Genomic DNA, 72089 nt, shown 5'->3' on the forward strand with positions numbered 1-72089 from the left:
ATGTCTTCATTGTGCGTCCTCCAATCTATCAAATGACTGCATTTGGCAATTCCCATCACCTTGATTGCTCTAATCTATCAAATGATGGAACTGAGTGATTCTCATTTCCTCTAAAAGGGTGCTGTTTTTCTCTTGCTTTTCTGGTAGACTGATTTACAACCTTTTCTTCTATTGCTCCCTTTGGTACTCTCTTTCCATATTTCTAGCAGCTTTTGTGTTAAACAGTTTAACTAAATTGCATGGAGGCTCACCCCTCATTAATGTTAATCCCTGCTTTCCTACTTCTAAATTAACAGTGCCCAACTATCAAGAGGGTTTTATGACCATCTACTCATTTCTTTCTTTTCATAATGATATAAATACAGCTATTGTATTCCCAATGATAACACCATTAGAGCACAGTTTCTCTGAGATTAAAACAAAACAATTCTACCTACATTTCTTTCATTATACATATGTTTTAAATTTTTTAAATTGATTTCTACATTAGGGCATGGATGAACAGATTGCACAACATTCTTGATGTGCGAGTTCTGCTCTCTTTATATGCCTACATTACATCAATTATTCTTTATAACAAATTCTTCTTCAGCTTGCTAAATGCATTATTTTGATTCTGGCTTTATAATTATCTTCCCCACCTGGATATAGTATTGCTTTTAAGATATTCATTCATTTATTTAGTGGCTACATTTTAAAGAAACTAAAATTTCAGAGGTATAGTCATGTGAGGGATTATTTTCTTTCTTTTTAAAAGCTTTTATTTGTTTGCATTTTGCATGTATATGTGCCTTGCCTGTGTGTGTGCATGTGTATGTGTGAGTGTGTGTGTGTGTGTGTGTGTGTGTGTGTATGGTATGTTTCTCTATGTGTGTGTGTGTGTCTGTGTGTGTGTCTGTGTGTGTGTCTGTGTGTGTGTATGGTATGTGTATGTGGTATGTGTGTGTGTGTGTGTGTGTGCACGTGCGCGTGTGCCCGTGTATGTGTGTGTGTGTGTATCCATGCCTGGTGCCCACAGAACTGTAAGCCAACATGTGGGTACTGGGAACCAAAACTGAGCCTTCTGCAAGATCACTAAATGTTCCTAAATTCTGAGCACATTTCCAGATGGTTCATTGATTTTTTTTAATACTACCCCTAACTTTAATTAAATAACTGTTTTGTCTATTGTTTTAATATATTCAAAAATATTCTCTATGAAATTAAATAGTTTTTCTGATGTATAATTATATTCATTCAATATTTGTTGCTGTCAGTGATTCAGAGAAAGTGTAGCACAAGTGGTATGACTCGGCACATCTGGTGGCCAATCACCCATGGCCAAACCGTTGCTTGATAAGCTCCAGGATGTGAAATTAGAAGACTTTCCCATCATTCATTCTGTTTATCACTGTAACATTCTGTGAAATACTAAAATGCCACAAAATCCTGTGCATAGAGACCATTAGAAGTCACGGATAAAGCAAAGCAGGAAATACTAACTAAAATTCAGACAGTAAACTGTGGTGATTTAAATGAGAATAACTCTCATAAGCTCATGCATTGGAATATCAGTTTCTCAGTTGGTGGACCTGTTTGAGAAAGATTAAGAGGTGTGACCTTGTTGGAGGAGTTAAACTACTGAAAGTAGCTTTTGCAGTTTCAAAAGCTTATAGAATTTCTCAGTTATTTCCAACTGCCTCATTCCTAGAGATCAGATGTAGGCTCTCAGCTACTGCCCCAGAAAATACTTCACTGTTGCTGTGCTCCATAGTCATAGAGTCATGGACTCTAACTCACTGGCACCATGAACTTCTAAATGCTTTCTTTTATAAGTTCTCTTGTTCATGGTGTCTCTACACAACAATTGAAAAGCAACTAAGACAGAACTGGTACGAGGGAGTGGGCTATTACTCTGACCAAACCAACAATGTTGATTTGTTAGAGGAATGTAAAAGACTTTAGGACTGGAAACAAAATTGAATACTATAAGGAGAAGTTTAATATCCATTCAAGTACGAGTTTGAAAACGGCAATCCTGAGATCAGTATGGACTATGGAGGCACGATTAAAGTAGCTTCAAACAGGAACAATATGAAAAACTGGGATAGAGGCCATTCCTGTGATATTTGTAAAAGAATGTGGCTGCTAGTTGCCACGGGTCTAAGAATCTGCCTGAACTTAAAGAGTTCTGGTTTAATGTCATTGGCAGAGGAGATTATCAAAAGAGTCTACTGTTGACAGTGTATGTGGTTATTAGTGATTATTCTTATATAAATCTTCAGTGTGAAGAAGCAAGCAGGGTAAAAGGAATTACAAAATGTGCAGTTTGAAAAGAAAAAGTACACCAGAAAAGTCATCATTACAGCCTTGGTTTGTGCTAAAGGAAATAAGGATAAATGGAGTAAAGGGAGTGGTGCCCAGCCCATCCCTCCTAATTCTGTAATTTGTAAAAAGGCCTTAGAAAATTGTATTTGTCTATGTGATTCTAGCTTTAGACATGAAGGGTACAGAAATAAAGGGGTTGTAGAATCTTCCTCTATAGTTAAAAGGAGCCAGGCTGTTGGCAAAGGCATCCCAGCAGTGAGTCCCTTAGAGGACTCTGAATAAAGCTGTTAAAATAAAACCTAGATTGCATTGGAGACACCAGGATGGTGGGAATGCCAAAGCCATGGTATATCTGCCAAGGAAAAGTGCATATAGGGAGTGGATTCTGTCCAGGAAGGTGTAACAATCAGCAAACCTAGAAGGATGGAGTCATTTAAGGCCTCCAGCAGTGGACACAGAGCTACAGGATTCGAAGATTGTCCTGCTTGGTTTCAGCCTTTGATCCAGTATTTCTTCACTCTGGGATTATTTCAGGTCTTCTTCCTCTTTTGGAATGGTATACTTTGTGGGTTCTTCTTTCTTCCATCACTCTCCAGCTTTCTGTTCCACCCTTTCAACCCTCGAACCCTAGATAGAGAAGAAAGAAGCGATCACTGAATATTATCAGTGGTCAGAAAGGGGAGGGCATTATCATTAGATTACTTCCTGATGATTAAGGGTGCTGCATTCCTTGGGGCAAGTTTTATCTTCGTCAGCAGAATGTCTTATTTCTTCCTTTTGGTTCTTCTTTGTGCATAACTACTTAACCAACCATGACCAGCTGCAACCAACGACAACCCGCAACTAACCAACCTCCAACCGAGAACAGCACTTTCCTGGGCTCTAGCATCTGTACATCCTCTGAAATGTTCCCAGAATTCCAAATAAAGCGTGATCACAGAAACTATCTGCAACCAGCAAGATCATGCCCCTGCTAGGCAAACCATAGTCAACTTCTAGGGAGAATCCAAAGCAGCCCCACATCCCACACCTACGATGAAAATGAAAACATATTCCTCATAATATTTCAGTGATTTTAAGGAAACCACAATGGAAATTTTTTTCCCTACAGGTATACATACACACTCCATACCGCTGAATGTTGAAAGCATATAATTTGAATTTTAAGTTTGATGTTCTATTGGGTTATAATTAAGAGATTATCTTGAGTATCAGAAGGAGCTTTGAAGTTTGTGACTATTAAAAAACTTTTGGATTTTTGAAATCAGACTAAATGTTGCTTTCTTTATGACGTGGCCACAAGCCTACGCGGGGAGAGTAATGCCCCACTTTGAGAGAAAATAGTCCTCATAGGCTCATATATTTGAGTAATTGTTCTTCAGTTGGTACAACAGCTTGGAGTAGCATGTATGTCCTTATTGGAAGAGGTATGTCACTGAGGTTTCAAAAGCCCAGGCCATTTCTCAATTAGCTGTCTCTACTCATTAACTGGATTAAATGTAAATCCTCAGCTACTGCTTCAGTACCATGCCAGGCTGTCTGCTGGTGTGTTCCCACCATGATGGACTCTAAACCTCTGGAACGCTGAACATCAAAACATGACTTAAACATTGCTTTTGTTCTGGTGTCTCATCACAGCAATAGGAAACTAACTAAGAAAGCTAACTCATATTTTAAAAGAAGCATGAAGTGCTTCACAACGATGAGTAAACTAGTGCCCTAGGGAAGAATGGAAACTTCACAGATGTTTTCTCATCTATTAGAAATCAAGTATTCACAGATATTACAAGCTACATACACTGTTAAGTGTCATGAACACAAAAATCTCTCAGACAATGATTTTCCATCTCTCACAGACATGATAGTCTTCAAATAATATTCAAGTCACAAACTTAGAAAGAGATGCACAGTGTGGTAATTTAAATAAGAATGGCCACCATTATTTCAGTGCTTTAAGAGTTGCATTATTTGAAAGGATTAGGACACTTGTTTTGATAGTGGGTGTGGTCTTGTTAGCATAGGTGTGGTCTTGTTGGAGGAAGTCTGTCTCTGGAGGTGGGCTTTGAGGTTTCAAAAGCCATGCTCAGTGCCTTTCTCTTCCTGCTGCCCTCGGATCCAGATGTAGAATTGCCAGCTACTTCTCCAGCACTGTCTGCCTGCACGCTACCACATTTCTCACCAGGAACATAATAAACCAACCTCAGAAGCAATAAGCAAGAACCAATTAAGTGTTTTCCTCTATAGGAGACGGTGTGGCCATGGTGTCTCTTCACAACAATTATACCACTGACTAAGACATACAGAAAACAGGGCATATATTTCATGTGGAAAAAATAATGAGAAGAAAAAAGAAACTCAGATTTGCATACTAGGAATCAGCTTTCTACAGGACTTAATGGTAGCAGGACTTGTTATGAATACAATTTGACTGGATGGTAGTAGGCCTTATTAAAAATACAATTTAATTTACAAGAATAAATAAGGGAAACATGATGGTTGATTACATTTTAGAGAAGATAAAATGAAAGCAGAAGGAACTAAGTAGTCAACCGAAAGATACAGAGTTAGATGACGAAGGTAACATTTTAACACAGGCCCTCCATTCAGAACCTCCCTCTTCATAGCTGCAGTTAATGCCTAGTGGTCACATCCCTTTGCCTTGCTGTCTGTGCCTCATACTTCCAAAGGTAGAGTTTCTCCTGTCACCATCATAATTTCCTGCTGTACTTGCTCTTTACAATAGAGTAAAACAGATATTTGTATTGAATTATGAATACTAGGATTAAAAAGTATTTACAGCTACCTCATTCTTTTAAAATCATGCCCTGAAATACCATGGAAAGACACAAAGCTTCTCTCTTATAGATGGACAGACCATGTGGATTAGAACTGGAAAGTTCAGCCAAAAACACTCACTTATTTCCAGACTTGTGGCTGGGACATTTTATTTTCTGCACAGCCATAGGTCAGAGGAAATGCTAAGGAATTTCAGAGTCTCAAGAATTGATATGTAATTGTCACTTTACATTAATAAGTTGTAGGGTAACTTTTACATAATGCTAAATATTGATAAGAAAATGAGTTCTTACTCCAACAAATTTCCAAGCCATCTGATATTAGTGGTAGATTGCACATCTTTTAAAATATTCTGTACTATATTTATCTGTGTACTATATTTACCTTGTTGGTGTGTATGCACATGTGTGTGTGCATACGTATATGCACATGCACAGATGTGTACCATGATGCACATATGAGAGACAAAGGTCATTTGGTAGGGGACAATTGTTTCTATTATATAGATCATACAGAAAGAGGAGAGGGGAGGAGAGGAGAGGGAAGGGGAATGAAAGGGAGGGGAGAGAAAAGAATTCTTAAATCTTTGAAAGCTTTTGTTTTCATGTTCTGCTAGCTTAGAACACCCAAGAATAGGTGATTTATGAAGAAGAGAAATTAACTTGTCCAGGTTCAGGGCCTGGAAAGTCCATGATGGAAGCTGTGTTTCTCTTGAGCATGCCTATGGCCACTTCCCAGAAGAGTAAATCAAGTTAACCCATTTTGGAGCTCCTTTTTATCAGGTTCTTCATCACATTCAGACGAGACAAGCTATCATGGCCTAGGCGCCTCATAAGCACTCCAACTCTAACTGGTTTCACATTAGCAACACTTGAGTTGTCCCAGGGATACATTCATGTCATAGATGCATATTTTACAGCTCTTTTACATGTAGGAGGGCATGGTTCAAAACGCCCTGTGTCTGTGCTTTTGGAAGGAGGTATTGAAAAGCCACTAGATTATTATATGAATTTACACACATATTTAAAATGCTGAAGTATTAAATAGTAGAAACTTAAAAAATTAATTGTGGATATATATAGACACTTACATGTAGATATCCAATACTGTATGTTGAGCAAGGAAACTTGAATTCTCACCTCAAAGAATTAGAACTGAATATTGCCATGGTACTCATACTAGTTTTCATCAACTTAGTAGTAGAAAATTATTCAATGATATTAGAAAAATATGTTAACCTATATATAACATAAAATTTCAGTAGTTATATTAGAGAAACTGTAATATTTAAGTTTAGCTTAAAAGAGAATGCTGGGTTTATACTTAATACTCCATATATTTAAAATAATGTGTTGTATAAAATTAAAGGGGACATAAGACTAAGTTACACAAAATGACATAAATATATCATACCCTGCCCAAGATTACTGAGCATCCAGTGTGAGGCAGTAGATGAAACAGATAGACACAACTTTGTTCATTTTATCTTTCTGCCCGAGATCCATTTATTTTTGACTAATGAAGAAATGCATCACATACCCTGCAACCTCTAGGCTGTATGCCCATTTTCCTAAAATATTACCTGCTAGCTGCCGCCAGAACTGAGTTTTTAATACACCATTTTACTGTTCTCTTTGGTTAGTAACTTCCAGGTGATGGAGTTATAATAGAGAAAGCTCATTAAATATAATGACACCAACTCACTCCTTTTCTCTCAAATTACTATTGGCTCATCTCCTTAGTGAAGGGTAATACTGTATGAAGGTTTAAATAAAGCTTCCGAGTTCCTCATGAGATGTTTTTGGCAGCTGGTCAGGATCAAATCTATACTGAGGATAAGCATCTATTCCACTAAAGAAAAATGTTCCTCTGTCTCCATGACAGAAGATCCAACACACCTGTGTCAGGAGCAAGTGGCTGAGTGGTCTGCCCCTGGTAGATGGGGCACTGGGCACTGCCTACGTGTATTGAATACAGGGCAGGCAGTGGGAAATTAAGGTGGAAATAGTGGTGGGAACATGTTCTTTGACTTCTTCCTATTTCCAATAATGGTGTAAGAAAAAAATATATTGACAAAATTAACACCTTTCATTCTATGATTATGTCTCCTTGTCCATGTCAAGTATTCATTTTAAAACAAATAATTTTATTCCTAATTTTTAAAATTTCTATTTGTGTGTGTGCATACATAGTATGTGATGCATATATGTGGGCACATATGCTACATTTCACATGTAGAGTTTAAAGCAGAACATGCAAGAGTCTCCTTTCACCATATACGTCCTAGATCGAAACTCAGGACATCAGGTGGCTTAACCCATTGAACCAACTTTCTAGTTTTTCCTAACAGATCTGCTTCATCTGCATAACTCTGGAAATGAGAGGCTGGATCACTGGGTGAATGACCTTTTAGATTGAACTCTGAGCTGGCATGTATTTTATTCCCCAACACTGAACCACAGTGCAGATGCCCCATAAGTTCCTGCCAGAATCAGCAGAGAGCATATCGATGTAAGCAGAAGTGCAGAGACACCTTCCTCTCATAGGTAAGAAGTCATATGTCCTTCTTGTACTACAGCCCAGGATAAATGAGCACCTACATTGCTCTAAGTTCCACTTGCAACATTCCTTCTTATGTGTCACTGTGCAAATTACTTGCAACTATGTTTCTAAAACAGGATCAGTCTCTAAGAACACATGGGTATACTACACTTCATCTACACATATGAACTATTCCATATTAAGGGTTGAAGATTTGTCTTTTATCAGTGGTAGTGATTCCAAAAGCCTCCAGATTTGCACATAGAGATTTCATTTAAATGTGAAATGCACACACTTCAGAATATGATCCATTATCCACTGGGCATGGATCTTCTCTCTATGGATCATATCTGATACCAACCTCTCAATGAGTTCTGCCAACCTAGACTATCTAGGTAATTCTTATAAACAACGTGATAATTAAGGTCCTACTGAATTACATCCTGGAATGAATGTCCTCGTAGAAATAATACAATTACATACGGCACCTTGAAAGTATTTGAATTCTGATACTCTTCATTTACTAGTGTAGGGGGTAAATGAAGTGTTCAAACTAATAAGCTATTTTGTGAGAAACTCCACTTATTTTCTCCATTAAAAATCAAATACCATGAGATGCATGGGTGTTGTGTGCAGTAAAGGAGACTTGCTCTCATTTGTGGAGAGGAATGTACTGTCTCGGCAACAGCCTGGGTTGATTGCGGAATTCCATGGGACCTCTTTGGCCAACAAGTCAATTGGATGTAACCCAGTCTTGATACTGAAAGCTTTATTTGCTGACAAGATACACTCAGCACAGACTCAGTTTCCCAAGTAATTGGCAGACTTCATTAGAATTGCCTTTATATATTTTAGGATGTTTCCACTACACTAGATTTTATACTACCAGTGAAATGCTCCTCCATTTTAGCTCTCTGACCTGATAGAACCTTCTTGAACTCAATCTCCCATTCCCTTCCCTATGTGATCTTCCTGTTCATGTTCTCTAGCCGCATCCCCAGTCTTACCACAAATTCTCTTCTATTTGCCCCTGCCAGAGTGGTCCAGGGAGCTTCCCGCCCCTTCCCTTACACCCAGCCTCTCTGCATCTATGGACTGTAGCTTGTTTATGCATGTGTAATGGTTAATATTTATAAATAAGTGGATAATTAGATGTTTGTCTTCATGGGTCTGTGTTACGCCACTCAGGATAACATACTGTTTTAGTGCTGTCAATATGCCTACAAATTTCCTGATGTCAAAGTGAACTGGGCAATGTTCCTTCTGATTCTGTTTTCTGAAATAAACTGAAGAGTATTGGTTTTGCCTCATTTTTTTAGACATCAGGTTGCATTCTAGGCTAACACTATCTGGACTAAGGCTTTGAATGACTGGGTGACTTTTGACGTCTGCTTCTGTTTAATAAGGGGTGGTTGGTCTGCTTTAAATTACTTGTCTGAGCAGGGCAGTGGTGGTACACAATTTTACTCCCAGCACTAGTGAGGTAGGCATATCTCTGAGTATGAGGCCAGTCTGGCCTTCAGAGCAAGTTCCAGAATAGCCAGAGCCATACAGAGAAACCCCATTTCAAACAAACAAAAAACACCACTAGTATCCCACAGTGAAAGAAAAACTTGCTTATCTAATTGTGATTATACTTTGGTAAAAGTTACTTATCAAGAAAATTATTCATTTTTTGTTTCCCAATTTAGCTTAGTATAGTTTTTTAAAGCATATTCTTTTTATTCTCTAGATTACCTCACTGTGTGTTGTTATGTCTCTGTTTTCGTTTCTTATTTTGTTCATTTGGAAATTCTTTCTCTGCTTTTTAATTAGCGTAGACGAGGCTTTGTCTATCTTATTGATTTTCTCAAGGAAGAGTGATTATTGATTATTTGTATAGTTCTCATTTTTTCTATCTTATTGATTTTAGCCCTGGGTTTGATTATTTCTTTCTGTTTACTCTTTGGGAATTTGATTTCTTCATATTATTCCAGAGCTCTAAGGTGTGCTATTAAATTGTTAGTATGAGATCACTCCAAGATATTTTCTTAATATGAAACTGATTGTGAACTTGCCCCTTAGAAGTACTTTGATTATGTCTCATAAGTTTGGGTATACTATACATACATTTTCCTTATCAGAGCTTTGATATTTCCAATGTTTGAGACGAGAGGCACACCAATGCTCAGAGGTAGGTTGAAGAGAAACAGTCCTATGTATTATTGATTTGCAGTAGAGTAGGCAAGCATGGTGTCTATTCCTAAAGCCAGGCTAAGATGCATTTATACAGAAACGATGGGTGAGTAACTAAGGAAGATTAAAATATAAAAATAACGAAGAAATAAATTAATGGAGTGAGAGAGTGAAGGGAAGGAGAGCAAAGGTGAAAGAGAAGGAAAGGAAGAAGAATGGGCTTAAAATTGCTTCTTGAAATCCCCTGGCGTGGTCCTGGGGGTGTTGCTGATGGCGAGAGCCAATGACTTCTCAGCAGAACTACTGTAAATCGTGAGAATAGTTACAAGACTCTAAACAGTTACAAGTTAAAGGGAAGACTGACTGCCGGTTCTTTTACATTAGCTACAATTATGTTCTCCTATTGTCCCATTGTCCTGGGGAGGATCCTATCTTCACCTGCTTTCTGGATCACCAGGTGCTTTGAACAGCACATGAGAGAATATGTCATTTGTCTTTGTTCTCCATGAGTAAAATGTATTAATATGATCCAGTTTCCCAAAATTCAATCAAAACATTCTTGGCATGCAGGCTTGCTAGGAACCCAGCATGGCCCAGTCCCACTGATTTCTATGGGGAACTTCAGCAGCTGGCAGCCTGAGCTAACACTGTATCAGGAGCAATGCTTCAGTTACTGAATTATGGCCAGTTGGATAGAGCTCTTGAGCTCATTATCCTTTCACGGATGCTCGATGGTAGTGAAGCAGGCATTGCCCTGGTAGTCCTTCCAAAATTTGGGGAATTTCTACCTAAGATAATTTCACTATTATATAATTTATATTCTGCAGTAAACAAACAGCACACACTGTAGTCTCTTCAAGAACTACATGCTTATAGATTCTCTGAATGTAGAAGCTGATTAATTCTTTTTAGTTTTCTACAGAACCACCAAGGTTATCATCAGTCACTGGCTTTCTACTTAAATGCCTGCTGGTTCTTTCCTCCATTGTTTGTTCCCTTTACTGATTTCTCATTTCCAAAGTCATAGTTGGTACCAAGCACAACAAAAAATTCTGGCTCTTAGTTTGTCTCTCGAGTCAAACAGTTTAAATGTATCGGGTGGTATTATCTCTTCAGCCCATAAACTTCATAGTAGGCCTCAACAACAAAACTTTATGTCCTGAAAGTCTAATTTCCTTCTAATTTCCTTTTTCTGTAGCCATGCAAGACCCTCTTTTGGTTACCCAGTATGTTTGTCCTTTTCTTTTTGTATTTGCTGAACAAGAGAATAAAAATCTATTAGCTTTCATTATACATGCCACATATACTTGTGCATTTTACAATAAGATGCATGAAATATCAGTTTTGTTTGCTCTTCTGTCATATGCCAGTGGTAAATGTTGTCTGAGGCATTGTTGATTCACATTCCGTTGTGTCCTCAGGTTATCATTTGTTATCCTGCAGAGCTCAGTAATGTTCTAATTCTCCAGCTGCTTTCTAACTAGGTAGGGAAATTCTGGGTTCTTGTTACATTTGTGATGGGAATAAAATAATCTATTCTAAAAAGAAAATGAATGGCAACTTCATCAAATGTCATATTTTCAGTGTCCATCACTTCAAATTTCACTGACAGACCTAAATCGTGAAAATAAAATATGTTTTCTAGATTTTAAATTCAATCTTATATAATATCATTTATTTTTACTAACAATGCCATAAAGTCTTTAAATTTTTGTGATTAAAGTGAGAATACTCTTAAAACCTGTCATTCCTTTTGCATACTTCACTATAGATCAAATATCATGCAGTTGATAAAATGGGAGATCAGCAGGTTCTGGTCTCATGGACAAATAGTCAAGGATATAATCAGCTCCTACAGTCCTTGTCCTAATTTCCCAATTGGGGTTCCCGTGCTCAGTCCAATGTTTGGCTGTGTACATTGGCATCTGTATTGCTCCAGCTCTGGTAGATCCTCTCAGAGGACAACCACACTAGGCTCCTGTCAGTAAGCACTGAGTTGCATCAGCAATAGTGTCTGGGTTTGGTGACAGCAGATGGAATGGATCCCAGGTGGGGCAGTCTCTGGGTGGCCTTTGCTTCAGTTTCTGCTCTACTCTTTGTTCCTACATTTCCTATTGACAGAAGGAATTCTGGATTAATATTTTTATGTGAATGGGTAGCCCCAATCCTCAACTGGGGGCTGTGCCTATCCACTGGATATGGTCTATATAGGTTCTCTCTCCCCTTTGTTGGGTATTTTGGCTAAAGTCCTCCCTGTTGGGTTCTGGGAAACCCTGGCATCTGGAACTTTCTAGTGACTACCCCCATTTCCCCCTCCTATACTACTACACACCTACTTTCTAATTCTATACTTCTATACTTCTATACTTCTCCCTGATCTCCTCCCATATCTGAACTGCCCCCCTCCACTTTTCCCTCCCCCTCCTCTCTCCCTCCCAGATCCTTCTCTCCATCTACTTCCCGGAGATTATTCTCTTCCCCCTACTGAGTAGCACTGTAGCATCTGCACTTCGGTGTGAACCTAGACCTGTGAATCAGGAGCGGGTGGGTGGGTTGGGGAGCACCCTCTCAGAAGCAGGAGAGTAGGAGGAGGGGATAGGGGCTTGTGGAGGGGAAACCGGGAAGGAGAATAACATTTTAAATGTAAATAAATAAAATAACTGATAAAAATAAATAAAAAGGGGAAGAGTTCTAATCTCAAAATAAAAATAAATACTTTTATTTTATTTAAAAATAATCCTTTTCCTTTTAGTTGTATTTGCAGAGTCTCCATGTTACAGCTAAGTAGTTCTTTATATAGATTTTTATCATATGCCAACACTGTCAAGAGAAATGTTCATTTCTTCCAGAGTGAAAGGAGCCGCCTTTGTGATGAGCAGTTAGTACTTATTGAATTTGAGTTGCAAGTAGGAGCTCGACAGCAGCTGACCAGTGCCAGAACCATGGACTCAAACACCTCATTCAACAACATACCTTACATGTGGTTACAAAGTGGCTATGAGGCAAGTAGAAAACTTGAAATGGTTGAAAATTATAAACTCAGAATTTTTTTTCCTATGGAACAAGTCCTTAAATATTTTCCAGGGCCTGAATGACTTACAATTCAGAAATAAAGCATAAAAATAACCATGTGCAGTACAAATAAATTTACCCCCACCTTCTTCACATAGGGAGAGCCTCTGCTAATATTTTAGGACAGTGTAAACTTCCATAGTATGAGAAACAATAACTGTGTGTTTTAAAAATGATAGTAAAGGCATGCCTAATGAAATATGGCACACTACAATGGGTGCTATGAACTCAAAGACTCTTTCTCCTGTGTACTCCTTTTATTTATTTTTTTATTTTTATTTTTTGTATTTTATTAACTTGAGTATATCTTATATACATTTCGAGTGTTATTCCCTTTCCCGGTTTCAGGGCAAACATCCCCCTAATCCCTCCTCCTCCCCTTCTTTATGGGTGTTCCCCTCCCCATCCTCCCCCCATTGCCGCCCTCCCCCCAAACAATCTAGTTCACTGGGGGTTCAGTCTTAGCAGGACCCAGGCCTTCCCCTTCCACTGGTGCTCTTACTAGGATATTCATTGCTACCTATGAGGTCAGAGTCCAGGGTCAGTCCATGTATAGTCTTTAGGTAGTGGCTTAGTCCCTGGAAGCTCTGGTTGCTTGGCATTGTTGTACTTTTGGGGTCTCGAGCCCCTTCAAGCTCTTCCAGTTCTTTCTCTGATTCCTTCTACGGGGGTCCTATTCTCAGTTCAGTGGTTTGCTGCTGGCATTCGCCTCTGTATTTGCTGTATTCTGGCTGTGTCTCTCAGGAGCGATCTACATCCGGCTCCTGTCTGCCTGCACTTCTTTGCTTCATCCATCTTGTCTAATCGGATGGCTATATATGTATGGGCCACATGTGGGGCAGGCTCTGAATGGGTGTTCCTTCTGTGTCTGTTTTAATCTTTGCCTCTCCCTTCCCTGCCAAGGGTATTCTTTTTCCTCATTTAAAGAAGGAGTGAAGCATTCACATTTTGATCATCCGTCTTGAGTTTCGTTTGTTCTAGGGATCTAGGGTAATTCAAGCATTTGGGCTAATAGCCACTTATCTTTTTTTTTTTTTTAACTAGGGAAGCATCTGGAACACATGGGCACTGGAAAAAATTTCCTGAACAAAACACCAATGGCTTATGCTCTAAGATCAAGAATCGACAAATGGGATCTCATAAAACTGCAAAGCTTCTGTAAGGCCACTTATCAATGAGTGCATACCATGTATGTCTTTCTGTGATTGGGTTAGCTCATTCAGGATGATATTTTCCAGTTCCAACCATTTGCCTATGAATTTCATAAACTCGTTGTTTTTGATAGCTGAGTAATATTCCATTGTGTAGATGTACCACATTTTCTGTATCCATTCCTCTGTTGAAGGGCATCTGGGTTCTTTCCAGCTTCTGGCTATTATAAATAAGGCTGCAATGAACATAGTGGAGCACGTGTCTTTTTTATATGTTGGGGCATCTTTTGGGTATATGCCCAAGAGCGGTATAGCTGGATCCTCAGGCAGTTCAATGTCCAATTTTCTGAGGAACCTCCAGACTGATTTCCAGAATGGTTGTACCAGTCTGCAATCCCACCAACAATGGAGGAGTGTTCCTCTTTCTCCGCATCCTCGCCAGCATCTGCTGTCACCTGAGTTTTTGATCTTAGCCATTCTCACTGGTGTGAGGTGAAATCTCAGGGTTGTTTTGATTTGCATTTCCCTTATGATTAAAGATGTTGAACATTTCTTTAGGTGTTTCTCAGCCATTCGGCATCCCTCAGCTGTGAATTCTTTGTTTAGCTCTGAACCCCATTTTTAATAGGGTTATTTGTCTCCCTGCGGTCTAACTTCTTGAGTTCTTTGTATATTTTGGATATAAGGCCTCTATCTGTTGTAGAATTGGTAAAGATCTTTTCCCGATCTGTTGGTTGCCGTTTTGTCCTAACCACAGTGTCCTTTGCCTTACCGAAGCTTTGCAGTTTTATGAGATCCCATTTGTCGATTCTTGATCTTAGAGCATAAGCCATTGGTGTTTTGTTCAGGAAATTTTTTCCAGTGCCCATGTGTTCCAGATGCTTCCCTAGTTTTTCTTCTATTAGTTTGAGTGTATCTGGTTTGATGTGGAGGTCCTTGATCCACTTGGACTTAAGCTTTGTACAGGGTGATAAGCATGGTTCGATCTGCATTCTTCTACATGTTGACCTCCAGTTGAACCAGCACCATTTGCTGAAAATGCTATCTTTTTTTCCATTTGACAGTTTTGGCTCCTTTGTCAAAAATCAAGTGCCCATAGGTGTGTGGGTTCATTTCTGGGTCTTCAATTCTGTTCCATTGGTCTATCTGTCTGTCTCTGGACCAATACCATGCAGTTTTTATCACTATTGCTCTGTAATACTCCTTGTGTACTCCTTTTAAATGTAGTAATTATCAACAAACATATTGGTGTGCTTCATATTAAGCTGGTAATCGCTGAACTTGAATTAATGCAAAGAGAATTTGTCCTTCTGGGCCTTTTAAAGATTGTTTTTCTGAGCTTACTGAATACTCATGAATATAAATAGAAAGTACTTCCTTCCAAGAAGAAACTATGAATTCTATGGTCAACCTCTCACAGTTTAGAACAGGTGTAGAATCTAGGAACTGATACAGACCCTCACAAAAAGTAGGGAAACCATACTAAATGGAAGAAAACAGGAGATTCAGTAGTACCACCATAGGTACTGATATTGTTAATGGCCTATACGATGGTAGAAAAGAAGATAATTTTCTGCATAGACTGCTGCTCTGGTGAGCATCTTTAAGTCAAAGTGTGCATTAAGTACCAGAGTAATTTCTCCACTGCAAAGGGATGCATAACATAATAAAGACAAACAGAACAAAGATGTGACCCTTAGGAATCTATATAATAAATTTATATAAATTATATAATAACGATCATTGCATCTCAAACGAAGCATCTTTTAGTATTTTGGAGAATAGTAATGAGTAATGGAGAGATAATAAATTAGAACATAATTATAAACCCTCTGAGCCTTGGTCTTTATACCATTCCTAAGAATGCGTTTTCCTGGTTCTATCTACATTTAAGGCACAGATTGTCTATTACTGCCAATGAAGAGCTATGGTGAATTAATGGAACAAATGTCTATTAAAACTTCAATTTTCATTATAGTGGGGTAGGTAAGAAATAGGAAAAAGAAAAATAGAGTGTTTCTGCCTGCCGAAGCTCAGCTTTTTATTCAGCAAGACTATGGATCTTGATCAAAACCTATTAGGAGAATTGCTTTCTTAAGGAGGGCTTCTCAAACTTTCTCCAAACATTGGCACTTTGGCCAGAAGAATTTTATCAATTCTTAGGTATACGGCACTCAAATATACGTTCACTGATGGCACAACAATGATAATATAATCCTTACTATACAAATAGTCTCACCATATACTAAAGAAAAAATAGGAAAACATTGGATATTAGAAGGATAGATGTAGAAACAAATAATGCTTAGCTTGATACTACAGAATGTAAACCATCTCCAAATTTTTTCACTGTTAATGGACATCTTGTTATTAATAGTTATCAAGGTTAAGAACACAACGTGGCAAATATAGACTACAAAATGAAAGAAGTGCATAGAGAGACACTTGTCCTAATCTCAACTGAAAACATATCTTTGAAAATTTATGAAATAAGTAACACAAACAGAATTTTTTAATAAAATATTCTACACCAACGTAATCAAAAGATGTATTTTATACAAAAGCAATATTGAAAACAGAAAGTGAAGGAATTTTGGCAATGAATTTACATGAGTAAATAATATAACTACAGAGGCAGGCTTCAGCCATAGATTACAAGAGATGGAAGAGAGAATCTCCAGCATTGAGGGTATGATAGAAGAAATAGACACTTCGGTCAAAGCAAACTTTAAACCTAAATGTTGCTGATACAAAACATCCATAAAATCTGGGACACTATGAAAAGACCAAACCTAAGAATAAAATAACAAAAGAAGGAAAGTAATCATAGAACAAAAGCCCATACAATATTTTCAATAAAGATATAAATTGGGTTGTTTTTTATTCTTATTATTAAGATCTCTGTTACAAAGAGATGTTTCCTTGACCAGGGGTGAGCACCGCAGTTAATTATGGGTATATGGCAAATGTTTATAAGGTAGCTAGGGATTATACACATTTCGGAAAGTTGTAGTTGTTAAGATTTCCTCCATGATCTAGGACTTTAATACCCCTGATTTCCTGTCTAGTTTTCTGGTACAGGGGCTTTACTTCCCTCTTGTTTAGTTAGTCTTAACTTGCTTGCTAGTTATACTAGTTAACTTGCTATTAGTTGTCAATAATGTCTTGAATGGTGCCAAGCTAGTTGTTTTTGTGGTTCATAGAAGATGACAATAGATACACTAATGTGTACAGAGGGAAATGCAGGAGAATTTTACCTTACACAAAGAAGTATTGGCCAGAGAAGAGGAAAACTACAGGAATTGGTTATCTACAACTGGTCATGAATTTGAATATAGAATTTGGTAGGAGCCTCTTTAATTACTGTGTTCCTGATCCAAATTGCAAGTCTATCAACCTTATGAAAAATAAGGCAAAGCATTTCTTCCTCCAACAATAACCAAGTCACCATCATCACAGTAATCTGTAGAAAGTTTTGCAATTAAAAGCAAAAAAGGAACTAGAATTTTTCTTTCAATAAATTAATTACTTATCACCATTTATGAATGGCTAACTTTTGCTACATCTGAATTTATTACTTTAAATATAAAATAAATCAATAATATGTGCTTTCAACATATTTAATATTTAAATGAACATTTTGAGAAGGAGAAAGCCAGGGGAAGCAAGCCAGCAAGTAGCACTCCTCCATCTCCTCTGCATGAGTTCCAGGTTCTTGATCTGTTTTAGTTTCTGTCCAGAATTCCTTTGGTGATAAACCATAATGAGGAAGTATAAGCTGATTAAATCCATTTCCCTTATACCTGGTTTTTGATCATGCTGTTTATTCACAGCAATAGAAACCATAAATAAGAAAATCTGGTATCAGGATTGGGGTATTGCTGTGACCGACTTGACCATGTTTTGGAAGGGTTGTGGAAGGACTGTAGTATTTTGGGCTAACAGAGCTACTGGGTATTAAGAGCTCAGTGGGGTATTCTTTGTGATCTTGGAAGATGAGAATGTTCAGCGCAGTTCATACTATAGAGGCATGACTTGTGAGGTTCTGAGGGGAATTCAAAGACTATACAGGGGCTGTTTGCTATTTTGAATGGAGATCTGTCATTCTGTTTAACTGGGGCACCAGAAGGTTTGGAGATTATTGTACCATGAAGTGATCACCAAGAACAGCAACAAGAGTGGAGTAAAACTAGCTGGTGTTTAGGGGAAAAGTCATGTGTGCTATAGAGGACAGAGCTTGAGAAGTGACCCAAGAACTTTGGAGGATCCCTAAAAATCAGAAGTGGATTCAAGACATTGATTAGTTAAGAATTGATTTTGCTTTGATTTGATTGTGACTGTGCCCTATTTTTTTTCCTCTTGACATAATAAAGTATTTGGTTTATTTCTTATTTTACTGGAGTCCACGAATGAGAGACTTTGAATTTTAAGACTTTGGAGCTTTAAGCAAACAGGGCAAAGAGACCTAGAGAGTTTGGTGAAAAGTCGAAGTGAACTTCACTGAGATAAAACCAGAAAAATATAATCACAAGTATCTCCTAGTGCTTGTAGATACTTTTTCAGGAATAGATAGAAGCTTTCCTCACCAAACAAGAGACGGCCTCTGCAATCATCAAGAAGATACTGGAAGAAATCTTCCTCCGATTTGGAATGCCCAAGGTAATCTGGTCAGACAAGGGCCCTACTTTCATTGCCAAGGTAAGCCAGGGTGTGGCCAAGTATTTAGAGGTCGATTGGAAATTACATTGTATTTACAGACCTCAAAGTTCAGGACAGGTAGGGTAAATAAATAGAACTCTAAAAGAGACCCTGACCAAATTAACCATGGAGACTGGCGCAGACTGGGTGACACTCCTTCCCTCTTGCTCTCTTCAGAGCAAGAAATACCCCTTCCAGATTCAGCCTTACCCCCTTTGAGATCTTATATGGGGCCTCAGCCCCACTGACTGTATTAGATGATGTTACTGAACCAACATGTCATAGTGCCATAGTAATAATGATTTGTGTGCCAGGCTAAAAGACCTACAGGTGATACAGAAAGAAATCTGCTCACAGCTGACAGCAGCCTATGCCCCGGAGACCCCTGAGACATCCCATCAGTTCCAGGTTGCAGCTACACTGAGTCCAGACACTCGAGCCTCGCTGGAAAGGACCGAACCTGGTGCTGCTGACCACCCTGACAGCTGTCAATTCTCAGCCCTCACCAGCCGTGTACTAGCTGTTGGGGCTGAGAGCTGGGACCTAGAGGGAAATTCAGTCATGTTTGTCCTGGGTTCTATCAAGATAGGTGTGGGATAGGCTTGATTTCCATTACAAATGATGTAACATTGCATATGTTAGTACTCTTAACACTTCTTGGGACTGTGCCTCAGGGATCACAGTCCGTATAAGCTTAGAAGTTCTAAAAGCTAGTCATGACCTTGGTGGATAGGCTTGGATAGTGTCCAGGTTAGAATCCTCATGTTAAGACTAAAATAACGGGGCTGGGGATTTAGCTCAGTGGTAGAGCGCTTACCTAGGAAGCGCAAGGCCCTGGGTTCGGTCCCCAGCTCCGGAAAAAAAGAAAAAAAAAAAAAAAGACTACAATACCAAGCTGTTATGCTAGATGAAGCTGAGTTCTCCATGAAGTTCTAGGATTAGAACTATTAACAAAAAAAAGAAGAAGTGGGGAATGAAGGATTAAAAATTAATAATAAGCCGCCTAGCTACCCAAAAAGAAGAAGTAGGGTCTGTGAGAACATGAACTTTTCACCCCTCCCTTGCTGTACAATGGTTCCCGGAACATTCTTGCATGAAAAGTTTCCTGGAACAGCCACAATGACCCATAGCCTCCGGCCACAATGGTCCAATGGCCCTGTAAAATGTCACTACCCCTAATCACAATGTCACAGAGTCCTGGGTGTGTTGCCTAGTGTTACACATGACTAGCATATGACCTAAATGTATGGGCAGTTTATGGTTTTGGAATTCCCCTCCTCCCTCCCTCTTGATCCCCCTGGTTTGTGGTTTTTTCCTTTATAAGCTCTGTGAAAATTCAGGTCGGGGTCGAACTCCTCTACTCCCTGTGTGGCGTATGAGTCTCGACCCCAGCATGCTGGCTAATAAATCTTCCTCGTGTGATTACAGCAAAAAAAAAAAAAAAAAAAAAAAAAAAAGACTTTGGAGCTTTAAAAGAAATTGTCAATTTCAACGACCTGAAATTTTAATGTGCTTGAACTTATAGAGACTTTGGGAATTTTAGTTATTTATATTGTTAATGTGAAATCTTGGAGATGTATAAGAAAGAAAGGATTGTGGATTAATTTGGTGTGTTTGTGTGTCAACTTGACAAAGGGTCAATTGTACTTGGGGTTTTGTTTCAACTTGAAACAAACTAGTCCTTAAACAGGCAAGACCCTTAGTTGAGGAAGTACATCCATAGGATGCAGCAATATGGCTTTTTCTCAATCAATGGGTAAGGGCGTACCCCATTGTGGGTGGTGCCATCTGGACTGGTGGTCCTGAGTTCTATAAGAAAGCATGCTGATCAAGACAAAAGAAGCAGATCACTAAGCAGTTCCCATCCATGGCCTCTTCATCAGTTCCTGCATTCAGGTCCTGCCCTGAGTGAGTTTCTATCCTGACTTCATTTGGTCATAATGTTTCATTCCAGAAATAGAAACTCCAACTAAGACAGCTATAATTCAAATAGAATGGTTTCTTTGTTTCAAAGTTATGAGTTTTCCTTATTAATTTTTCCCAGACAAACTGATATTATTTAAAGTTCCATTTGTTGACAGAGATGACTTTGTGGTAAAAAGTGTTTGTTTTATCTGCAGAGATCCTGGGTTAAATTGTCAGCATTGACAATGGGACATTTAAGAGTTACTGTAACTCCAGTACCAAGAAACCTCTCAAACATTCTGGGCCAAAAAACACCTGCAGACATATGATGGAAATGAACTCATTCAAGTATACCCAGACATGCCAAATGAGGTGCATTACATAGAATATATGCATATAGCTTAAATGAATAAAAATAAGCTTTTCTTAAATAAACATATACAGAGTACAAAAGTCAGGCTCCTTTGATAATATGTTTTAATTGTAAACACTCATTAGGTATTGAATGCTTCTTGAGAACAATAGACATGTAAAAATATAGTTATAATATAATACAATTCATAATATTTTGAAATGTTTAGGTACATACCTTTATCTTTTTATTGTAGAAGTTCACATCCTATTCTGCTGATACTAGGGCAAATTAGTGACATATTCCCATTAATGATATATAAGTAAATTTAATATATTCTTTGTTGGATTTTCCTGTGATTGTCAATGTTCACTCCATCTCTTGGTCTTTCCCACTTCAAAAAAAGAGGAGACGTATTTTCAGCAATTCCATTTCTTTCATCGTTGCTATTACAGTGGGGATTTGCTGTTTAATTATGCTAAATAGAGCAGAGGTACATCAACCAAAGATCACTTACAGTCACTAGAGCATACTGAAGTCAACAACAATATTTTATTATATCATACTTATTATTTGGAGTGTTGATTTAGCATCAAACCTGGCCAATGTAAGTCAGCACTTAGAGACTAGATAAAAAGTTGAATTGCTTTGAAAGTCTACTTAATACTAAAAAAAGCACTGTCAAATATTGTTTTATATTTTAATTGTTTCAATAATCCTCATGATTTTTACATATTACTTTATAAAACTGTCATTTTAAGTTATGAAAAGATGATATTTATAGAGAGAATGGAAATAAAGTTAATAGAAAAAAGATAGAAATAGAATCAAGAGAATATATATGATCTTCATACAGTGATGAATTTTTCTACTAATCCTATGTTTCAGTCATGTGACAATAAATGAGCTATTACAAAAATAGAACATTTGAATAATTCTTACACAATTAATAAATAGTAGCTAGAGATAGCCTGGCACTAAATCAGTAACCTAGCTTGGACAAAGATTGATATATTGATGTGTTTTCAATATACACCACTTTATACAAAGCATCAATAAATGCTTTACAAACATAGCCCTTATTCCTAATAATATCAGCCCACTGTGACTTCCAGTCACCTTGAAAATCAATGTTCAATAAATACCTCCATTGAAAGTGATAAACATATTAATTAACACTATCAAATACTAGTATTAACTAATTTTATTCAAGTCACATCTAGGCAGATTGTAAACTAAGAAATATTTCTTTCTTTTTTTTAAATTTTACTTAATCTTTTTTTAACACTCCAGATTTTATAACCCTCCTGGTCCAACCTCTGAGTTTTCTCCATCCCATACCTCCTCCCCACACCCCTCTCTCCACAGAGGTGTCCCCATTCCACCACCCCACACCCCACCAGATCTCTAAACACCCCAGGGCCTCAAATCTCTTGGGGGTTAGGTGCATCTTATCTGACTGAACCCAGACCTAGCAGTCCTCTGCTGTATATGTGTTGAGGGCCTCATATCAGCTGGTATATTCTGCCTGGTTGGTGCTGCAGTGTCTGAGAGATCTCCAGGGTCCAGGTTAATTGAGGCTGTTGGTCCTCTTACATGATCATCCTCATCACAGCTTCCTCCAGCTTTCCCCTATATCAACCAAAGGGGCCAGCAGCTTCTATCCATTGGTCAGTTGTAAATACCTGCATTTGACTTAGGTGCTTGTTAGAACTTTTGGAGGGCAGTCATGGGAGGTCCCTTTTTGTGAGCACTCTATAGCCTCAATAATAGTGTCAGATCTTGGGGCCACCTCTTGAGCTGTGTCCAAATTTGGGCCTGTTGCTGGACATTGTTTTCCTCAGGCTCTTCTCCATTTTTGTTCCAGCAATTCTTTCAGACAGAAACAATTATTGACTCCAGGATGGCAACCTCATCCCTCACTGATGCCTTGTCTTTCTGCTGGAGGTGGGCTCTATAAGTTCCCTAGGCCCACTGTAGGTCACTTCATCTAAGTTCCCTTCCTTGTAATCCTGAATGTCTCTCAGCTCCCAGGTCTCTGGTACATTCTAGAGGGTCCTCTCAACCCCCTTACTCTGGAGGTTGCCTGTTTTCATTCTTTCTGCTGGCTCTCAGGGCTTCAGTTCTTTCTGCCCACCCAATAGCTGATCAGGTTTCCCTTTCCTCCCTGCCTCTGTCTCCTCTCCTTTCCCTATCAGGCCAATCCTTCCTCCCTTGGGGTTGCTTTCTTCTCCCTCCCAAGTGGGACTGAGGCATCCTCACTTGGGCCCTTTATTTTGTTCATCTTTTTGAGTTCTGTGGACTGTATCTTGGGTACTCTGGTACTTTTTTTGGCTAATTTACACTCATTAATGAGGACATACTGTGCATGTCCTTTGCGTCTGAGTTACATCACTCAGGATGGTATTTTCTCCTTCAATCCACTTACCTGCAAAACTCAGAATGTCCTCATTCTTAATAGCTGAGTAATATTCCATTGTGTAAATGAACCACATTTTCTGTATCTATTCCTCTGTTGTAGGACATGGGTTTTTTTCCAACTTCTGGCTATTACAACCAAGGCCCCTATGAACATAGTGAAACATGTGCTCCTATAGCCTAGTGGGGCACCTTTTGGATATATTCCCAAGAGTGATATAGCTGGGTCCTCAGGTATTACTATGCCCGATTTCCTGAGGAACCTCCAGGTAGATTTCCAGAGTGGTTGTACCACTTTTCAATCACACTAGCAATGGGTGAGTGTTCCTCTTTCTTCACATCCTCACCAACATGTGCTGTCACCTGAGATTTTAATCTTATTCCTTTTTACTGGTGTCAGGTGGAATCTCAGGGCTGTTTTGATTTGCATTTCTCTGATCACTAAGGACTTTGCACATTCTTTAGGTGCTTCTCAGCCATTCTAGATTCTTCTCTTGTGAATTGTCTATTTAGTTCTATAGCACATTTTTTGATCGGGTTGTTTGATTTTTGAGTAGTTAGCTCTTTGAGTTCTTTATATAATTTGGATATTGGCCCGCTATCAGAGGTGGGGTTAGTGAAGTTTTTTCCTAGTCTGTAGGTTGTTGATTTGTCTGATTGACTATGTCCTTTTTTCTTACAGAAAGTTTCTAGTTTCATGAGGTCCTATTAATCAATGTTTGATCTTAGAATGTAAGCTATTCAAGTTATCTTTGAGAAAGAAGCCAAAAATTTACAATGGAAAAAAGAAAGTATCTTCAGCAAATGGTGCTGGTCTAACTGGCTATCTGTATGTACAAAAATGAAAATAGACCCATATCTATCAACTTGCACAAAGCTCAAGGCCAAGTGAATCAAGGACCTCAAGATAAAACCAGACACAATGAATGTAACAGAAGAGAAAGTGGGAAAGACCCTTGAACTCATTGGAACAGGGGGAAATTTCATAAAATGAGGAATATTTCTTAATTTTAGATTCACACACACACCCAGGTTTACATACACTCACACATACTTACATCATATTAATTCAAGTTATTTTATAATGTTTTAAATGAAATAGGAAAATAATAGAGAAATTCATTCAAAATCTAATATAGAATATTTGAACATGTACAGTTCAGGCACCAGGCAATAATCTGACAAATCTTGGAATCTTGTTTCCAGTTTCATTATTTGCATTAATAATGTATTGGCAGTTTATATTTTATGCATGAGAACTGAGAGAGAGAGACACCATTCTGACTGTGTATCATAATTGTCCTTTCAGAAGTGAAAAATGATTCATAGCAAATATTATAAAAGATTAGGTGAGGCATTTTGGCTTTTTGCTTACATGACTTGTTGAATCTCCTTCTTCCAAATATACTGGTAAGCTGATATGTAATACTATTATTTTGCAAATTGTGTTTTCAATTTGTTTAATAAAGATGACAATCTACATATTGGAATTAGCTTCTTATTTTCAAGAAAAGTTTTTGAAGTTCATGATTCACTTCTTAAAATTGCTCATCCTTTTAGGTGTCATCGCCTTCAGCAGAAAGATGACAACATTCTAAGCGTGACATTTATGAACCCTACCTAATTTGAAGTGTGAATAAATATTCAAAGAGGTTATGCATGTAATCCTATTAGGGCAGGGTTTGCAAGGGAGCATTTCCCATGCTCTTGAATCTTTGAAGCTCCTTGTGGTTGTAAGCCTTGCTGTCGCTCTGTTGTTAAATTTTCCCACAGCAGTTAAAGCTAATGGCGGAAACAAATGAAATGTTGTAAATCCGGGAAAGCACCAAGCCTGCTTAATTCCTCCAGCATAAATTTTAATCATTGAAAGAGAATTTTTTCCTGTTTTCAGAACTAATCTCACTTTCCTTTGTTTTTCCCCAAGAGGATTTGATGTTTTGTTAAGAGTGAAATCAATTACAGTTACAATTGCAATTTATAAGGGATTTAATCCTAGACAGAAGTCACAAGGCAAATGGAAAGGTTTTTCCTGTCTCTCTCTCTCTCTCTCTCTCTCTCTCTCTCTCTCTCTCTCTCTCTCTCTCTCTCTCTCTGTCTCTCTCCTTCTCTCTCTTACTTTTGCTTCACTTTCTCTCCCTCCCTTCACCTCTCTAACTTAACCTTCCCTTTCTCCACTGGTCCTATCCCCTGCCCCTTCATTTGCTTCTTGCATATTCATTGAGAATGTGGAAAATCAATAACTCAGAATTGATGTTCTGCTGCAAAGTTATATCTTAAATGCTCTTTATTTCCTCTTTTGGAAGCTAATAGCAACTATATATAATTTAAACAATTTCATTTGTGTTCCTTATAAAACATAGCCTATATAAATTTAGCATGCCATATATTAATATGACAGTCAGGTCTCACGTTCTTATGTGTTGAACAAAGCATCCTGACTCAGTGGACTTGTGTGAAGGAGTCTAGCCTTTCCAGGGTGTTGCTATAGAGAGATCTGGATACCACATGAAAAGGGTATAGAAAATAATGTATTTGCCAAATGCTAAGGGAGTTTTTCTTGTATTATAAGGAAATTTATATTTAAACCACAGAACAAAAGGAACGAAAGCCTAAGTAACAGCGTCTAACATTAGTGTGCATGAAGAGCATATTTTAGTGTATAGATCAAAAGTATTTCAAGCTGCTGCTGCTACTACTACTACTGCTACTACAACTACTACTACCACCCCCCCACACACACACACAATTACCAGACACACAGTTCTGGCATAAAATGTGTTGAGACTAACATAGTCTCATGTCCTATGACTAGACTGAGATGAACATTTTCTCAGATACTTCCAAAAAAATATTGAGGAAATGTTTCAAGGTAGAGTATAAGCTCAATGAGAAATAAAATTTTCTAAAGGGCAACATATGATACATTGCATGAAACACAGATCATGCATATAAATATACATTTTATGCAATAAATCTAAGCTTGGAAAATAATCATACTGACTAAATTTTGAATGGCTTAAAGGAAGACTTGTACGTAAATCATAAATCCTCAGGTAGGACATCACTGTTTACTAGAGAAAACATTTCAAAATGTGTAACTCATGTTAATTTCTAGCCCCAGTTCTCAATAATGACTGATACTGGGCTTCAATATTGGGTTCTTTTGTGTGTGGATAAATAAACATGGGTAGCCAGAAATCCTAGAAACCACATTTCTTCAATTAGTTTTTAAATTTAAAATTGTAATTTTCTGTGTTGATTTAAAAATGGACTTGCTTCCCTGTAACTGAATGTCTGAATTTTTTCTCTTCTCTCACACACGCGCACTAACATGGAAGCCGGGAGCTTGTTTTTGTCTATTTGTGTCTGCAAATGGAAATATAACCATTCACTGATCGGAAAAGCACGTGTGACCGTGAAACAGGGCTTACATACAACGAGCAGAATGAAATGAACAGAAGCTACAGGGTTTATGGTGAAAGAAATATCACCATCCATGTCCCAGTATTTCTTAGTTTCCCTCACTTTTCTTATGAGCAGGTTATTTTGTAATTCACTCACTACTTTAGAGTAGCCTTCATATCTTTTATGTGTAGAATATGTCAACAACAACAACAAAAAAAAAAAACCCTGTCATGTCTTATTTAAAACTCTTCATCTTCAATAAATCCTAGTAGTCTGATGTTTTCTATGGAACAGCCTATGAGAAATCTAAACTTTTAAGAACTCCTTTTAGGTCAGTTCATTCATGGGTATTTAGCAGAAGACATATGGTTAAATTTTATCCACTATCCTTAAGTATTGCAGATCAGTCACTATACCTCATCTGTGTCCATAAACCCCTCATTCTAAATGACAATATCATAAATAAATTTAGGGCAAGAAATAGATATATACTTCTACAACAAATACATTTAAGTAGATAAATCCCTTTAAAATATTAATTATAGAAAATAATATAAAAGTATATAATGATTATTTTGAATGAGTACATAGATCCGGTAGACTGATTTTGCATTGAATAAACCAGTGCCCTACTTCTTTAGTTAAATGATTGGCAGATATCTAAATGCACAATCATGTCAGACATTGCCATCCTCGTCTGAAGTGATGAGGTCATCTTTCTTAAAATTTGTAATCAGACAAACTACAAAAACCACTAGTGAGATGTCAATTATGAACAACTTATGATACTTCTGCTTTAGTCATCATAACATTCAATATCTTCAAAACAAGGAGAAACTGTTAGAGCCTAGATGACGTTAGGAGATATGATTACTAGACATATTATAGCAAGTCAAAAGAGCTTCTGGAACGAAAAAATATGCAAATTTTGTTAAATATAAGACTATAGAATTGACAAATGAAGCATTGATATTGGTCCATTATTTTGTGTGGTGATAAATGGACTATACTGGGATAAAACATTATTAATAAGAAAAATAGTAGACAAATAGAAATTCTGTGCAAGGATTTTTTTGTCAATCAAAATTTAGTATAATGTATAAAGAGAAGGTTTTGTTATTCTAAGTCAGCCATGATGAAAGACAGAGAAGAAATAGGTCATTTCAATATTAGAAGTGAGGTAATGTTCTTGACATCAAAATCTTTGTAACAAGACTCCTCATTATTCTGTCTCTATGTAGAGTGAAATCAAAAGCCAAATATCCCATAGTATGGAATTGTGGTCACTCAGATAAGACATAATGAAATTGTAGTGCCTGAAGAATATTAGTAGTATCTATGATTCAACTAAAAAGAACTGCAATTCATTTTTTGGTTTTGTTATAATGAGTTATAACTTTCTTTTGACAAACTTCTGAGTATAGTGTTTCCTATGGAAAGAAACATGGAGGACAATTTTACAAGTTCTTCATGAATTCATTATGATCATATAATCAGATACATGAATTTATCTCAAGAAAAGACTGTTACACAGTCTTTTTTATGTTTTTGATGAACATGCAGTGTAGTCAAGATATGGAGGATAAGTAGATTGTATCAAGTATATGCTTTCATATTCAAATTTAAAACAGACATAACTGCTAATATATACCTATTTGAGAAAATGTATATGACAGTTTGGTTAATTTAAAAATAAGAAATGAAAGTTTCCTATTCAAATTCTGATGAATAGATTAGATATGAGCAAGGACATGAAAACTATGAGCCGAGCACAGTGGAATATTCTGTGATCTTAACGGTCAGATTGTGGAGTATGACTGCCAAAATTTATGGGCAGTCTGAACTAAACCGCTTCAAAGTTTTATAGGTGCAATATCTACTATGATTTTCACTTATTTCTAGGTGGCATGAAATAAAATTTTAATATCAGGGATTGTTATATTGTTTCTAGATTCTATCTGTATTCTATGTATTAAATTTAATATATACATACATTACATATATTATACATATATACACATTATACACATATTCATATATTACATATATTATACATATACATGTGTGTATACTGTATGTGTGTATATATATATATTAAGGTAATAACTACATTTCAAATTTGAGTAAAACTGAGTAGCACATAAAATTTCATCATTATCTTTTCTTAAATTTTTGTGTTTATTTTACTTCAGGAAATATGGACATGTGGAATATACATTCCTCCATGAGTTTCTCTTCCAACATTTTAAGCAACACACAAGCGAACAAACAGACACACACACATAGATGAAGACCAATAAACTCATATTTTACTAATTTGAATGTAGTCATATGACCATAGCAGATGGTAAGGAAACCTGGACTATTTACTCTAATGCAGTCCTATATAAAAGGGATTAGAGTTTGCTCATGTTACTGCCATACCAGCTAATAAGCATTTCCAATGTTTTGATAGTTTAACAGTGCTATAATATGCCACTAGAAAAATCAATATGGCAATTCCTTATAATGCTGGGAATTGATCTGCTTCAAGATCCAGATAGTTCACTACTGGGTGTACACCCAAAACACACATCATTCTTTCACAACTACATTTGTTCAACTATGTCTTTCCTGCTGTATGTATGATAACCAGAAGCAGGTATCAACCTAAATGTCCCTCAACAGAGGAATGGATAAAGAAAATGTTGTATTTACCTAGTGAAGTATTAAACAACTGTTCAAAAATGCCAGCATGGGAAAATATAAAAGATTTTATGAGTAGCCTAAGTACATGTAGGGGCAGGATTAGTAGGATCATGAGGTGAGGGTTAGACAGATAGGATAACGTGAGATAATACAGGTAGAGAGACCTGGAACTCAGGGACATTTGAGGGATAATACGGAAATGTAGTACAGTGAAAACCTCCAAAAATATTAAGGTGATCTTAATGGGATCTGCTAATAGTGGAAGATAGACATTGTTAACTAGTCATTTCTTGTCACCCAATGAGGCGTCTAGTAGAGAGACTGTGTTACATTCATTAGAGTTGTTAGTTACTGGGATCACAAAAAGTTTCCAAGAAATTCAGGCTGTTGCTACAAAAATGGGTTGCTCACCACCAACTGGCAGTGGGGTTGTGTTGCTGACACACCCCCAAGTTATTGAACATGGAAAAGTCCATCAGGTGTCTACATGGGACCTTTACCCTTATTTTCTAGTGTCTTTGATGCAGAAAGGTACTCTTAAGGCCACAGAAAAAGAAATATAAATAATGACACAACCATAAATCTTTGACCTACAGGATGACCTGCATGCAAAATACACAAAGCAACGTTGGTGCAGTATTTATGGGAGTAACCATGTCTGATTTGATATAAGTCTCACCCCATGAAATGTAACCCATGCCTTACACTGCTTGGGTGACATTGAACCAGAGATAAAATAAGCAGAAGACCTAGGGTAAAAACAAATGTTACTGGTCAAGCAAACAAATGCTCAACCTCTAAATGATACTATTTATAGATCAGGGTGTTATCCAGTCAACATCAGTGAAGTTCTGTTTGGCAGCAAAGAGCAATAGATTCAGAGAGCTACAGCCAGACATTATGTGGAGAGTGTGTGTAACTGGGATATTTCCATCAAATCCCTCTGCTAAGTTATCAGGGAAACCTGTGAAGAGGAGGAAGAGGGAGTATAAGAGCCAAAAGCATTTGGAGGACACTAGAGGAAGAAGGCGCTCAGAGTCGACCGAGTGTGTGAACTCATATAAACTCGCCGAGATGGAAGGAGCAAGCAGAAGGTCTGCTGTGTATATAAAACAGTTCTGTTTATTTTTTCCATCTTTATTAAATTGGGAATTTCGTATTTACATTTCAAATGTTATTCCCTTTCCCGATTTCCAGGAACATCCCCCTAACACATCCCTCTCCCCTTCAATATGGATGTTCCCCTTCACATTCTCCCCACATTACCGCCCTCCCCCCAAGAATCCCGTTCACTGGGGATCCAGCCTTGGCAGGACCAAGGGCTTCCCCTTCCACTGGAGCTTTTACTAGGATATTCATTGCTACCTATGAGGTTGGAGCCCAGGGTCAGTCCATGTATAGTCTTTGGGTAGTGGCTTAGTCCCTGGAAGCTCTGGTTGGTTGGCATTGTTTTTCATATGGGGTCTCAAGCCCCTTCAGCACTTTCACTCCTTTCTCTGCTTCCTTCAACAGGGGTCCCGTTCTCAGTTCAGTGGTTTGCTGCTGGCATTCGCCTATGTATTTGCTGTATTCTGGGTGGGTTTCTCAGGAGACATCTGTATCTGTTTCCTGTCAGCATGTTCTTCTTTGCTGCATCCATCTTATCTAGTTTGGTGGCTGTATATGTATGGGCCACATGTGGGGCAGGCTCTGAAGGGGCGTTTCTTCAGCCTCTGTTCTAAACTTTGCCTCCCTATCCCCTCCCGAGGGTATTTTTCTTCCCCCTTTAAAGAAGGAGTGAGACATCTGCATTTTGGTCATCCTTCTTGAGTTTCATGTGTTCTGTGCATCTAAGGTATTAGCATTTGGGCTAATAGCCACTTATCAATGAGTGCATACCATGTGTGTTTTTCTGTAATTGGGTTTCCTCACTCAGGATGATATTTTTGAGTTCCCTCCATCTGCCTATGAATTTCAAAAAGCCATTGCTTTGATAGCTGAGTAGTATTCCATTGTGTAGATGTACCACATTTTCTCTATCCATTCCTCTGCTGAAGGGCATCTGGGTTCTTTCCAGCTTCTCGCTATTATAAATAAGGCTTCTATGAACATAGTGGAGCACATGTCTTTGTTATATGTTGGGGCATCGTTTGGGTATATGTCCAAGAGAGGTATAGCTGGGTCCTCAGGTAGTTCAATGTCCAATTTTCTGAGGAACCTCCAGACTGATTTCCAGAATGGTTGTACCAGTCTGCAATCCCACCAACAATGGAGGAGCGTTCCTCTTTCTCCGCATCCTCTCCAGCATCTGCTGTCACCTGAGTTTTTGATCTTAGCCATTCTGACTAAGTGTGAGGTGAAATCTCAGGATTGTTTTGATTTGCATTTTCCTTATGATTAAAGATGTTGAACATTTCTTTAGGTGCTTCTCAGCCATTCAACATTCTTCACCTGTGAATTCTTTGTTTAGCTCTGAACCCCATTCTTAATAGGGTTATTTGTCTTCCTGCAGTCCAACTTCGTGAGTTCATTGTATATTTTGGATATAAGCCCTCTATCAGTTGTAGGATTGGTAAAGATCTTTTCTGAACCTGTTGGTCACAGTTTTGTCCTAACAACAGTGTCCTTTGCCTTACAGTAGCTTTGTAGTTTTATGAGTTCCCATTTGTCGATAATTGATCTTAGAGCATAAGCCATTGGTGTTTTGTCAGGGAATTTTTTCCAGTGATCACATGTTTGAGATTCTTTCCCACTTTTTCTTCTATTAGTTTGAGTGTATCTGGTTTGATGTGGAGGTCCTTGATCCACTTGGACTTAAGCTTAGTACAGGGTGATAAGACTGGATTTATCTACATTCTACTACATGCTGACCTCCAGTTGAACCAGCACCATTTGCTGAAAATGCTATCTTTTTTCCATTGGATGGTTTTGACTCCTTTGTCAAAAATCAAGTGACCATATGTGTGTGGGTTCATTTCTGGGTCTTCAATTCTATTCCACTGGTCTATCTGCCTTTCCCTGTACGAATACCATGCAGTTTTTTTTATCACTATTGATCTGTAATACTGCTTGAGTTCAGGGATAGTGATTTCCCTGGAGGTCCTTTTATTGTTGAGGATAGTTTTAGCTATCCTGGGTTTTTTGTTATTTCAGATGAATTTGAAACTAACTAACTAACTCTCTGAAGAATTGGATTTGAATTTTGATGGGGAGTACATTGAATCTGTAGATCACTTTTGGTAAAATGGCCATTTTTACTATATCAATCCTGCCAATCCATGAGCATGGGAGATCTTTCCATCTTTTGAGAACTTCTTCAATTTCTTTCTTCAGAGGCTTGAAGTTCTTATTGTACAGATCTTTTACTTGCTTGGTTAAAGTCACACCGAGGTACTTTATATTATTTGGGACTATTATGAAGGGTGTCATTTCCTTAATTTTTTTCTCAGCTTGTTTCTCTTTTGTGTAGAGGAAGGCTACTGATTTCTTTGAGTTAATTTTTAATTTTGTTTTTATATCACCCTGGAATATGTGAACAAATAGGTTTCTGTTTCTTGTGCCTGCTTTGGGGGCTCTTTTTCATCTTTTGAATTGTCCATTCCAGTCATGATGGGTTTTTTTTATTTGTTTGTTTGTTTGTTTTTGTTTTTTGTTTTTGTCAAAAAATCCTAAGTATCATGAAATCTTTGAGGGACAGTAAGCCTCCACATCACTCAGAGTTAGCACTTTCTACACAAACCTTGTGAGCCGAGGTTAACTCCCACATCCCAAAGTTTTAAAGAGAAGTCTTTAACTCTGAGAATTGAACTTTAAACTTCACATGTATGCCCTGGCATGTGCATCATTACAATATTTATTGTTGTCCTCCGTTTTTCTTGGTTTCAGCTAGTCTTCCTTTTAACTACCCAGTTCTTATAGACAAATATAGGCCCTTTTCTTGTAAGAGATATGTTCTAACTTTTACATCTTCCTTTGGTCTACAGATTGTGGTGGAAATGGCAGCATGCCATCTTTATGACCATCCCTCTGCACGTGTCTGGACTGTTTATTCATCTTTGGGAAACCTGCTCCCAGGCATAAAACTGGAATAAAAGAAAATTCCCAGCTGTCTTCTTGGATGATGAAGAAGAGAATATAAGTGCCCAGCCAAACTCGCGGAACCTTCTGAAGTGTCTCACCCTAATTAATTCAGCAGAAGTCAGAAGATACAAAAGGGAGTCCAGTTATGACTAGAACGAAATATCCAAAGGAAGAGCTTCTAGAGGGCTGCATGGCAAAATTTTTAGCTGAACAATTTCTGATTAATTCCTGGAAAAATAACCACTGTTGAAAATCATGAAATAATAACAATGAATCACCAAATGTTTAGAAATTGTTTATCTGAAATATTAAGATGTCAAGTCTGCCAAGAATCGTTCACCCACTCAAAACCAACCAAATTCTTGTCTTCTTTCTGTCTTAGATTTTAAGCCCACAGCTTAATTTATGTTCTTGGATATGTGATTATTTTCTGCACCATGATCTACCTTCAAGGAACCATATCCTTAAAGAAAACTGAGTGTTCTCGCAGCATCTATCAATTTTCAAGAGCTCTTCAGCTAGGAGTATCTATCTATCTATCTATCTATCTATCTATCTATCTATCTATCTATCTACCTATCTATCTATCTATCGATCTATCCTTCTTTTGCTGGAATTTTATCTGCCTTGTCCTGTTACAGGTATTATGTATGCTGTCAGAACTGCTATGAGTTCACGGGTGCAAATCCTTGCTATATCAAAGCTAAGCAAAACAAAACAAATTATATCCTTTTCTTATTATCTGTCACCCCCAGCTTTTACAGTCTTCCTTGATCCTCTCATTCACAGTAATCCCTAAGCCTTGGGAGAGGATATGATGCAGATGTAGATGCCCTATTTATGGAATTCTCCATCCTATTCACTACACCTTGATCTGTTGGTCTGTGCTAACCACACACTTAGCCTTCACTGTCTTTTTTAGTATAACTAAGCAAGTGAAGAAAAATTAAACATTTTATATGGATAGCATTCCGACTTTCAGAGAAGTCCAGGTACTCTCATTCTTCTTTACTCTGTATAGCCTTCTCATCAAACATGGCAAAGGCAGTATCTACTTTTAACATGTTTAAAGTGAAAGGACATAGAAAGTAAATCACCTAAATCACCAATTAATTAGATAAAAGATTGAAAAAGATTAGCCTGGCAAAAGAAACTCACCATCATGGTTCTTACTTAAGTCCTCAATTCTTCTTTCAGGATTTTTTACTTTGCCCCCTTTTCTCTTTAATCACATTTGGGAACACCTATTACTGATACTTCAAAATAGTATCACCACTGTGTTTTGATAACCTGTGCTTCATGCTGAGAAGACCATGAAAGAGAAAGCCACATTTGAAAGGATTAAAAGCTCCAGGACACCTCATTGTTCTTTTCTCTCCTTTTTCTTTTGCCTTAGCCCAGATTTTAGAACATGCTCACTATGGGACATGCACTGTCTTAGGACTGACAGGAAGTGCAGGGGCTCCCTATGGTCTTCGAAGACACCTTCTTAAGGAACTCATTCAGTGGACTCTTTGAAGATTTTGCTTTTTGATTGGAGGAAAGTATCAACTTTTCTTTAAAGTGTGACTCAGTGGAGGGGTTAAGGTAAATCAGGTGTGGAAAGTCCACATTTTTAGATAGAAATTAGATATGTTAATGATTTACACTTTAATATTAAAGATTAATTATGATAAAATATATCTTTAAGGTAGAGTTTATAATTTGAGACAATAAAAATTAAGAAACTTTCCTTAAAGTAAACTTGAATATCTTAAATGTATATAAATATTCAAATAAACACATCAAACTCCCTTATATTGGCAATTGTTATACAAGCATAATGTTTAACAGTGAGATTCTGAAAATATTTTGCACTATTCTGTTGTGGTAGATGAATACAGTAGTAAAGATGTAGCATTCCTAGCAAAAAGCCATAAATTATTATGTAGTCTCCCCTACCTTAAGACGGAAAGTCTTTTCCATCAATTGTTTTAATATATATGCATTACCACAATTCATCAATGCAGAACTTGTTTTAAAACTAGCAAAGCCTATTAAAAAATCTAATAAACATACCAAAACACATATCCTAACAATATTCCAGCCAATGCATATAGCCACTGACTTTTGGTTTACTTTCCAGTGTCTCTGCGAGAGTGCCTCAACTGGGAAAAGAAGGTTTCTCCTACAAGCCAGAGCTTCATGACCTAAGTCTCAGCAGCAGAGCGGCAATACTGAGAGTACAAAACTAAAACACAAAGAGCTGCTAAATAATATTGCCTTGGGGATTGGATTGGCAGAAATTCTGCCTTATTAAAGTAACATTAAAAGTTAATTTAAAAGTCCCAATATGCAGTTTCATTCAATACCCAATATAGTAGAAATAAAACCTGTCTCTACTCTGCTCCAGTATTAGATATTATGTGGGCTTATGTGACTACATGTTGGCTGATTACATCCTGATGGAATAATGGAACTAATTTTTCCTTTCACAACAGATATTTAAATTATACATACATTCTTTTAATTTCCTATCTTATGAAGGAATATATATTTATTTTTATAATAGCATATAGAAGGTGCTTGATAGCATTATAATGAAAGAATTTATATATAACCATATATAACAAGTAATACACATGAAACAAATACACAGTAACAAACTTGTGGACAATATTTTTATGAGAAGTCTTAGTCTGACCTGCTGAATCAAATGACATTGGGTAAATAGGCTGACCAGTTAGCAAGTGTCTGTTGAACACTTACATCATGGACAATTTATGGTATTAATAAAGACAGGAGCAAGATGTTCTTAAAATGCCTTTTTGAAATACCATGTCATGAGGAAAAGATAAGTTGGAACCATTTAATTATCTGGTCCTCCTCTCTAGATCTGACAATCTTATTGCCACAACAAAAGAGTTAGATTACTAAATAATAAAATGCCACCAATGTGCACTACCGGAATATAAGACTTCATATGGAATTATTATACTTTTATATTTTTATTAATAAAAATAAAGGGGCATTGGACCAGTCAGTAAATTGACAAAACAGTTATTTTTTAATAATGGTATAATATAGATTATGAGAAAGAAACAAAAATTATTCAATATTAAATACAAAATAGTGTCCCTCTCTCTCCAACCAGAAAAGAAGGAAACAGCAACTTTACCAGAAAGAGAAAAAGTAGACACAGTGTGTTAAGAAGAGGCTATATGAAGAGTTGTTGCTCCATTGAAGTGAAAGTGCATTATGTTCACATCCTTGCAGCACTTGCAAACCCATCAATCATGTTGCCTGTATTTCCTAGTTTGCTTCTGAATTCGTCTCCACTCTGACAGGCTGAGTTCTTTGCAACAGTCTTTCTCTGTCATTAAAGAGGTCTTCTTTGGGCAACCATATTGTTAAATTTTCATGAGCATAGTTGCCTTGTTCTGTAGAAAAGATACTATCACAGCTCCTACTGTCATTCCCCGTTCCCACCCCACCCCCACCATAATGTTTCATTAGACTAGGGTGTAGGAATTATAAGATGTATTCAGTGCAGATTGACCCCCATTGTTAGTGGTTCTCAGCATTTTGACCAATCTAGGTAGTCTTCATATGCTATACAAAGAATCTTCTTTGATGAGAGATATGGGTGATGCTTGTCTGGGGATGAATGAATACATATTTATAAGACAATTAGGAATCACACTGGCTTAAGAAAGTGACAGTAGTAAGTTCTCATCTAGGGTCCCTAACTTTACCAGCCATGGGTAGTTAACTGGGTTTGCAGTAACAGGTATGAATTTCATCATTTTGATCAGACTTTATTGTGATAGTTGTTACTTTTCTCCAATATATAAGGGGCACATCTTGCTGTGCTGGTTATTATGTTGTGCTTCGTGAGTAGGAAGGGTTATTATTTGCTATTGTCCCTGCAGCTTATATAGCACCCTCTGATGCTCTAAGAGCTAGTCATATGGGAGAGTAGGTTCCAACTAGGTTACTCCAAATCTTTTGTTTGAAGTCTATGGTATCTTTAGCAATAGGGTCCTGCCATTGGACTTAGTTGTCTCTCAATATTTTTTTCTAATTTTGGACACACAATTTTCCCCTACAGGTCTACAGCAATCCCTCTCTTATTATAACAGAACATAGAAACATGAGCCTTCTAATATAGTTTGTAATATTTTTAATTCTTCTGAAATATTCTCTAATCTAGTGCAGAAGAAATGAGAAAGGAAGATTTAGGGGAAATATCTTTTTATGACTGAGTAAAAAATGGCAGGATGCCAATCCAATCTTCAGACTCCAAATGCTGTGACATTCCCTTAGAGGATCACTCAGTTGTGTGGACACAATAGTGCATGGCCCTTATCTATTTTCAGGATCTAATCCCTCAGTAAGGTTACTCTGAAACATATATTTGTCCCCATTCTCATCTGGATTCTAGCCATCAATGTGTAGAAATAGAAATCTTTTCCATTCAGAAACCCTTGCGTTGCCCTGACATTCCCAAGGCCCCTTTTCTCAATCCCCTCTGCTCCATTCACTTCCGTGTACATTACTCCCATTCAGTATGGTAGTGAATAATTATAGTAAAAATAAATATATCTTCGAATCTCCTTCATCTTCTTTCATCAAATATGTTTCCTTTAGTTTCTGTATAATTTCAGGCACTTCTGCAATTACTGCTTTCTCTGCATCATGATCCATGTGTAGTGCATGTTAGGCCCCTGTCTTCTTTGTACCATGTATCCCATTTCTCTGGAATGGCTGTTTTATTTACAGAATGATACTGTGAGACAAATTCTAAAAAATGTGTTACATATGTGCTAGTTATATGTAAAAAGGGGGGAAATTGCCTTCATCCAAAAATTATGTTTGCTGAAGCTAAGCACTTGAGACAAGCTTAGCCAAGTAACTTATGTTGACACCAAACAGTATACTTACTTCAGAGTAGAAACATAGGCAGATTCTACTCAGTGACCTTGCCTAGAGTTCATTGAAGTAAAACTAGTAAATCTTCCAGGATATGTGTGTGTGTGTGTGTGTGTGTGTGTGTGTGTGTGTGTATGAGAGAGAGACAGAGAGACAGAGACAGAGACAGAGACAGACAGAGATTGGGAGAGAAAATGAATAAATTGAATAAATGGATGAACTGAATGAATGTGTGTGTGTGTGTGTGTGTGTGTGTGTGTGTGTGTGTGTGTGTGTGTGCTTAGTTTATGTGGTTGATATGCATATGGATATAGAAACCAGAGTTCAGCCTTGGTTGTGGTATTGCAGAGGTCATCTTGCCGGTTTGGAGATGGGGTCACTAGTTAACCTGAAGTTATTCACAAAGACTAGACTGGCCTACTGTCATGCCTGAGGGACTTCTTGTTTTTACCTCCTCTGCTCTAAGATTACAAGTGATCTCAGGTGCTCATGCTTGCATAGAAAGCACTTTACTGACAGAGACTGTTTTCCCAGCGCTGAAAAATCCCTTCCTTCTAGCAAGGAATGCAGACTAGAGCTGCACATCGTTAAGCACCCTAATGTAAAAAGACTTTTATCTGCAGAGGAGGCAATAAACCTTACATGAAAAATGAGGCAGAAATCAAACAATGATGGTGATTATTTGTTTGCTTGCACTTGGGTCTGATGCTTTGGACTCCGGACTATTTTAGATACTGTCATTTCAGATATTTGCTTCTTAGGAATTTGTGTGTGTTCTGGAAGTGCCTAATGGCCTATGCTCATCTTGGTAACTTTCTATCACTTGCAATCCAAATTGTTGATGAATTGATACCATAGTCCTCTCTCTTTCTTCTCCATTAGAATGGACTTTTATTATTTGCAGTTTCTTTAATCCTCCCCTTCTGGAAATGATATAAAATAATATATTAGCATTATTTTACCAATGGATGTAATTAAAATGTAATAAACCCAAGAAAACAGCTTACCTGTCAGATTCCATGACTTTTAAATATTGTAGAAATTTAGGAAATAAATCGCCTGAATTATGACTTTGCCTATTCTTTTCTTTACTGGATGGATAACACTGAAAATTCATCTCGAAGGAAAATAAATGTGATTTACATGCTCTGCCTACCCCATCAAGTTTTGAAACTTAAATTTTACAGAAATATTTATTAATTTTATTGTTTTGTGCTGATTCCATATTGATGCTTCAGATACTGATAGGTGAGGAAAGCATTTGAGGCAGGAAATGACATTTACTATTAATAAGTATATCAGAAAATATCAACTCAACATGGACTGTTACTGATATTCAATTGAGATGTGTTCTAAATTCATACAATAAAAATATCTATACAGCATTTACTTAGTATCTTATATATTTGGGTTCTGTGTTATTTCACCTAAGAAATATTTAAATTTTCTTCTAAAATAATGCATGAACTTTATACTAATAAAATAAAATAATGTAACAGCAATTATCTGTATCAAATATAACATATCTCAAAAATAGTAAGATTCATGTTCAAAATGGAAGCTATAGAAGAAATACGTTTTATTTTGGGCTGTAATTTCTCAAATGACTAGCTTTTACCAGAGATCATAAGTATTTTGTCTATTGTGGGGGGAAAGAGGTAGCCTGACCTGTCTTGACACTGTCATATTAAGATGTTCAGGATCTGTTCAGGATCTGAACTCCCACAGCCCCTCATAGCTTTATTAGCTGCTTTGTTCTTTGTTATCAGAAACTCAAAGGCGTAATACATGCGAGCATGTCATTCCAGGTTTTACTCTCGGCAGGAGTAGTGCTTTCTTGTATTTGTAACTGTGCTTAAGGGTAACATTAGCCTCTTTATCAATTGCATTGGTGTTGAAGTCTGTCTATCTATCTTTTTATCTCTTTTGAATAGTTTGACTGCCAGGTAGAAATAATATTATTCAGAATGAAAAAAAATGAGATTAGAAAATAAAAACAGCACCATTTCTTCATAGGAGTTCTATTGTCCTCTTTCAAAATGAAGAGAGAATTTCCTAGCTGCAAAGAACAAAGAGCTGTCACTTGCAACCTTAGTAATGAAGAGCCCCCTTTCCAGGCTACATTGACAAAGAAAACACTTAAGGCCCATTGTAGGTCTATTACTATTATGATGACAGCTTTAGTAGGTTTACCCTAAGGGGACGTCCGTGCCCATGTATGAAAATAGAGACAGTAAGAGTATATTTAGATCTTTAAAAAAGCAAAAAAAAAAAAAAAAAAACAAACAAACAAAAAAAACCAGGAGGTTGATAGCATCAATTTTCTTTTGCATTGCCATAGAACTCAATGTTAGAGAAACACATAAAGACATTAGGTCTCCTTCTTACATATTTATCATCAAATCAATGATTTTAATAATTGATACTGGCAGCCAGTGAAACAGCAGTTCATATCACTGCAAGAAGGTACACACGTACTAATAATTAATATATTATATATGCCTATGTAGTAGATAAAATATGTATGCATTTATTAAATGCCAGTCTGTTTATATTATCGGTTTTACTTTGGACTGAATGAAAAATGTTTAAAGGATTACATTTCCGGAAAACACATCAAAATATTTGTATCTTAATAACTATGATTTTGGTTGGGGATTTAGCTCAGTGGTAGAGCGCTTGCCTAGGAAGTGCAAGGCCCTGGGTTCGGTCCCCAGCTCCGAAAAAAAAGAACCAAAAAAAAATAACTATGGTTTTAATGAAATAACTTACATATTGATAAAGCTATACAGTGCATGTATTTAAATGCATTCTGTAGAGACTGATATATGGGGGCAAATCAAAACACACAGAAATAGCATACCATTCTGTAACATGGAGAAAACTGCATATTGGAATTAAACAGCCAAACTGAGTGATAAGAACAGACATTGGAAGTGCATTATGGAAGGCATGGTAAACATAAGTACATTTTCTTTTAATTTTCTTTTTAAGGCTCTGGTATAGGGAATGCTATAAGGAGGAAGGAGTGTTGCAGGGTTACCTGAGAAACTTGTTGACAAGGCCTGAAGGCATGGAGGGCAGCCAAAAGCCACTGGTTCCAGTTTCTTACACAAGTATACCATGGTTCCATTAATTCGTCAACAAGCCTAGTCCTCTGTCTGTCCCTTTTCACATATTTTCAGCATGAATGGGTTGAAAACATTGAGGGTATCCATGAATAGAGAATGGATCAAATGTTTCCTTTATTAATTAGAAGCACTAATCTTCTAGTTCCCACAACATTGGTTCTGGCTTCATGAATGGGTTTGCCATAACTCATAATCTGGGAATCCAGAGTTTGCAAAACCCTGAAGCACACAGAAATTTCTGGAGCTGCTTAAGGGCCCTTGATCTAAGGAACTAGCTATTATTTCTTCAAGTCAGTGCTTAACCTTATTTTCTCACCTTCAATGATATCCAAGGTAAGTGAGTCCTTTCTGATCTATGCCTTTTACTTGGAGAATGTGTAGTCTGACTGTTGTAAGAATTTTAATAATTTAATAGGCAGGTCTCCCCTCTAAGGACTATCAGTATCAGACCATTCCCATATTATAGCTGGTGAAACTTTTGGCATGACAATTTTCTAAGTCTTGGGCTAAGACTTTCTTCTAAAGCATTGGATAAATTTTGAACCCTTGGGTACTAGGCAGGTCCAAGTCAATTTTGCTTTAGTCCTTGTCTCTGAAATTTCTAATATGAGAGAAAGCAGGGGGTAAGTGCCAGTTCTGATCAAGTGACCTCAGTGTGTGTGTAGACTCCATAGTCTCCAGGAAATGGAGGCATCACTTTCATATCCATGTACTTTGATCCATTTTTTAAACAGTTTATCCCCAGTTATTTTTACTCTATCCTGTTAGAGCACGAAACTCAGAGTTAATTGGCCAAGAGGTTAAGGAGGGCATATTTTATTTGAAAGGTCAAGAGTCCTCAGTGTCTTTTATGGTAGATTAATCTGACCTACTTACCCTAGGGTGTCTTTTCCACTCTGACAGCAGCTCATAGCTCTCTCTTTCACCTGTTCTGGGTTCCTTAGATCTCAGACTATGAAGCTCTCTTTGTCCCCTGGAAGGAGACCCTGGAATATCTTCAGGCATGCACACTTCTTGTTTCCTGTGGACATAGCATGGAGGTAGGGGGTTCTCCTTAACCAATGATGGGTACAGTAGTGAAATCCCAATAGGACCTCCAGAATGTTTTGAAAATATCTGGGAAACTGAGTCATTGGATCTTTGTCCTGTTGGAGAGAAGGAAGCTTATTTCGTTGGTGGTCCATACTTGGATTGTACCACAATGGAACTACTGGTCTTGAACTTTTCAACCAGCAGTCTTTCATTCTGAAGGAGAGTATAAGCAAGCAGCAAGAAATACAAGTACAAAGACACATAAAGGTAGTAAATTGTGGTAGCTTCCGTTCCCTTACCTCACTAGTGCCTTACATTCTTAGACTGGGACACATCAATGGAATTGCCTTTACTTCTGGGGAATTTCTTTTGTTTCCATATCCATCAGCTTGGAAATTTTCCAATATAGTTGGTTTTTTTTGAAATGTTCATAAGTGTCGTCAATGTGAGAGAAGCTGCGGAGAGGTATGAATGGAGATTGGACATGACCAATGTACTGGGAAAAAGTCAGCCCTTGTCGTAGGGGACAGTTAAAAATTTTCAAGGCCCAGTGGAGAGGCATATGAGTATCTTTTATGGAAAAGTGATTTTTTTTTCAGAGAACATGTCACACAAGGCTTTAAATCCCCATAGTGGGTCATCTGCAAACTTGAGAATTAGGAAAATCAATTACTAAATCAGTCTTAATCCAAAGAGCTATTTAACTGGACAGAAAATAAATCTCCCAGTCTAATGCCTCCAAACTAATATGTCTAAAGTCAGAGATTGGGAGAAAAGGAATGTCACAGCTACACTAAAGTAAAAATTCTTTCTCTTGTCCATCTGTTCTGCTCAGCCTTCTAATAGATTGAATGAGACCACAGTTTGACTTATTATATCTTCTGAATTAAAGCTCAGTCTCAGAAGAAACTCTCATAGCCATTTACCCAAATGTCTGAAAGCCTATCAGGATATTCTTGCCCTATTGTTTTTGAGTCAATATTAGACATGGTAAGAGATTAATTGCCAACTTCAAATACAAAAGTCAGTGTAAGCAAAAGGCAATGGACTACAAATCTAAAAGCTGAGAGTAAAGAAAGATACATTGAGGTTACATGATACTAGCAGATATCTAGAGATGAAATCTGATCCACACAAAAGAAAGAGCCTGATCTGATCTTGAACCTTCTGGTTTAAGCCTGGGACTTGCAAGGGAACTAAGGGACTCTGAACCACACTATCCTCTTAGATCAGAGTAAACTTATCCTAGCCAGAGCCTTGTAATTTTCACAGATTAAAAATCTACCAAGGTGGAAAAAAAAACATTAAAGACTTCAGCAACATGGATATTCTGGATGACCAAATCCAAAATAAAATATCAAGAAATCATTTAGGAAATAAAGAATAGAGTAACAAAAAGTAAGAATTGCTGGAAGACTCACGACATTGCATATGATAAAGCACATATTAAAATACAATTAGTCAAAATGACATTGCAAAGTGAATTTTAATTAACTGTGCTCACTTTGAGAGCACCTGTATCAAGAAGGAATCACACAAGGGTTAGCCAGTTATCAAGGCAGGAACAATTGACAAATTCATGTAGCAGTCCATTTTAGTTTTAACACAATGTTTCTATTGTTTATTTGGGAACTTTTTATCATGAACACAGATCAGACTCACTTTCCAGTCCTCCTAGGTCCATTCCTTCCACACCACTGGGAGCCTCCACTAAATACATAGAACAAGTAAAAAACATCAAGTCCTACCTTATGTTACCCATATACTCACTGGAGCCAAGTCATATGCTCAGGAGCCAAACCTTAAAGAAAACTGGAACTTTCCCTACCTGTACACTCAGCAGAAGGTCTCAGCTAAGGAGAGCTACACTTCAGCATCTTTATCCAATTTTAAGTTGTTTTATATGGTATCTTATCTAGGCTGTTACTTTTTGGCGGGAGAGGGATAGTGGTTGTCACAGGAAGATTATATGCCCCTCTTTCTCAACTGTAAACCTGCAGTCACTGATACCACTGAACAAGGAGTTTTGTTGCCCTTCATTTTCAATGAGAGTATGGATCATAGACATCCATGTGGTCTCTGAGTAAGCACATGGCATGGATTTCAGTACAGTCTTCAGTGCCAGTACTGACTATGGACATCCACATGGTGCTACCTTTTAGGAAGGGCTATGGACATGATCATAGCTCCTAACAGCAACACAGGCCAAGGTCATCAGCATGGATTCAGGCAGCAATAAGAACATGGACATCTTCTTGAACTTTTTGATAATATGGGTCATGAACATTAAAAGTAGGACGACGGGGCTGGGGATTTAGCTCAATGGTAGAGTGCTTACCTAGGAAGCGCAAGGCCCTGGGTTCGGTCCCCAGCTCCGAAAAAAAGAACCAAAAAAAAAAAAAAAGTAGGACGACAAACTCAGACATGGCCCCCATAGAAAGCACAATGTATGGTTGTTAACCTGGCCCCAGTGCCGGTTCATATTTTAAAACAAATAATAGAAAATATAAATTTTAAAATATACCATTATGGATATAGCTTCCAATATCACTGTACAAATTTGAGCTAGAAAAGGATGATACCAATGAACATGCCAAACTTGACAGAGAGAAGCCCACAAAGTTTCAAACTTACACCAAAAACTGCAAATAAGGAAAGCCAGAAACAGAACAGATGACTTCCCTTCAGAAGAACACACCAATTAGTTGTCCAGTCCTAGTGCCAGTGCTGAAAACATACATGCAGATTACATATATATGTATATATATATATTCACATATGCATTCATGTGTGCATGCAATAAAAATTACTGAAAAGAGAAAATATTATTTTAAAAGAGTAGGGTATATGGGAGGTTTTGGAAGGAGAAAGGAAAAGGGAGAAATGTCAAAGATATATAATCAGAAGAATAAATTACAAAACTATGAGCAATGTGATGATTTGCATATGCTTGGACCAGCAAGTGGCACTATTAGAAGGTATGGCCTTGTTGGAGGAAGTGTGTCACTGTGGGAGTGGGCTTGGAGACCCTTCTCCTAGTTGCCTGGGGATGCTCAGTCTTTCCCTGGCTTCTTCAAGTGAAGATGTAGAACTCAACTCCTCCTGCACCATGTCTGCCTGGACTCTGTGATTCTGCCATGCTCCCGCCTTGAGGATAATAGACTGAACCTCTGAACCTGTAAGTCAGCCCCAGATGTTGTCCTTTATAAAACTTCCATTGGTCATGGTGTCTGTTCAGAGCAATAAGACCCTAAGGAAGACAAGCAAAAACATCACTTTGGTGCACTGATGTAAGGGATGGACAAGAAGATAAACTTCCAAAAATCTAAGCAAAATACTAAACAGTCAGGGCAGAAAGTGGAGGCTATTGAAGACAGAAATTCTAAGGTGGAGGTCTATCTTAATCTAGGTAGATCCTCAGAAGAAAATAGAACAGAAAAGATATGATCAAAAAGATAATGTCTGATTTTTTTCCCCCAGAAATAATACTTACACGAATGGCTTTACACAGAAATAGAACCAAAGGAGAAGTGAATTTATAGAACAGAAAGATGATAGATGTATGGATGGACAGCTAGATATATCCACAATTAGACACATTCCAGTAAAAATAGATCTTCTGCCAACATGGAAATTTAATCAATAACACCTGTCTTAGTAGCATCAAAGAAAGGCAAAGAACAGTGAAAAAACTCTTACAGGTACAGAGATTGAAGCTATTCTCGTGTTACACTTAGGAATACCATAAACGGTGCTAGGAGAGTTTAGTTTTACAATTAACAAAAATTTCTATTTTTAACAAATCCTCACACTGGCCAGTTTATAAAGAATATGGAAAATGTAATCAACAATAATTATCTGATGTGAAATATGGGAACTGTTTCAATGAAAGTAGCATGAAGGTTACTACATATCTTCAGTAGAATATACACAGTTATCTGCTATGTGTTTGTATACTTGTAAATAACTACAAACTACATTTGGGGGGCTTGTATCCTGGTGAAGACGGGCAGAAAATGCACAAAAAATTAAAAAGAAAACTCATTGATGAATTAAAATTTATTTTAATTATTATAAAATTATGAAGCCAATATGAATTTTAAAATACTTTATAAATACATCTACATCAGAAATACAAAGAAGTGTAATTTCTTCAAGTTCTTTTCATCTTTTATAAGGTAGAATAACTGTTAATAGATTTTTAATTTTCTCAGTAGTCATGGTAAGCTATTAAGGCTTCCTCTGAAAAGGTTCAGTATGAGATGTGAAACCAGAAAATGGGGATTTAAAATAATAAAATACAAATATATAAACTCCAAAGAATTTTCAACTTATATATGGTTTAAAAATAAAATACAGTAACAGTTAAAAAGTGGGAACAACCTAGATATTCTTCAACAAAAGAAGTGATAAAGAAAATGTGGTCCATGTACACAAGAGAATATTAATCAGCTGTGTTTTAAAAAGACATCATAAAATTTTAGACAAATGGATAGAAGTAGAAAAAATACTCCTGAGTAAGGTAAACCATATCAAAAATATTAAATAGAGTATACACTTATATGTGGATATTAGATGTTATATAAATAACCGATATGATCAATGTTCCCAGAGTGGAAAGGTACTAGATAGGAATGCATGGTTCTCCATAAGAGGAGAAAATGGCAAGCTAGGACAGGAGGAATAGAATTACAGAATCAGGGGAGGGGCAGGGGAGATGGGATTAAGGGAAATAATGTGGGAGAGAGCTAGAGTTGAGGGCCATTAAGTAGTGTTACTGAAACATAGTACACTGACTATTCCGTAAAAAATATGAGTGTGATCCAAATGACATTTTCAAATATTGAATAGAGTCCACCATCTATTGTCACCAAACAAATATTCTAGGATTGGGTTACATTTCATTGATGCTTTGGACAAAGAAATACCATGAAAATCTCTAGCAACTAATACTGTTGGCATGATAATAGGTACTGCGCTACAATCTGACATAAAGGACCCTTTGATGAAAACCATATCCACACAATTGATTGAACATGAAGAGGCCCAACTAGTTCATACAGACAACCTTCACCCTACCTTCTATTGCCTTAGGTACAGAAAGGTACTCTGCAGCCTACCAAACAGAAATACAAGTACAAGCCCAGGCACATAACCTTTTATCTACAATCTTACAATCTGATCTGCCTGAAAAATACACTAAGGCAATGGTAGCACAAAACTTATAGGAGTAATGTATAAATGTCTGCTTTGACATGAGATAGAACCCATAGCAAATGCTTCAGGGATAAACAAGAACAAAGACTGCACAGCCAAGAGCTTGGGAGTAAAACCAAACCCCAGATTAGTGTATAGAAGTAACTAATTAAGATAAATTGGAGTGAAACACAAAGAATCACTAAAATGAATCAATCAGAAAATTAAGTATTATAAACTAGTGTAATAAAATCAAGCTAAGAAAGGCAAATGAATGCAATAAATACTAAAGTGGAACAATAGTAGATTATATAGATGAAGTACTGTGAAGGAAAAATGTCAGCTTTCTCACTTGATATTTTGAGTGGATAGTATTTGGTAGAAGGAGCAGGGTGGGGGCCATTCATATCTGCGATCCAAACACTGGGGAGGCAGAGAATTGTGAACCCAAAGTTATTCATGTCTACATGAGGAGACTATCTCAAAAATAATTACAGCAACAAAACTGGAAAAGGATTCTGATGATTTTTACTTGGCTTCGAAGGAGGTACTTTCATAATTTCAATCCCAAATAGGGGTATTTATAGAAATTTCAAAGACTAACTGACCAGATTGTCTCTCTGAAGTACACTGCCAGTGAGAGTTTAAGACTTAATCTATGGATTTAGCTCTGACATACATGTCATTGTGTATTTTTCTTACCTTAATACTTTCTATAGCTACAATTTCTCTTTCTTCTGTCCACCCAGGTTTCTGTAAGTTGTTTTGTTTTGCATTGTTTTGTCTTGGTTTTTTTCTTCTGGAGTCTTCTTCCCAACTGTATTTACCCATTTCTGTCAATAGCGGTCATGCATCTGTTACTCATCCACATGGAACAGTATGTTCATCAGTGAATTAGAAATATTTATGACAGCATAGACAACAGATATTTTAAGGTCACAGGTTGTACTTAGAAGAAATCTAAGAATTTTGCATACATGTGAGAAAATACATAGATTTTGTATTTATATATATGAAGTTCTATGAACAAAGGATTCATTAGATTCACGTAAGGAAACTACTCTGTAGTAGTTTTGCTTTTGTTTATAATAGGAATTGTACTTGTTTGCTTCTTTATTGTAGTGCTAAAAGAACATGATCCAAACAGAAAAACAACAACAATGAAGAAAACAACTTAGAAAAGAAATGCTTTGTTTGGATTTATGGTTCAAGAGTAATAGAGTCAAGAGTGTGGAGATTAGGGAAGGGATGGGGTGCTAGAGAGCAGCACTGCAATAGGAAGACTTGACAGCAGGAATAAGAGGCTGAGAAATCACATATTTATTCATATGCAGAAAGCAGAGACTCTAAACTGGAAGTGAGGCAAGACTGTAAACTCTCAAAGCATTCCTCATGCAATTCTTCAAATCTTTATATTTCCACTTCCTCCCTAAACACCACCATTAGAGAAGTGTTTCTGCCTCAGTCCTACTTAGGAGAGAGAAGAAAGGAATCACAGGATGTAAGTTGGGGGGTGGGGGGTGGGAGTGGACAGACTTGGGTGGCAGAGGGAACAGGGGGGGAGAACTGGAACATGATCAGGAATTGAGGGAGGTGGTGAACAGGAGTGAAGCCCTGAGGGCCGGCAAAAGAATGAAAACCAGCAACCTCCTTGGAAGGTGGGGTGACCCTGTAGAATGTACCAGAGACCTGGTAGGTGAGAGATGATCAGGACTCAAAGAGAGGGACATTAGATGAAATGGACAACAGTGGGGATAGGGAACGTTTAGAGTCCATCTCCAATAGAAAGACAGGGCATCAAGTAGACGGATGGGGTTGCCACCCCCTAGTCAAAAACTTTGATCTAGAATTTTTCCTGCCTAAAAGGACAAAAGTGGAGAAGAGACTGAGGGAAAGGAGGTCCAGTGACTGGTCCAAATTGGGATCCAGCAGAAATAGACAAAAAAATTGTATAATTAATACAGAAATATGTGTTACACACAGACACACACACACACACACACACACACACACACACATTTGACAAGTTAGAAGCAAATTTGTAAAGGTAAAAAAACAGAATGAAAGCAAAGGGAAGGACCCCAGAAGGGAGAGTAACCGTGCATTGAGAAATAGTCAAGGTATATTATGGACTTACATGGAAATAGCCTTTATATAAAACAAAATGTATAAATCATTATCATGTGCTTGTTCAGGGCATGATTGATACCCTTTTATGTTTCATAAACAATTACTTGGGAAAACTCTATGCCCACTCATTTTTTTTCCTTTCCAAATGCTTCAATAATTTGACTTACTGAATAACTACAGTCGATAAAATGCTTTTGGCATATTTCTCACTGCACTTACTGGTGATCAAAATAAAAATAAAATATACCATTCTCTAAATAAATAACCTCCTTTCAATTCATTGAAATGTATCTTTCATACTAAACAGCACTTTTGAGTTTAAATATTGTATTCATTGAATCAGCCCTTTACTTTAAAAAGAAACCCTCTGATAAAACAATGTTATTTAGTGTACAAGCATGTCAAATTCTTGTATAAATGAAATATACTTACTCACCATTTTTCAGGTAGGGATTCTGAATTATATTATGTTTTAATTATATTTGGTTTTCATTAAACTATGGGATAATATTTATTTTGAATGTATCTTGAATGATGCTATAAAGAAGCCATCACAAAATGTGGACTTTTATAAACTTGATACTATTTCTTGTTGTCATAATTATATCACCATCTGTGACTAACATGCCTTCTTTGTGTTCTATGACTTATTCTTCAAACAAGAAGCATTGCTGACATAGCTCCTGTGAGCATATATTTACCAAGGATTCTTGTTAGGGAATTGTTTAGAAACACACACACACACACACACACACACACACACACACACACACACACACACACACACAAACACACACAGAGTTTGTTAATCAGAGAAATTGTAGAAGATATTAATTCAGCAATATGTCTGTTCCAACAAGGGATTATACACAAAGACTCAGGTCTGTATAAACTAACTTTTGCCTGAATTATAGGAACACCATATATGTATATAAAATAAAAGAAAGCAGCGATGTTTGGAAGTGACTTCTAATAGAGGGGCAGACTAAGTGAGGAATAGAGGAAGATTTATCAAAATGAATCAGAGATAGGATACAGCCAACTCTCAAGAGAACAGCACAAGAAAGAGAAGCTATTTAAGAGCAATGCTGTGAGAGGGTGTCAATTGGGAATCAATGTAGTGAGTGCAGTGAAGTGGAGATGAGTTCACTTATAGGTTCATGTGACTCAATTCAGGTCAGCAGAGAGCATTGAAGCAGAGAATTAGAAGGATCCAGAAGAGGAACACTCCTCCATTGCTGGTGGGATTGCAAGCTGGTAAAATCACTCTGGAAATCAGTCTGGAGGTTACTCAGAAAATTGGACACTTTACTACCTGAGAAGCCAGCTATACCACTCCTGGGTATATACAATGATGCTCCAACATACAGCAAAGACACATGCTCCACTATGTTCATAGCAACCTTATTTATAATAACCAGAAACTGGAAATATTCCAGATGCCCTTAGCAGAGGAATTGATACAGAAAATGTGGTACATCTACATGATGGAGTACTACATAGCTATCAAAAACAATAACTTCATGAAATTCATAGACAAATGGACGAAACTAGAAAATATCATCCCAATCACAAAAAAACACACATGGTAGGCACTCACTGATAAGTGAGTATTAGCCAAAAAGAACCTTGGAATACCCAGGATTCAACTCACAGACCACATGAAGGTCAAGAAGAAAGAAGGCAAATGTTTGGATGCTTTAGTCCTACTTATGAGTACAAAATACTCATGGAAGGTAGAAGGCGAGAGGAACATGGGAGGAAGAGAGGAAGTAGGGAAGAGGGACAGGATCAGGTATAGGAGGAGACAGGGATGATATACAGAGGGTCAGGAATTTAAATAGAGATGTGTGTGGCAATGGGTATGGAGAACTGGAGGTAGCCACCAGCAAGTTCCAGATGCCAGGAAATCAAGAGGATCCCAGGACCCATAGGAGATGGCATTAGCTGAAATGCCCAACGAAGGAGAGGGATAAGCTTTAGTGACCAGATTCAGAAGATCAAAAGATTTGTATTAAAGGGGACTTTTACCACTTCAAATAATTTACTTTATGATAAATAAAACAAAAGAAAACATCCATCATAGTTGTACCAGGCTCTGATTTTTAGTTAATCCAAGGTATAGTCAAGTTGACAATCGTGAATAACCATCACAAATCCACTCCTTGTAAGTTTTCCCACCTCTTAATGTCATGCACAATCTCTGAATAAGAAGAATGACCAGATAATACTTATTTTTTTATTTAATAGAAAATTGTATTGTGTTGCTCTCTTTATTGGATACTTTATGTATTTACATTTCAAAAGTTATCCCCTTTCTTCCCTGTTCCATCTCCCCTCTCCCTGCTCCTATAAAGATGCTCCCACTCCCAGCCACCTACTACTACCTCAACACGCTGGCATTCCCCTACTATAGGAAAAGGAGCCTTCACAGGACCATAGGCTTCTCCTCCTATTGATGCCAGACAATGACATCCTCCTCTACATATGTGTCTGGAGCCATGGGTCATTCCATGTGTACTCTATGGTTGGTGGTTTAGTCCCTGGGAGCTCTGGGGGTTCTGGTTGGTTGATATTTTTGTTCTTCCTATGGAGTTGCAAACCCCTTCAGCTCCTTCAGTCCTTTGTCTAACTCCTCCACTGGGGTCCCTGTACTTAGTCTGATGGTTAGCTTAAAGCATCCTCATCTGCATCAATAAGGCTGGTTAAAATCTCCCTACACAAACAAAATGCACTATGCCTTCTTTTTGTATATCAATCTTAAATGAAATAACCATGGTTATTATCTTAATTGATGCTACATCACATAATGAAGAAATCTATATAAAAACCACAAATACCTGCACACACACTTAATGAAATAAGACAGAAACACTTGGGTCAATTATGATCCTCATTTCTGTAATATCCCATATGTCTATAGCTGTTATTTAAAACTAACTTCTACTATGCATTCTGTAATTGTTTTCCCACTTTGGCATGCACATCAGCAGATCGTGACTGTGTTTCTCAGACCTGATCCAAGACCTTCATTCTTGAAGTGTCTATGTTTTTTTCCATACTTTCTGGACTAGGTTGTTGTAATTTCCAATTGATTTAAATCATGTGACCTAGTAGCACCAAGAGAGGGGATAAAATATCTCCTGCACTCCAGACATTATCTTTTTACCTCCAATGTGGAGAATAAATCCAATTTTCCTTTAGTAATCAGGATTTTATCACCCCTTCTAACATCAGAGCCTATTGGCTTGAGGACATCATGAGCCATTGTTGTCCAGTGGAGATTTGAACTTCTGCTTCAATGCAGTGTTTGCTTTGTCTTTTGACAGAACTGTTGCTTCTCTGGAACCAAATCTGTTTGACTGACAAAACTGTATGGTTGTGAGTATAGGCAGTGAATTTTTTCTAGTGAGTCACTATGAATGGAAATATTTCTGTTTCCACCCCTTAATTTCTGAACACAAGGATCATGACTATGGAATAATCTATACTGTTTCACATTTTGGAGAACCTTGTCCCAGCTCTCTGAGCCGCTGCTTAACTGGTACTGGAACTGTGTCTTTTTTTTGTTGTTGTTGTTTATTTTTTATTTTTTCCCCTCCCAACCCTCCCCCCATTGCCGCCCTCCCCCCATAGTCTAGTTCACTGGGGGTTCAGTCTTAGCAGGACCCAGGGCTTCCCCTTCCACTGGTGCACTTACTAGGATATTCATTGCTACCTATGGGGTCAGAGTCCAGGGTAAGTCCATGTATAGTCTTTAGGTAGTGGCTTAGTCCCTGGAAGCTCTGGTTGCTTGACATTGTTGTACTTTTGGGGTCTCGAGCACCTTCAAGCTCTTCCAGTTCTTTCTCTGATTCCTTCAACGGGGGACCTATTCTCAGTTCAGTGGTTTGCTGCTGGCATTCGCCTCTGTATTTGCTGTATTCTGGCTGTGTCTCTCAGGAGCGATCTACATCCGGCTCCTGTTGGTCTGCACTTCTTTGCTTCATCCATCTTGTCTAATTGGGTGGCTGTATATGTATGGGCCACATGTGGGGCAGGCTCTGAATGGGTGTTCCTTTAGTCTCTGTTTTAATCTTTGCCTCTCCCTTCCCTGCCAAGGGTATTCTTTTTCCTCATTTAAAGAAGGAGTGAAGCATTCACATTTTGATCATCCGTCTTGAGTTTCGTTTGTTCTAGGGATATAGGGTAATTCAAGCATTTGGGCTAATAGCCACTTATCAATGAATGCATACCATGTATGTCTTTCTGTGATTGGGTTAGCTCACTCAGGATGATATTTTCCAGTTCCAACCATTTGCCTACGAATTTCATAAACTCGTTGTTCTTGATAGCGGAGTAATATTCCATTGTGTAGATGTACCACATTTTCTGTATCCATTCCTCCGTTGAAGGGGATCTGGGTTCTTTCCAGTTTCTGGCTATTATAAATAAGGCTGCGATGAACATAGTAGAGCACGTGTCTCTTTTATATGTTGGGGCATCTTTTGGGTATATGCCCAAGAGAGGTATAGCTGGATCCTCAGGCAGTTCAATGTCCAATTTTCTGAGGAACCTCCAGACTGATTTCCAGAATGGTTTTACCAGTCTGCAATCCCACCAACAATGGAGGAGTGTGCCTCTTTCTCCACATCCTCGCCAGCATCTGCTGTCACCTGAGTTTTTGATCTTAGTAATTCTCACTGGTGTGAGGTGAAATCTCAGGGTTGTTTTGATTTGCATTTCCCTTATGACTAAAGATGTTGAACATTTCTTTAGGTGTTTCTCAGCCATTCGGCATTCCTCAGCTGTGAATTTTTGTTTAGCTCTGAACCCCATTTTTTAATAGGGTTATTTGTTTCCCTGCGGTCTAACTTCTTGAGTTCTTTGTATATTTTGGATATAAGGCCTCTATCTGTTGTAGGATTGGGAAAGATCTTTTCCCAATCTGTTGGTTGCCGTTTTGTCCTAACCACAGTGTCCTTTGCCTTACAGAAGATTTGCAGTTTTATGAGATCCCATTTGTTGATTCTTGATCTTAGAGCATAAGCCATTGGTGTTTTGTTCAGGAAATTTTTTCCAGTGCCCATGTGTTCCAGATGCTTCCCTAGTTTTTCTTCATTAGTTTGAGTCTGTCTGGTTTGATGTGGAGGTCCTTGATCCACTTGGACTTAAGCTTTGTACAGGGTGATAAGGATGGATCGATCTGCATTCTTCTACATGTTGCCCTCCAGTTGAACCAGCACCATTTGCTGAAAATGCTATCTTTTTTCCATTGGCTGGTTTTGGCTCCTTTGTCAAAAATCAAGTGACCATAGGTGTGTGGGTTCATTTCTGGGTCTTCAATTCTATTCCATTGGTCTATCTGTCTGTCTCTGTACCAATACCATACAGTTTTTATCACTATTGCTCTGTAATACTGCTTGAGATCAGGGATAGTGATTCCCCCTGAAGTCCTTTTATTGTTGAGGATAGCTTTAGCTATCCTGGGTTTTTTGTTATTCCAGATGAATTTGCAAATTGTTCTGTATAACTCTTTGAAGAATTGGATTGCTATTTTGATGGGGATTGCATTGAATCTGTAGATTGCTTTTGGTAAAATGGCCATTTTTACTATATTAATCCTGCCAATCCATGAGCATGGGAGATCTTTCCATCTTCTGAGGTCTTCTTCAATTTCTTTCCTCAGTGTCTTGAAGTTCTTATTGTACAGATCTTTTACTTGCTTGGTTAAAGTCACACCGAGATACTTTATATTATTTGGGTCTATTATGAAGGGTGTCGTTTCCCTAATTTCTTTCTCGGCTTGTTTCTCTTTTGTATAGAGGAAGGCAACTGATTTATTTGAGTTAATTTTATACCCAGCCACTTTGCTGAAGTTGTTTATCAGCTTTAGTAGTTCTCTGGTGGAACTTTTGGGATCACTTAAATATACTATCATATCATCTGCAAATAGTGATATTTTGACTTCTTCTTTTCCAATCTGTATCCCCTTGATCTACTTTTGTTGTCTGATTGCTCTGGCTAGAACTTCAAGAACTATATTGAATAAGTAGGGAGAGAGTGGGCAGCCTTGTCTAGTCCCTGATTTTAGTGGGATTGCTTCAAGTTTCTCTCCATTTAGTTTAATGTTAGCAACTGGTTTGCTGTATATGGCTTTTACTATGTTTAGGTATGGTCCTTGAATTCCTATTCTTTCCAGGACTTTTATCATGAAGGGGTGTTGAATTTTGTCAAATGCTTTCTCAGCATCTAATGAAATGGTCATGTGGTTTTGTTCTTTCAGTTTGTTTATGTAATGGATCACGTTGATGGTTTTCCGTATATTAAACCATCCCTGCATGCCTGGGATGAAGCCTACTTGATCATGGTGGATGATTGTTTTGATGTGCTCTTGAATTCGGATTGCCAGAATTTTATTGAGTATTTTTGCGTCGATATTCATACGGGAAATTGGTCTGAAGTTCTCTTTCTTTGTTGTGTCTTTGTGTGGTTTAGGTATAAGAGTAATTGTGGCTTCGTAGAAGGAATTCGGTAGTGCTCCATCTGTTTCAATTTTGTGGAATAGTTTGGATAATATTGGTATGAGGTCTTCTATGAAGGTTTGATAGAATTCTGCACTAAACCCGTCTGGACCTGGGTTCTTTTTGGTTGGGAGACCTTTAATGACTGCTTCTATTTCCTTAGGAGTTATGGGGTTGTTTAACTGGTTTATCTGTTCCTGATTTAACTTCAATACCTGGTATCTGTCTAGGAAATTGTCCATTTCCTGAAGATTTTCAAGTTTTGTTGAATATAGGTTTTTATTGTAAGATCTGATGATTTTTTGAATTTCCTCTGAATCTGTAGTTATGTCTCCCTTTTCATTTCTGATTTTGTTAATTTGGACGCACTCTCTGTGTCCTCTCTTTAGTCTGGCTAAGGGTTTATCTATCTTGTTGATTTTCTCAAAGAACCAACTTTTGGTTCTGTTGATTCTTTCTATGGTCCTTTTTGTTTCTACTTGGTTGATTTCAGCTCTGAGTTTGATTATTTCCTGCCTTCTACTCCTCCTGGGTGTCTTTGCTTCTTTTTGTTCTAGAGCTTTTAGGTGTACTGTCAAGCTGCTGACATATGCTCTTTCCTGTTTCTTTCTGCAGGCACTCAGCGCTATGAGTTTTCCTCTTAGCACAGCTTTCATTGTGTCCCATAAGTTTGGGTATGTTGTACCTTCATTTTCATTAAATTCTAAAAAGTTTTTAATTTCTTTCTTTATTTCTTCCTTGACCAGGTTATCACTGAGTAGTGCATTGTTCAAATTACACGTATATATGGGCATTCTTCCCTTATTGTTATTGAAGACCAGTTTTAGGCCGTGGTGGTCCGATAGCATGCATGGGATTATTTCTATCTTTCTGTACCTGTTGAGGCCCGTTTTTTGACCAATTATATGGTCATTTTTGGAGAAAGTACCATGAGGAGCCGAGAAGAAGGTATATCCTTTTGCTTTAGGATAGAATGTTCTATAAATATCCGTTAAGTCCATTTGGCTCATGACTTCTCTTAGTCTGTCTACATCTCTCTTTAATTTCTGTTTCCATGATCTGTCCATTGATGAGAGTGGGGTGTTGAAATCTCCCACTATTATTGTGTGAGGTGCAATGTGTGTTTTGAGCTTTAGTAAGGTTTCTTTTACGTATGTAGGTGCCCTTGTATTTGGGGCATAGATATTTAGGATTGAGACTTCATCTTGGTGGATTTTTCCTTTGATGAATATGAAGTGTCCTTCCTTATCTTTTTTGATGAATTTTAGTTGAAAATTGATTTTATTTGATATTAGAATGGCTACTCCAGCTTGCTTCTTCTGACCATTTGCTTGGAAATTTGTTTTCCAGCCTTTCACCATGAGGTAGTGTCTTTCTTTGTCTCTGAGGTGTGTTTCCTGTAGGCAGCAGAATGCAGGGTCCTCGTTGCGTATCCAGTTTGTTAATCTATGTCTTTTTATTGGGGAGTTGAGGCCATTGATATTGAGAGATATTAAGGAATAGTGATTCTTGCTTCCCGTTACATTCATATTTGGAAGTGAGGTTATGTTTGTGTGCTTTCATTCTCTTTGTTTTGTTGCCAAGACGATTAGTTTCTTGCTTTTTCTAGGGTATAGCTTGCCTCCTTATGTTGGGCTTTACCATTTATTATCCTTTGTAGTGCTGGATTTGTAGAAAGATATTGTGTAAATTTGGTTTTGTCATGGAATATCTTGGTTTCTCCATCTATTTAATTGAGAGTTTTGCTGGATACAGTAACCTGGGCTGGCATTTGTGTTCTCTTAGGGTCTGTATGACATCAGTCCAGGATCTTCTGGCCTTCATTGTTTCTGGCGAGAAGTCTGGTGTGATTCTGATAGGTCTGCCTTTATATGTTACTTGACCTTTTTCCCTTACTGCTTTTAATATTCTTTCTCTATTTTGTGCGTTTGGTGTTTTGACAATTATGTGACGGGAGGTGTTTCTTTTCTGGTCCAATCTATTTGGAGTTCTGTAGGCTTCTTGTATGTCTATGGGTATCTCTTTTTTTAGGTTAAGGAAGTTTTCTTCTATGATTTTGTTGAAGATATTTACTGGTCCTTTGAGCTGGGAGTCTTCACTCTCTTCTATACCTATTATCCTTAGGCTTGATCTTCTCATTGAGTCCTGGATTTCCTGTATGTTTTGGACCAGTAGCTTTTTCTGCTTTACATTATCTTTGACAGTTGAGTCAATGATTTCTATGGAATCTTCTGCTCCTGAGATTCTCTCTTCCATCTCTTTTATTCTGTTGGTGAAGCTTGTATCTACAGCTCCTTGTCTCTTCTTTTGGTTTTCTATATCCAGGGTTGTTTCCATGTGTTCTTTCTTGATTGCTTCTATTTCCATTTTTAATTCCTTCAACTGTTTGATTGTGTTTTCCTGGAATTCTTTCAGGGATTTTTGTGTCTCCTCTCTATGGGCTTCTACTTGTTTATTTATGTTTTCCTGGAATTCTTTCAGGCATTTTTGTGTCTCCTCTCTATGGGCTTCTACTTGTTTATTTATGTTTTCCTGGAGTTCTTTCAGGCATTTTTGCGATTCCTCTCTGTAGGCTTCTACTTGTTCTCTAAGGGAGTTCTTCATGTCTTTCTTGAAGTCCTCCAGCATCATGATCAAAAATGATTTTGAAACTAGATCTTGCTTTTCTGGTGTGTTTGGATATTCCCTGTTTGTTATGATGGGAGAATTGGGCTCCGATGGTGCCATGTAGTCTTGGTTTCTGTTGCTTGGGTTCCTGCGCTTGCCTCTCGCCATCAGATTATCTCTAGTGTTACTTTGTTCTGCTATTTCTGACAGTGGCTAAACTGTCCTATAAGCCTGTGTGTCAGGAGTGCTGTAGACCTGTTTTCCTCTCTTTCAGTCAGTTATGGGGACAGAGTGTTCTGCTTTCGGGCGTGTAGTTTTTCCTCTCTACAGGTCTCCAGCTGTTCCTGTGGGCCTGTGTCTTGAGTTCACCAGGCAGCGTTCTTGCAGCAGAAAATTTGGTCTTACCTGTGGTCCCGAGGCTCAAGTTCTCTCGTGGGGTGCTGCCCACGGGCTCTCTGCAGTGGCAGCAACCAGGAAGACCTGTGCTGCCCCTTCCGTGAGCTTCAGTGCACCAGGGTTCCAGATGGTCTTTGGCTTTTTCCTCTGGCGTCCGAGATGAGTGTGCAGAGAGCAGTCTCTTCTGGTTTCCCAGGCTTGTCTGCCTCTCTGAAGGTTTAGCTCTCCCTCCCACGGGATTTGGGTGCAGAGAACTGTTTATCCGGTCTGTTTCCTTCTGGTACTGGAGGTGTCTCAGGCAGGGGTCCTGCCGCTCCTGGGCCCTCCCCCACGGGAGCCCAGAGGCCTTATACAGTTTCCTCTTGGGCCAGGGATGTGGGCAGGGGTGAGCAGTGTTGGTGGTCTCTTCTGCTCTGCAGCCTCAGGAGTGCCCACCTGACCAGGCGGTTGGGTCTCTCGGAACTGTGTCTTTAACAGGCCATTCCAACTTTCTATGCGCCAGGTGCTTCAGGATGGTGGGGAGCATGGTACGATCAGTAATTTCTGTAATTATGGGCCTGCTGTTGTACTTCTCTGGTACTGAAGTAAGTTTCTTGGCCAGAAAAACATACTGTGCGGAATAACACAATGGATAATACAAGCCATTATATAAATTCATGGATGTGGTTTTGGCAGAAGCATTATATCCAGAAAAGGCAAGTGCATAACAAGAATAACCTTCTACTCCAGTAAGGACAAAGTATTGTTTTACTGTTGATGTAGTGGTCCAATGTAGTGATCCTGTAGCATGTCAATGACTGGTCACCTTGAGCAATGGTGTCATATCTGGGGCTCAGCTTTAGTCTCAGTTGTTGGTCCAACTGGCATGCAGAAATATCTGTACATCCCATGTTGTTAAACCCACGCATAACCCCCATCTTTGCCAACATGGCCACTTTGTCCATGGGTCTATTGGGAAATGGCAGAAGTGGCTGGGGAAAGAGGCTGACTGGCAAACACATGGGTTATAAATCTAATTCATAATTGATCTTCTTAGATGAAGTAGCCATTTGCTGAGCATTGACATGGAATACAAACTTCTTCATATCCTTTGCACATTTGGAGAAATATACCCACATATTTATTCCCACATATATATTTCACTAATTTTTTGACCATCATTTTGCCAAGTTGCTGAATATACTGGTTGCAGCTCATGAGTCTGTGAAATCACTCACCTGGTCATTTATCCTCCCAAACAATATTTATGAGCATGCATAATGTCATGTTCTGCCTACTGTGAAGATTTCTTTTTGGTAGTGTCTTTCAACTTTTTTTTCTAGAAAAAGGATTATAATGTGTCTCTTGACTTATAATGTGCAGAATTATTACCATTCAAGGCTCTAGTCTTTGCTTACTCAGTTAAAGTATATGATATACCCCATGATGCCAAAGGCACATGCCAGTTAGCAAATAGCATTACAATATGAGTAGAAACCATAGGCATGTAGGCAACTTCTTCATGTACCTTGCTTGTGGGTTCAGGATCTGCTCAGGACCAATGACATACATACCATTTCCATTTGATAAGAGATTGGTACTCTGCATGTCCTACTTTATGATTGGCAGTTCAAACAACACCAAAATCATGATGGGTAAGTCAAGTTGCATGGTAACTTGGTAGCCCGCTGTCAACCATTCATTTTTCAGTAAGGCCCAATAGCACTCTCACAGTTGGTTTTTCAAAGGGAAAATAGTTATCTGAAGATGATGGTAAAGCCTTTTCTCAAAATGCCAGAAGTCCTTTTTGTGACTCAGACTATAGGGCAAGCTAATGTCTCTAAATAGTATTGGCATGTCTTCTGGATTTTATAATCTAAGTGGTAGAGCAGCCTGTGCAGCATCCAGGACTTGTAGAATATTACTGATCTTAGAGGTAGTAACTTTGTAAGTCACTTGGTATATGAATGAGAGTAACACACCAAAATGAGAATTGACTATCTCCAGAATTCATATATGTCCATTAATAATTGTCCTTCTCCCAGAGGCCAGTTTTATCAGGGTTCAAAACCCAAAGGAGGATTTTGAAGTTAGCAAAAGAAGATGTGGACCAACACGTGCAGTTAATTCACACTGGCTCTTGAGATAACTTTGGCCACCTTTATTCATAAAACTATTTTCACAGCTGAAGATGTTTTATATTAATTTTCTCATTTGCTTACAGACAATCTGCTTTAGGAACTTCCTACATTTAACAACAGTATGTTTTCTTACTATGTACTTTTCCCTTCCTTCTCCTTCTCAGTCCCCATGGTTTCCTGCAAAAGGAAACATAGCATCAGCAAGCACTTAATATCCAACACATTGGTACATAACTGAGTAATCTTGGCTGACAGCAATTGTGGTTACAGTATACAGATATGATTGACTACATACCCAGGAAATTCTGATTTAATTTAGCACCAAGCATCTCCTCTCATTGTGATTAGGAGACCTAGCTCCCCTAATGCCAAGGACCTTGGCAAATTAATAACCTGAGTCTTTTCCTCATACTTGTTAGCTCACCTCTGAATGTCCCTATTATGTCTTATAACCAATGATCCAACAAGATTTTCTTAATCTTTTAATTATTTAGCTGTTGGTTGGGACCACGAGGTTGCCAAATTGTTGTCAGAACCAAGTTCCCATTGGGGGAGAACCTCCAGACATTTGCTGACATACCCATACCCAACCCTCATGTTGTCTCAACTGTACCATCATTACTAACAAGCAGATGAGTAGCTCCCTGTTCAATTCCCACAATCCTCAGAGACAAACAAGATATTCTGATTATGGGAAAACATCTGACACAGAAAAATGAAAGTAAAAACCAACAACAGCAAAGCCAAAAATGCAAATGCAAAACAATAGCAAGCCAGGAATTTCCTAGGGAAAGGGCAGGAGACTCCTCAGGAATATTCCCACAGGTCCTTGCAGTGTAGTACCCAACTCCTTAGGTCTTCCTATAAGGAGAGCCATATACATTATACTCCTGCTCTTTGTGGAAGAGGCTTGGCTGTAGCCATTCTTTTCGGTGGTGGTAGGAGCTGGGTGAAATAACGTATCCTTTGTTTAAGAAATAATAACTCTGCTCATCCCACAGTGGTGACTGGAAGAATTTCACTGAGATAGAAGGTCCTTGAATTTCGGATGGCTTTATTTCCAATACTTTTATGTGCATATGTGCTACCAACAGTCCAAAATATTTGTTGTGCCCTGTTCACTTTGTGAAAGCAGCAAGTCATGAATATAGTATAAAACCTTTTGGGGAAGATATAGATGAGCAAGAATATTTTCACCTAAGTATAATGCAGGGCTGAGGACTTTCTATATCATTGAGGTAAAATTTTAAAGTTATATACTGCTGGCCTTACCAAATGAAAGCAAATTTCTTCTTGTGGTCATTTTGTTCAAGTACTGAAAAGAAAAAAGATGCCTGATTATTAAGGACATTATATCTGGTACAAAAAAAGCTGAAATCAAAGGCATCACTTAATTGAGCTTTTGATCAACTGTCATTATTGAAAATCTACTTGTCTTCTGCACTAGAGAGACAAGAGAGGTGTGGGAAGATGTGATGAGAACCACTACTACCTATGAATCTCTCATGTGCTTTACAGTGGCACTATTTTTTTCAATTTCTACATTACTGTCTTTGATCCACTATTTTCCCTGGCAAAAGCTACACTAAAGATTTTCCAACCATAACATCTTACACTCCACTGTCATGAAATCAAAGTGAGAATTATGTTGAACTTATAAATATGTTTATCCCACGCATATATTTTGGAACTGGGTAAATAATCACAGGATGAATTCAGAGACCACCTGCACCTGTTGTGAGTCAGCTGACATGCCATTAGTCACCTGACTTCCATATGCTTCTACTTTAAAAGTGTAGAAAAATAAGTTTCTTGGGGTCTTCCAGACTCATCAATTCAGAACCAGTCTCCGAGGATGTCTGAATGTTTTCCCCTGGGTGGAGTTGCCCTTGTAGAAAGGCTTTATGTAGGTTCCTCTGAGGAAGGACTGAAGAAAGGTTAAAGAATAAAACTTTTGGTTATTTTATCAAGGTTCTTCCTAGGAGAACACAGCTATCCCTTCATTTAAAGAGTTCTAAATCTGAAAATTATCTCGAGTCTGGAAATTTGTTCATGGATTCATTTTGCCATGATACAATGTAGCACTTCTTCTATTTATAGGAAGAAGTTTCTTCTTTTCTAAATCAAAAAGTTATAATACTCCCTATCTATTTCAGTCCTGGCAACATCAAGATTCATTATCCAGTACCAAAGGTACATATGAGTCACACCACCATAAAAATTGCTTTGTCTGTGCTGCCCATTATGGATTAGGTCATTATGGACATTGCTTTACCCATGTTTCCTTGTACAGTAACTTCTTTCACCTTGCCTTTTGCAATTTAGTGCTGAACCTGGCCTGTACAACTTCAGGAACACAATTAAACTCATTGCATTTAATTCATCCAGCTTAGCATCAGTATTTCCTACATGAAGGTCATACACAAGGAAAAGGGTGTCAACCAAGCTCTTCAAACATATTAGTTTCCCTTTTATGATTTTGTTTCTTATAGGAAGGGCATATCTTCCTAGGACTTCCCATTGTGGGAGATTGGGTTTTACACAGCATATGCACTGTAGTATTTTAATTTCCCTAAACTTAAAATTTCCTTCATCAACATTAAAACAAGGGATATCAGTCATTTCCAACTCCTTTTCAGTAGATCATATTTGGACAAATACTAAAATCAATCATAAAAACAAACTTTTGTCACCTTTTAAAATTATGTGAATTTCAATGTTAAACCTTGAACCTTCGCTCAGTGTTTCTATATCATTATCCCCTATGTTAAAATTCATTCCTATGGATATTTGACGATTGTTTGTTTGAATGAAATAGCTGACTTATCAAGTAAGCTCTTTAGTAGTATGGTGCTTTTCCCCCGTGAAAAAGACTGACTGGAAATAAAATGAATGGAGTGGTGACTACAGGAGAAGAAGTCACCAGGCAAGCTTCGATTTGTCAGTAAGAAACCTTATTCAACAAAGGAAAGCATCAAGAAATTAAAAGTAATGCAAATATAATTCAATAAGGGAGGCAAATTCCATACCAAGCCTGCAAAATTTGGCAACTATGTGCTTCTGGGTTTAGATTTATGATTGTTGTAGGAGTAAAGTGACTCTGGAACTGTTTTTCTTGGTTAATATAAACCTTTAAAGACAGATATGTGACACAGGAGTTTCTGCTTGGAGGTCAGGTCAGGCCATTGTATATAAAGCTGTGAAGGAGAAATACGGATTTCATTGGAGACCACAAGACATTTGTGATGTAAGAACTGTGGTATGTGTGCCAAAGGGAACATCTTATAATGAGTGAAACCAGTCCATGGCAGAGAAGTGTATTGCAGTGAGCAAATGTAGAAAGAAGAAATCATCTAAACAGGGTCTGAAATTTGCCATGTTGTGGTTTGGTCTTACTTTGATGCAATATTTTATCACAATTAACCTACTCTTCACATTTAGAATGGTAATGCATATTCCTTTCTTTTCCGGGATGGAAGTATGTGATTGTTTTGTTTGTGTGTTTGTTTCTTTTCTTTTCATTGGTAGTTACAATTAGGTGATTCCCTTGAGTCTTAGAAGAGATTTTTGACTTTTAAAGTCTTGAGACTGACAATGTGGACTTTTGAAGTCAGACTAAGTGCATTCTGCTTTATAATATGGAGACACCGGGAGTCAAATATGGTACTTTGAATGAGGATGGCTCTATAGGTTCATCTGTTTTGATTTCTATTCAGAAATTCAGTGGCAAAGAACATCTTTTAATTTATACAATGGAATACTTTACTATTTAACTATTTAAAACAAGGACATCATGAATTTCACCCAAACACAAAAGGTAATGCCAAACAGTGGGGATACAGAACTTGAAGAGAGCACCTTCAGGAGCCAGACAGGACCTCCAGTGAAGGGATTGGGACACAACTCACCTACAAAACTTTTGACTGAAATTTGGTTCTGCTTAAAAGAAATGAATGAAAAAAAAAAAGAGCAAAGAATGCCAGAATAGCTGGCCAGTGACTGGCCAATTTTGAGACCCATCCCATGGGAAGGTACAATCCCCCTCACACACTCTTAGTGATGCTATAGCGCGCTTACAGACAGGAGCATAGAATAGCAGCCAGCAGCTGATATCAATGCAAATGCCCACAGTTGAACATTAGATGGAGGTCAGGGACTCATGTGGAAGAGTTAGGAGAAAGATTGAAGACCCTTAAAGGTGTGACAACCCCTCAGGAAGATCAACAGTGTCAATTAACCTGGATCCCTGAAAGCTCCCAAAGACTGAGGGAGCCACAAGAGCATACACAGGCTGGTCTGTGGTCTCAGACACACATGTAGCAGAGGGCCTTAATGGAAGTGCTGAGCCTGATCTTCCCATTGACTTGATGCCCCAGGATGGGGAGATACAGGAGAAAGCTGCCCTTTCAGAGGCGAAGGGGAAGGCAGATGGGGGAAAGAACTCTGGACGGCAGACAGGGAGAGCAGGCAGAATTTGGGCTGTTATTAAATAAATAAGTAAATAATTGTCGGACCCTCCTGGGTCCCCTGTCAGTGTTTGACTGCTGCTGAAGCCTTGCTGGTGCATATGAAAGCCTTTTGTTCCTAACAAAGGAATGTCCTGGCCATGAATCAACAGGCCTAGGTGGTACACCTGGGTGATAATTGGTTCCTGTCTTTGTTCCGGTTTCTTTGTTCCTGAGGGCATAAGCCAGTTTTTCCACTGTGCTTTCTGGAATTTTCCACCCGGTGAACTTGGGGTATATATTCAGTGAATCAAGTAAAAGATTTGGCATTCTCTTTTCTTAACATGAATGACCTGAGTCTGTGTGTTTTTTCTTAAACCTTTCAGGCCTGCACCCAGCCCTAGGTACTGTGTCGGCACAGGCATCAACAAATAAATAGGACTTAAAAGAAAAAATAAAATAATGTGGCATCCAAAAACTGTCTGCAGTACATTTATCCAAATCTCCTTATTTCTTGTCTTTCCTGTCACTCAGGGGTTCCAGATAGACCTTATCTAGCAAATCTAGCTTCACTGCAACTCCTGCACACTGATATTTCTGTATGGGCTGAATGTAGCCTACAGTAATACCAGACTAATGATGATGACCTAATCCCTCAGAAAGCCATCCATTTGATAAATATTTACATGGGTTATTCACCTCATTCATTAATAATTGATTTTTCAAAAATGATCCTGCCACTTTTGTTTCTCCTTGTCTTTAACTTGCTGTCTCCTAGGCCTAACAATGAACAGTGCTAGTGATTTTTTTTTCACTTTCTACCTTACTTGATTGAAGTGGTTCCTTTGCATAATTTGTGCTACCATAGCTTGGTTGCTGTATTTACAACATGCATGCTTTACGTTGATATATTTAGCTTGAGTCTCAAGAGTGCTATGTCTATACTTTCAGCTAGTGTAAACCAACCTTCATTACTTTTGAAGAATTTACAATGTGCATGATATTGTAGGGTGAATTTTCTTTAATTCTATTTAAATTTTTTATTCCTATTAAAAAGAGGTTGCTGGTTATTCTTTCATGTTGACACTGGTCATTTTTGTGTGTACATGTGTGCATGGAAGGGAGGCTGAAGTTCTTGGTGTGCTTTCTTTTGTATCTACTTAACTCTGTAAATGCTGGAGAACATCAAAACATGCATTAGAATATTTACAAACACATATTCATATGCATTTTAAATGCTCTATTTTCCCTAAATAGGGGTAGGTTTTATTTATTGTTGTTGTTTGTGCTTTTTGTTGTTATTGTTTTTAAAAACTAATATTAGTAGCAATTATTTGATAAAGGAAAATGAGAAAAGCTTTTGAAAACACACTGTGTTTTTTCTTATTATATCAAGACAATTTTGAAAAATTGACTGGAATTATTTATATTTTCTTATTCTAGGGATACAATTGGGAAATAATCCAACAGGTAAAAAGTATGGGTTCTGCAAGTCTGATTTCAGTTCTACTCCTGGAACTCAGGTAAACAGCTAAGTATATTCAATACATGTTTTATCCCTGTACTCCTATGGTGAAATATAAGACAGAGACAAAAAAATAATATGAAAGGTAATTTTTTTTTAAACACTCAAGTTGGGCCAGTCACTGGTCAGCATTTCCTTCGGCCTCTGCTTCATTGTTTTTGGGGTTTTTTGTTTGTTTGTTTGCTTGTTTGTTTGGAATTTTGTCCTTTTTATTTTTTGTTTGTTTGGTTTTTATGGTGATGTGGAGGACCAATTTTGGGTCAAATGTTTTGAAGGTGGGTTGTTGTACCCATCTTTCCAGTGAGGGTTCTGTCAGGCTACTGGAGGTGGTTTCTTCAGGTTCCGTCTCCCCACTGATGGGCATTTTGGGTAAGGTTACCCACACTGAGTCCTGGATGCCTCACCCGTACCAGATCTCCACCACTCCTGCTGTATATTTCCATTCATTCTCTGGGTCTCTGTGCTTATCTCCCGTCTCTTCCCCCATTTTTGATCCTGCCCCCTTTTGCCTGCCCCCTCAATAATGATTGAAGCATCATCACTAATCCTAATCCTGTAGAGACTTAATGCCTTCAAAAAAAAAAAACAATGTAGGAGGAAACACCTTCTCTGAGGCTAAGAGGAGGGGTGAGGGAGATGAAGAACTCTGAGAGGACATTCTTGGTGGGGCAACATTAGATATAATTATGTTAGAATAAGTAAAATAATTAAGAGAAAGATATATATATATATATCTATATATATATATATATATCTTCAAAATTAGAATATTTTCTATCACTCTTAAAATTTTCTGTCTCGAAGACGTTAAAGCAATTCTATAGGAAAACCAACTAACCTGGACACTTGGGAGCTCTCAGAGAGTGTGGCACAAACCAGAGAGCATACACAGACTGGACCTTGGCCCCAGCACATATGTAGCAGATGTGCAGATCAATCTCCATGTGAATCTCCCAATAGCTGGACTGGGTTCTGTCCCTAAAGCTGTTGCCTCTCTGTGGAAAGAGTTTGCCAAAAGAAATGTCTTGTCAGACCTCAGTGGGAGAGGATGCACCCAACACTACAGAGAAGTGTGTGTGTGTGTGTGTGTGTGTGTGTGTGTGTGTGTGTGTGTTGGTAGTTGTTGTCCCAGCCTAAGAGGGCCACCCTCTGAGAGGAGAAGGGAATGAGGATAGGGCTGGAACTTTGTGAGGGGGAGAGGGGAGGCAGGAATGGCTGCATCTATTGGGATGTAAAAATATTTTAATTGCTTTCTTCCAGCTCCCAACTCTGCTCTGGGCAGAGTCAGTTCTCCAGACTTCCTCCCATGTGCAAAGAGAGCTTGACTCTCAGCAGGCCCATAACAATTAGACTCACATGTAAGCCTTCCCCCAAACCCCACCTCTGCCTAATCAGGACCACAAGAAAGCCCAGAAGAGGAAAGCCCTATCTGCCCAGGGCAGATCAGGAGCTATAGATCCCCTCCCACACCCACATTCAGGCTGACTTGAGGAGATCCATCATAACCAGGCTCACAGGTAGGACAGACTCCAGTCAGAGACATCAAGGCCAGTTAATACGAGGTATAACCAGATGGCAAGAGGCAAGCAAGTACAAGAACATAAGCAACAGAAACCAGTGCCATTTGGCACCATCATCGCCCAGTTCTTTCACCAGCTAGACCTGTTCAGCCTGACATACCTGAAAAGCAAGATTCTGATCTAAAATTCCATTACATGAAGAGGATAGAAGACCTTGAGTAGGACATATATAACTCCCTTAAAGAAATATAAGAGAATATAGGTAGGAGCCATATAAGAGGAAACACATAAATCTCTTAAGGAAATAAATCAAACAGGGGAAGGAATTGAACAAAAATGTCCACAATCTAAAAATTGACAATAGAAACAATAAAGAAGTCACAAAGGAAGATGTCAAACCTAAGGAAGAGATCAGGATTTACAGATCAATAACAGATTATAAGATATACAAGAGAAAATCTCAGGCACAGAAGATACCATAGAAGATATTGTCACAATAGTCCAAAAGATATGAAAATGCAAAAAGCTCCTATTCCAAGTCAGCCAGGAAATTCAGGACACAATGAAAAGACCAAACCTAAGTATAATAGGAATAGAAGACAGTAAAGATTACCAATTCAATGGGCCAGAAAACATCTTTAACACAAATCGTAGAAGAAAACTTCCCTAACCTAAAGAAAGAGATGGCTATAAATGTACAAGAAGCCTACAGAACACCAAAAAGATTAGACCACATAAGAAATGCCTCCCAATATACAATAATCAAAGCACAAAATATGTACAATTTACAACAAACAAAGAATATTAAAAGTAGTAGGAAAGAAAGGCCAAGTAACATATGAAGGCAGACTTAATAGAACTATACCAGACTTTTCAACAAAGCCTCTGAAAGTCAGAAGATCTTGGACAGATGTTATGGACATGAAAGACCCCCGGAGTGGGGAGACCCTCACTCAAGTCTCGGGATGATGAGACTCCCCCAAGAACTCATGTGAGACCGTCCTTGCTGTAATAAACATGAGGTTTATTGATAGGAACCAGTACACTGGGGTCGAGACTCATATCCCACGCAGGGGCAGTGGAGTTCGACCCCCAGTAACTAAGACAAGGGGAATTTAAAGGAAGAAACCTCAACCCCAGGGGGTAGGGAGGGCATCATTGGAAAATGTTGAGAATACCAGTGAAAAATCACAAGGAGGAGCTTCTTGTTTCTCAAGATTATTTACTCTATGGTCCATCAGTTCCTGGGAGAAGCTTCCTGCTTCTCAAGATTGTTCTCTAAGGGCCTTATCTTAAGTCCTTTTATCTAGTTCCTGGGAGAGCAGGCTCAAGAAATGTGACCTTTTACCTACAGGTAGGGGCAGGGTATGGAATTTGAGGTATTTAGGGCTTTTTAACTTCTGACTTCTTAGCTACATTTTTTATTCTTTCAGACACCCTAAGAGAACAAAAATGCTAACTCAGAATACTACAACCAGAAAAAGTCTCAATCACTATAGATAGAAAAATTAAGATATTCCATGACAGAACTAAATTTAAACATCTTTCCACTAATCCAGCACTACAGAGGATAATAGAAGGACAAGTCCAAACAAGGAGGAAAAACTACACCCAAGGAAAACCAATCATCTCACAAAAACACTAAAGAAGAGACCCATACAAACATAATTCCATCTTTAATTACGAAAACAACAGGAAGCAACAATCATTGGTCTTTAATATCTTTCAACATCAATTAATGCAATTCCCCATTAAAATGACATAGACTAACAAACTGGATTCTTAAACAGGACCCAGAATTTGGTTGCATACAGAAAACAGGTCTCAGTGACAAAGACAGACAGTTCATCAGATTAAAGGCTGGAAAAATTCCAAAACCATTCCAAGAAACAAGTTGGAGTAGCTGTTCTAATATTCAATAAAATAGATTTTGAACCAAAGGTTATCAAAAGAGAAGGGGAAGAACACTTTATACTCATCAAAGGAAAAATCCATCAAGATGAACTCTCATTACTGAACATCTATGACCCAAATGCAAGGGCATCAATATTTGTAAAAAAATAAAATAAATTACTAAAGTTCAAAACACACATTGAACCGTACACAATAACAGTGAGAGACTTCAAAACCACACTCTCCTCAATGGATAGATCATGGAACCAAAAGCTAAACAGGGAAACAGAGAAACTAGCAGAAGTTATGAACCAATTAGTTTTAAGACACACACACACACACACACACACACCACTTTACAGTAAAACAAATGTATATATGTTTTTCTCAGCAACTCATGGTACTTTCAGCCAAACTGGCATATAATTGGACACAAAAAGAAGCCTCAAAGATAAAAGAAGATTAAATAATCTTATGAATTCTATTAAACTACCATGGACTAAGGCTGGTCTTCAATAACAACAGAAACAACATATACTCAGGGAAACTGAACAACTTTCCACTCAATGCTAACTTGGTCATGGAAGAAATATAGAAAGAAATTAAAGACTTTCTGGAATTTAAGGGAAATGAAGTTTCAACATACCCAAGCTTATGGGATACAATGAAAGCAGTGCTAACAGGGAATTTTATAGCCCTGAGTTTAAGTAATTGGACTGATCCTACACTAAAAACTTAATAACACATCTGAAAGCCCTAGAACAAGAGGAAGCAAACATCCCCAAGAGAAGTTGACAGGAGGAAATAACCAAATTCAGGGGTAAAATCAACCTATTAGAAACAAAGAGAACTATACAGACAATGAACAAAACAATGGTCTGATTCTTTGAGAAAATCAACAATATAAAGAAACCCTTAGAAAAACTAACTGGAAGGCAGAGAGACAGTATTCAAATAATAAAATAAGGAATGAAAAGAAAGACATAGCAACAGAAATGGAGGAAATTCAAAAAAATCATTAGATCCTACTACAAAAGCCTAAACTAGAAACTCTAGATGAAATGAATGATTTTGAAGAGAGATACCAGAAATCAAAGTTAAATCATTACCATA

The sequence above is a fragment of the Rattus norvegicus genome, chromosome 5 (assembly GCF_036323735.1).
Source record: "Rattus norvegicus strain BN/NHsdMcwi chromosome 5, GRCr8, whole genome shotgun sequence".
In the NCBI taxonomy this organism is placed as follows: Eukaryota; Metazoa; Chordata; class Mammalia; order Rodentia; family Muridae; genus Rattus; species Rattus norvegicus.